At 37.7% G+C, this 70318-nt stretch overlaps 4 protein-coding genes across 9 annotated transcripts; all 4 read right to left on the bottom strand.

The window, feature by feature from the left end:
- Positions 1 to 2528: 2528 nt before the first annotated feature.
- LOC120418238 (glycerol-3-phosphate acyltransferase 3-like) lies at positions 2529 to 14616 on the bottom strand. Of its 2 annotated transcripts, none has more exons than XM_039580541.2 (7): positions 14185 to 14616; positions 9525 to 9815; positions 9210 to 9458; positions 8853 to 9089; positions 7920 to 8035; positions 4595 to 4735; positions 2529 to 4531 (listed from the first exon to the last, which is right to left on the bottom strand). In XM_039580541.2, the coding sequence occupies exons 1-7, from the start codon at positions 14335 to 14337 to the stop codon at positions 4234 to 4236; spliced, it is 1485 nt and encodes a 494-aa protein (XP_039436475.1). In that variant the 5' UTR covers positions 14338 to 14616; the 3' UTR covers positions 2529 to 4233. The 2 variants fall into 2 exon arrangements, with proteins under 2 accessions (XP_039436475.1, XP_039436476.1); XM_039580542.2 differs by lacking the exon at positions 8853 to 9089 and adding an exon at positions 8187 to 8420 and having other exon boundaries at positions 14185 to 14614.
- Positions 14617 to 19269: 4653 nt separating this feature from the next.
- Positions 19270 to 27726, bottom strand: LOC120418253 (major facilitator superfamily domain-containing protein 6-like). The gene is made up of 11 exons (XM_039580566.2): positions 27141 to 27726; positions 26810 to 27073; positions 24316 to 24549; positions 24124 to 24259; positions 23732 to 24067; positions 23514 to 23669; positions 23181 to 23450; positions 23004 to 23100; positions 22862 to 22945; positions 22594 to 22802; positions 19270 to 22529 (listed from the first exon to the last, which is right to left on the bottom strand). Exons 1-11 carry the CDS (start codon positions 27284 to 27286, stop codon positions 22308 to 22310), a joined length of 2154 nt encoding a protein of 717 aa, XP_039436500.1. The 5' UTR covers positions 27287 to 27726; the 3' UTR covers positions 19270 to 22307.
- A 343-nt stretch (positions 27727 to 28069) lies between these two features.
- On the bottom strand, positions 28070 to 40043 carry LOC120418255 (monocarboxylate transporter 3-like). Of its 3 annotated transcripts, none has more exons than XM_052710357.1 (6): positions 39177 to 40043; positions 32734 to 33055; positions 31326 to 32673; positions 31077 to 31256; positions 30885 to 31010; positions 28070 to 30818 (listed from the first exon to the last, which is right to left on the bottom strand). In XM_052710357.1, exons 2-6 carry the CDS (start codon positions 32995 to 32997, stop codon positions 30667 to 30669), a joined length of 2070 nt encoding a protein of 689 aa, XP_052566317.1. In that variant the 5' UTR covers positions 32998 to 33055; positions 39177 to 40043; the 3' UTR covers positions 28070 to 30666. The 3 variants fall into 3 exon arrangements, with proteins under 3 accessions (XP_052566317.1, XP_039436505.1, XP_039436504.1); XM_039580571.2 differs by having other exon boundaries at positions 32734 to 32997; positions 39780 to 40042; XM_039580570.2 differs by having other exon boundaries at positions 32734 to 32997; positions 39177 to 40041.
- A 12955-nt stretch (positions 40044 to 52998) lies between these two features.
- LOC120418236 (monocarboxylate transporter 3-like) lies at positions 52999 to 69389 on the bottom strand. 3 transcript variants are annotated; one of them, XM_039580538.2, is made up of 10 exons: positions 68717 to 69389; positions 63587 to 63711; positions 58857 to 59402; positions 58365 to 58792; positions 58095 to 58297; positions 56698 to 56932; positions 56452 to 56630; positions 54958 to 55180; positions 54652 to 54883; positions 52999 to 54589 (listed from the first exon to the last, which is right to left on the bottom strand). In XM_039580538.2, the coding sequence occupies exons 1-10, from the start codon at positions 68747 to 68749 to the stop codon at positions 54364 to 54366; spliced, it is 2430 nt and encodes an 809-aa protein (XP_039436472.1). In that variant the 5' UTR covers positions 68750 to 69389; the 3' UTR covers positions 52999 to 54363. The 3 variants fall into 3 exon arrangements, with proteins under 3 accessions (XP_039436472.1, XP_039436474.1, XP_039436473.1); XM_039580540.2 differs by having other exon boundaries at positions 58170 to 58297; positions 68717 to 69272; XM_039580539.2 differs by lacking the exon at positions 68717 to 69389 and adding an exon at positions 66279 to 66571.
- Positions 69390 to 70318: the final 929 nt, after the last annotated feature.

The raw sequence follows: 70318 nt of genomic DNA on the forward strand, positions 1-70318 counted from the left end.
AATTTTTTAAAACATTAATCAAACTTTACATGTTTTATAACAACAGTTATAAAAAAGCTTTTCAACAGTAATTTAACTACTTCATGCAAAAAAAAAAAAAAAAACAAATAAGTACAAAACGTTAAATTTTTAGGCACAATAAATGCGAATATAAAAACACTCAGCATTAATTTGTGAGGCAATATTACAAAATTTACTGCAAATTCAATAAAAATATTGCTAACAACTGCTAGTTATTGACTACATGTACAAATATTTTTCTGTATTCAAGTAAGACATTAGTTTAAATATAGCTAGAAATTCGGCCCAGCCTGTATCGTTAGATAATTAAAGAAAATATAAATCAACACTTACATAAATTATGTCTAATTAAGAAATGTTTTGTTATAAACCACTAATAATTTGCTGCATGCAAAAATATTTCGGTTGATACAACGAAAAAATTGTTGAAAAATAGTTGAAAAATATGTCCCAGCCAGTTTTTAACAGAATATTCCACAATATTTCAGCTGAAAACAAGAAATTTTTAGTTAATTTTCTGAAAAAAATATTCTAGCAGTCGACTGCTAGAATTTTTTTTCGGCCATTTAACCAACAAAAATGGCAATTCCAACTATTTTTTTAGTTAATTTTAGTTACTGGTGGTCAGCAATTTTTGGTTAACAAAATCAACAATCGATTGTTGAAAAAAGCTGTGTAAAAAATTAACCCATACTTTTTGTTAAATTAACCAAGATTTTCTTAGATTTGCCCCGGCCGGTCTCTCCGTGTACTTCTATCCAACGATGGATTGCATGACAGATCCGTACAATGAATTAAAAGGAACAACTCGTCTCTTTGTATTCACAGTAATGCATTCTGCTAAAACGCTCAACCAAACCACAACGATCCGTACAACATTTTTATCAAAATATCTAAGAAACGGTCTATAAAGAGTGTATAAATAAATAACACTTAAGTGCTTATAACTTTTGATAGGAATGTCAGATCTTCAATCTTTTGGACTCGTTTTGAATACATTTTTTGAAAATGTATAACATGAAGTATGAACCCATTTAAGGTCATAGACTTACTTGGAGCAATTCTGAATTCAGGCTCCATAAATAGTAAATTGAAATGAAAAAATAATCACTATATGTAAAATGCTTCTACAAACAACACAAAGAAAACCATTTTTTATTGATACATTCTGAATCAAGATTTGAATGTTTTTCTAAAACAAACATGGCCGCCAAATGGCCGTTCTGGAATGATGCCTTCCAGAGCCTTAACAATCTTTTGGACTTTAGTGAAAATCGTTTTTAGCATTTTTTGTATGGAGCGTGGCTTATCGCTAAAAAATGATCAGTAAAAACTTGCAAAAATAATATTTACTGGGAAAATATTACATTAAATATTCAATCAATCTTAATCAGAACAAGTGTGGAATGATTTTATGATGATGGATTTGCATTATCTCTGTTTTTTTTTTCCTCCGAATTACATTGAAACCACAATGGTTTGACACCAATAGTTGTAAAACGAACGGGGTCACTTTTTAGTTTGACACCCTCTTTACACGGAACTCATACACATTACCAAAAGTTTAGTTTGATAGTAAGTGTGAGTCCCGTGTAGTAAATGACAGTTCGTCACTTTTTATTTATTTGTCACCGTCTTCGGCATTATGCCGCAAAGACTGTGCCTAGGGTGCCTAGAAAAAATGACCCCCTGCTCCACAAGCGGAAAACGTTTTTTTTGGATTATTTTAAGCATCTGTGCCAATTTTGAGCGAAATTGGATGAGATTAACCCATTGATACCCGAGCCTAAAGTTGGTGAAAAAAATGTTTTTCATACAAAAATGACTTTTTTAAATCGCTAATAACTTTTCAAGATGGAGTTTTACAGCTTTGGTATATTCTACAAAGTTGTAGAGCATTAAATTTTCAATAAGAGTCTCACTTTTGGGAATATTTGGATGGAAGTAGCGCACCGTGCAGACCAAACCGTAAGAAACTTGGGTTTTCCATACAATTTTTCGATTTTTCCCATACAAACTTCACCTCCGAGTATCAATGGGTAAATGATGACCGATTTTGCTTATATTTGGCCCAGAGTCCTAAAATAGGTCAAGAAACAATATTCAGCTTGTGGAGCGAGGTTTTGAAAAAAAGTCCCATATTCTGGGCACCCTACTGTATATACTTATAAACTTTTGGTTTGACTTTGTCAACCTCATCGGGGTACGAACTAAAAAAGTGTCAAACGAAAAGGGTGCCCAACCACCGGGGATTGAGTTTACTTGTGCAATGGGCGATTTTCAAAACAAATAGACAATCACACCGTCTTTTCAGACTGAAACTACTAACTCAACGGGACAAACACAGAACACCCAGAGAAGATGGGCGGGAATCAAATCCGAGCCCTTAGGCCCATACATGAGGGATCGGCAGCCAAAGCAGCTAACCACCGCACCACGGGGTCTTCTGGATTTTCAGGAACGATTGAAGAAGAAGGATATCGAAACATAAATAAAAAGGCCGGGCATTTAACAAAAATCTTATTTTTATTTCAATCGATGGCTCGAACCGAATATCGTAGTTACTACTTACTGGAGCACTGGAAAGTCTACACTGCTGTAATAGGACTGGTTTGGGCAGCCGTTCTTTTGAAGAATGAAAATTGAAATCATGTACTCAAACAACTCCTAGTAGGTACGATGGTGCACTACACGATATTTGTGATTTGAATATTGTTAAAACACTGATTTTTCTCCTTTTTTACAACTGGAACCATCTACCCGCAAATATGATGAAGGTTTTTTGAAGGAAACCTACCCAATTTCGTGATAAGATTTGGCTGGAGGAACTACTGTCTTTCTTGTAGAGAATATGGACGCCTTCATTAAATCGCGTTCTGCACAATAACACTGAGTTGTCTGTCTTTTGATTTGTGCGCTTAAAATTTGATAAATTTACAACCGATTTGTTACCAAACTAAGCTGTGGTGTGTGATTGTCCATCTCTCTTTCTCCTTCTTGTTTTGCAGCATCGTATAAATTGACGTATTGTGACTATTTTTTTGTAACTAAAACAAAACTGAAAAATTCACATTGGTATTGTGCCCGTAAACTAAATGCACCGAAAAAGCTAAATACTATCACTAAACCTTCCACCGCTTTTTGTTTTCGATGAATTATCAGTTGATCCACTCGCACAGCGACCATGTCATTAATCTTAGTCAAAAATAGTTTTGTTCAGTCTTATTTAGTAAATTTCTCTATTTCATATATTACAATGAGTCAAATATGTGGTGTGTACTAAACGATATAATACATAGGGCTTTGCCGCATTTTCAAAAAAGCTTAATGTTGAGGTTTAGACTGCGCATATCACTTAGTTATTCTATTTAGTGCAAATTAGGACCCACAACATCAATTGGCTTTACCAGCTGTACTAATGCATAATCGACAACAGACAACGTTGGTTCTGTATTTATTTTAATTGTTAATTTCACGGGAAAGATGAAGATTTAGAAAATAGTTTAAAGCAGGAAAAAAAATACACAGAGCTTTTTTTCAAATTCTCAATCGAATCGAAAATTTCAGGTTTGATTGAAAGCTAGAATAACCCAGATCGGTAGAGAGTTACTGAACAGTATCAATTTTGAATAAATGTTTCTGATTTGGTTAATCCACAATTAGGGGCGCGAAAAGCTTCATTTTGTCTTGAATTAATTGAACAAAATGTCGATCAGGCTTCAAACAACTATGAAAAATTATGTTACGCTGCACAACATGTTGGAATAATAACTTCCGAGAAATTATGGATAAGCATTGTAGTTTTTTTTTTCAAATAGTATTTCTAGACCCAAATTCGGTGTTGTGCAATGCATGCGAGTCATATTTTGTTTTCTAGTGCGTGTAATTGTTAGCATACTAGTGCGTCGACATAATTGTAGAGTTTATTCTACTATAGCGACCCTTTTCAAAGATCACAGATAACTTTTCCGTCGCTGAATTGATTAAATTTCTATAGATGTCTGTAAAACAGGTCATTTGCAATTTTTGTCCCTGAAATTTTGCATTTGAAGATAGAGTATTTATTCTACAAAAATAAAAATTCACGTAAACTCTCGAAAATAATAGCAGAAAGCTGCACATGCACATGATATCGAGCATATTGGCATAAATTGAAATTCTTGCTTGACTGGGTCAACCTGTGTCTCCGTACTTTGCCTTGGTTGTTGTGACTCATTCTCCCTTGAGTCGTTTGGTAAACTCTTCCTGCTGCTTCTCCATCCATTCCTTCTTTGGCTTCATGCGCTTCAGCTGGCCGTCCCACACCAGGTCGACCAGACCGCCCTGTTTCGCGATCACGCCCTTCACCCGGTTGGCAAAGTCGATCGCGGACTCGTTCTCGCCGCGCGTCATCGGAGGAAGATACCAGACATCACACACTATTGCCCACGATGTCATCATCATGTATAAATACTGCATCATCGAATATCGCGAGCTGTTCCAGAACGCGTCTCCGAACCGTGCATCGTATCTGGAAATGTTTCGAAAAAAAAGTTAGCTTACATGCGAAGAGGCTCACGTTCAGCCGACTTACTTTATCGCAACAGGGTAAATCACACCTCCAACTTCGAAACTTCCCTTTTTGAATTGCATTACAGAAGTGTTGTTGATGCAAGTACCCTCGGGGAAAATCAGAATCGGTGGATTGTTTGGATCCGACACGTGCTCTTTCAGTCTGCGGAACAAAAAAGATTATTTTTCCCCTAATTTTCCACAGGGGTGCTGAGCTTAAATCATTAATATGAGCGCGTATACTTTTGACAGATCATGCTTTATCCCGCTGATTCGAACATCAATCTCGAGTATGCTGCCAAAAATCGCCAAAGAAACGTCGTCCAAAGTTTAATCGGGCAAGAGATTTTATATTTTTCCATAATCGCATGGGCTATTTTGTACATTTTTGAAATTTTCCAAACTGCATTTTGAAATGTTATATTTTTCTGTATCTTCACGATCAGTTGTGCAAAGAAAAGTGTTTTATTTTCTTTAGAAAATCATTTAGCTTTATTTTTGGAGTAGGGAAATACATTTTAAACCTAATAAGCGATCGTATTTGAATGATGCTGGATAATCTGGAGTGTTCCTTGAAATTTACTAAAACCAAGTACACTTTAATTTTTAATTTGACTTTAACTAAAAGTTGTTCGTATTTCTTTTACAAGCATTTAAAAAAATATTTCCAGGGTGTATTCTAATCTGACGAGAATGCACTTAAGCCCCACGCAACTTCTATTATCAGCTGAGCATTTTTTCTTTCAGCGCTTTTTTTGTGTCTGCCATTTTTGACGAAATTTTAAACGATCACTCACGAAAAGTGGCATTTATAGAGAAGGTTTCCTGGCAGCACTGGCTCACTCTTACATGCGCTGCTGGTGGTGTTGGTTACCAGCCTTTGTTCTTTATTTGCCTTTGCTTCTCTATCGATTTTCTTCAGCTTTCTTTTGGGGAGCGTTCTTTTATTACGTAATAAATTTAGGGGAGGCGAAGGCCTGTTTCGAAATGTTACGAAAATTGGGGGAGGGAGGTGTGATGAAAAAATATGTTTTGTCACGTAACGCAAATTTTCATATAAGCACTCATAAAAATTTCAAAAAGACCATGTGTTACGCGTTACAGGGGGGTAGGAGATCGGTAATCTGTTACGAAGGAGGGGGTTCAAAAATCCCAAATTTTGCGTTACGTTATAAACTTAAAATAAGATTTGTACCAGCCTAATTGCATTTCCGGTCACAAGTGAGTGACCAAAAAATGTGAGGAAGAACGTGTTGAAATTTTGAACAAAAGTGGATTAAATTTGATCTTGTTGGCCAGTAGTTGGCATAAATTTTATGTGCTTACTCGAGGTGGTGCTGTGCTGTGCTTCACCCTTCATTTTGTTGCATTTCTTGAGCCCTTTCAGGTGCTCTTTGAATCTTGAAATTTAATTGAATTTAACCCTAGTTACAAACACTTTGAGGTTTTTATACCTTAAAAATTTGTGTTCCTAATTGCCCCACTTCTCATTGTCCTAGAGTGCTCATATTTGGCTCAGATGCTAGTTATATATGTCATATGTCCAACCAACCCCTGAATATTTCAAGAAGATTAGTGATGACTTGATGCCGTTCCTAACAAAACGGTATGCCCTGTTTGAGGACTCGCTCGTAAAATCTTTCCATCTTGGAACGGTTCTTCTAAAACACCTGAGTTTTTTTTAACAGGTCGTGAGTTCGATTCTCGTACCGGGATGATGAAGTTTTTGTGAACCGGCTATGGCATACACGCCAGTGATGTTGAAAATAAACGCATAAGTGGCCAAAGTGCCTCAAAAATAGACATTTTTGGAAAAAAAGGTGCAGGCGGTTATGTTACACATGACCAGTATGACAAAGAACTTTGCAAGATGATTGTTGAAATTTTCGATTAGAATGTCCGGTCCAAATTTCCCCATGATTCCCTTATAACTAACGTCCAATCGAACTAAAGGGACGGAAATTGCAAGTGGAGCTGAAATAGAAATTAAGGTGAAATCAATCGACTTTCCCTCACCACCCGAAAGTTACCAAGATGCGGAAATGTTTTTGAAAGGATGTTGCAAGTAATCGGCGGCAGCAAAGTTAATTAACAGCAAACTTTAAAACTGCCCTTTTGATTACAAAATAGTTTCTAAATTTAAAGGCCAAATGCAACTTTTCATATCCAGTATCAAAAACCATAAAGTTTGATACCCATATTGCCCTAACTCTTATGGTTCTTATGGTTCGTTGTCCCCCCATCGGAACACCCTCCGGGGACTCCGGCCACTCCAGTCCAGGTGGTGGCCAATTCCAATGATCGACTCTCGCGACTGGCATGTCTTAGCTGAGGCCTGCCTCCAAGCCATCTGCTCCCGGGCCACCAGGCCATCTGCTCCTGATGTTTACTCGTCGACGTTCAGCAAGCGAATGAATTTTCGGGACTGACCCAGCCGCTTTTTGTTGATTTAGATCGAGGACGTATGCCCCGCCTCTTTGCACCCATTCTCCTATACCTCCTTATTCGCTTTTTGCCCCGTCGACGATCCGAAAATTATGAGGTGGAGTTGGGGTGATTTTAGATACATCAATCTCACGTCTCTCTATAGACTGATTGGGAAACGTTTGTTCAACCAATCAGCGTGTGCCAAAAAGGCGAGAAATTTGCCGAGAGGGGAATTTGTCACGTAACGTTTTCGCTTCGCAAAAAATTTGGATTGACACCACGTAGAAAAACCTTAGGACAAAGTTCTCTGTCAAAAATAATTTTACTGGTTAAATCCCATTTAAAATTGAATTGCGGAGCGCCAGCTCCTGTAACGTCCAATAGAGTTATCTACGTGCGCATGTATTGCGTGTACGTACACGAAAAAGATTGAGGTTAAATTTTGTACCATCCAGCAAAACAAATGGCGTGCTAGTGTGCGTGAGAGCGGGCTTAGATAACTCTATCAAGCTCATATTTGGGATTTGGGCTCAGTACGCCCACCGGAACAAACCCCTGAATGCCCGCCAAAAGTCAATTTTGTTACATCCTATTGAGCACTCCACCAGAGAATATCCTCTTTAATTTTACTAAACGAGATACACTCAACCCCGGTGATTGGTCACTTTTTTGTTTGACACGTTTTTTAGTTTGAACCTCGTTGGTTGGTCAAAGTCAAATTAAAAAGTGACGAACTGTCACTTTTCATACTGTGTAAAAAGGGTGTCAAACTTAAAAGTGACACCGTTCGTTTGGCAAAAATTGGTGTCAAACCATCGGGGTTTCAGTGTACACATTAGAGCGTATGATCTCCTTTTCACTTCTTTCGACATTTTTAAGCTCAGTTAACATCTGCACAATTTGCAGCAATCCAGTATTACCTTTTAGCGACTGCCATTCTGTCTTTTGCTTCCGCACGCTCAAACCAGATGTGTGGCGAAGCCCGTGCCAGAGCTCGCTGTAATACTCCTAAAAAGCCGCCGTGTCTTTGCCCAATCTAATTAAAAAGTAAAACATTATTTAAAAATCCAAACTAAATTATCGAGAAGAGTTTTGAGATGCAATTTAGAGTAAATTTAGAGAGTTACCAGGAATCCCTAGTTCGTGCAGATTCATGTTTGAATGGATTCGAGAAGAAAATTACTCACCAACGAATAACAGTTATCACACATTAACATTAACACATCGATGGGACTTGTGTGGTTCGCCACGCAGATGCCGTTTAATGGGCGATTCTCTAAGTTATGATAATTGACAACGGACGACAGGGCACTCGAGAGTACACCGAAGCACTGTATCAAAACCATCTTCACCATCCATCGTTTGGTGGGTCCTTCCGGTATGCAACCGACCAGTGCCGTGCATAATGTCAACCACATGACCTAAATGAGGGGGGGATGGCAATGATTAAAGATGATATTTGAGCATATTTACAATGAGGTGATCATTCGTTTCGTTGTGAAATGTTTATGCGCGGGTGTTTTATATTTTATGTGTGTATTTTGTGTGTTGTGGTGCCAATTATGCAGTTTGGGAAACGTTCACAATGAAGAGTGGTCGAATTGGGCAGTTCTCCGAAGAAGTGAATTCTTCGCAAATGGATATTTTTTTGTTTTAAATTTTGATGGTATTTACAAAATGAAACTGTACCTTGAAAAATGGGAATAAGAGAGGTCGATCAAAGCATTCCAGAAATAGTCTTCTTGCTAGACGCCACAATATGGAACATGTTTAAGCCAACATTCGACAGATTTTTTTTTTCAGGAAGAATAGTTTTGAAATAAATAAAATATATAATTTCTAGCAAAATTTACCAAAGAGTAGGAGTGGTCTGTTGAAAGAATTGCAATATCAATTGGAGTCGTATGATTCGCAACGCAAAAGCCACAATTTTTCGGCTTGAACTGTGCATTGTGGAATCTAATCACCGCGGACAAGGAGCGGCAGATTATGCGGAACGTACGTTTGAACACATAATCATTCGCGCGCACTCGCAGCTTCCGCTGGGGTATTATTCCGACAATGGCAAATCCTATCACGCAATAGACGACCTAGGAAAATTAATTTTGAAAGTTGTACTGCAAGGATTCACTTTAGATGTCTTTTGTTTGATTTTGTTGTTGTTCTTGTCACGTGTGGTCAATGAAGTTGAGATCTTTCTAAATACTTACCCCAACGAAACAGATAAATACTCTACTTGGCATTAGAATAACATATCGAATGAAGAACCCAAACACCCAGATAATGGTTAATTTCAACGATATAAACTCATAATGCCGGTTCGTGCGAGTGAGCAGATTCCAATTTTTCAGCTCTTCTGCCTCGAATCTACTCGTTACTTCATCTTCGATGATTGCTTCCATTCCGGATTTAACGTAATCCAAACAGTTTGATAATTTAAACTCCAAAGAGTCATTTTGCTAAAACAAACATAAATAATATCATAGTACAAAACTTCATACTACCAAATCCCAGAAACAACCTACCCCTTCCTCGTGGTTTGATTCGCGGCTCTTGCTCCGGGTGCCGTCGACGTCCGGCAGCAGGATAAGCGACTCAACACGACTTATAACCGAGTTGCCTCCGTTGGCGAGATCACCGTTCGAGAGATGCTTGTTCGCGTTACCGTTGAGTTTGCTGGCGCAGTCCGGTTTGTCGCCCACGGTACCAGCATCGGCGGATTCTTTGCCAGCTTGGGTGCTGCCGTCATCCGTGTCCGATGTGTCCAGGTTGGCAAACTGTTGCTTCCGGATGGACTCGATATTTTGACGGCCATACTATGGAAACAGACGATAAGTTTAAAAACTGAATCTTAAAACGCGTAAATAAAAAAAATGGATTTCCCCAAATAATTGTTATCAATATTTCAATTGATGGGCGTCATTCTTTATCTAAATTCATAAAAGTATAAAAGTTCGGCAGATTGTCTTGCTTTGTTTTGAAGTTATTTTTTCATCAAAGATAAACACGGGGAAATCACCGCTTATCAAGGTTATTTTACTGGTTATAATACAGGGTGGCCACCATATTTCGATTTTCAATTTCCCGGTTTTCTCCCGAGACCAGAAGGATTTTTCATACATGTGGTTCAATGTTTTTTTTTTTTTTTTTTTTTTTCTAAAAATCTGTTTATTTGCTCAAAATTAAAATATTTACAAAAGTAAATAAATGGGATTCTTTACATCATTCGCTGCGTCCATCTTGTCTTTGCTTATCCTGTAGTATCTTGGCTGCTGCTGCTCTTTTTTCTAGTATTAATTCATCTCGGTCGTCCCAGTATTTCGCAAATTCTTCGTCTATTATTAGCTTCCCTTTCTCGAATAATGTTTGAATTCCTCAAGAATGCTTTCAAATATCTTGAGTAGGGGCAGGGGGGGGGGGGGGGGTGCAGAATGAACCGCCTAAGAGAAATGCACCAAAAACCATAGAAAAACATAAAAATTTATGAATCCAGTGTAGTAGGCTTATGGTTTGGGATGTTCCCTTCAATGTTATATACTTGGTTGATGAAATTTTTTTAGCTTAAAACTGTCTTTGAGCCGCTTTAAAAAAAAAGTTTTTTCGACTAACTTTCCAGGGTGCGGGGCAGAATGGGCCACCTTTGAAAACAAGCCATTTCTTCTAATACAACGTTAAAGGGTGATAAGAAATTACTTGATGGACCTTTCCATTATAGTTTCCATAACATTTGATCACTTTTATAAAAATAGTAATTTAACAAAACAAAGATTTTTGAAAATAGTTTAAATAAGTCGAAAAAAGACACTTTTTCTACAACTAAGCGTCAAAACAACTAAAAAATCAACTTTTGTTGCATTAGGGGCAGGGGGGGCAGAATGGACCAGGGGGGCAGAATGGGCCACCCTTGGTTTTGGGCTTTAGAATGGATTTAGACCAATTGTGAGGCAAGGGTCTTATAAAGGACGTCAAATAACTTCACCATACCGAAAACGACGTTTGAATTCATTGCATTTTTCGAATTATGAGCAAAAATGTAAATTTATTGACAAAACTACGAAAATGTTGTTTATTTCGAGGTTTTTAAATAAGCTTTCTGAAAAGTTGGATTGTTTGAAAAAGTTTGCTTAATGCTTATAACGTTACTAGATGTTACTACCAAGGTATACAAACAACAACGGAACCTTAAAATCATTTAGAGACTTGGTGGTGGAAGTGTTAAATTAAAATCCACTTGGGGGCAGAATGGACCACCCTTATCCTGCCTTATGAAAACAATCAAAAGTTATGAAATTTGGATTAAATGGATTATTTCACTCCTGGTAGCTTCACAAATCACGTTTAATGCAACATTAGTTGATTTTTTAGTTGTTTTGATGATTATTTGTAAAAATAGTGTCCTTTTTCAACATATTAACACTATTTTCAAAAATCTTTGTTTTGGTAAGTGACTATTTTTATTAAAGTGGTCTAACTTCATGGTAACTATGTTAGAAAGGTACCTTAAGTCATTTCTTATCTCCCTTCAACGTTGTATTAGACAAAATAGCTTGTTTTCTAAGGTGGCCCATTCTGCCCCGCAGGGTGGCCCATTCTGCCCCGCACCCTGGAAAAAAAGTCGAAAAAACTTTTTTTTTAAAGTGGCTCAAAAACAGTTTTAAGCTAAAAAATTTCATCAACCAAGTATATAACATTGAAGGGAACATCCCAAAGCATAAGCCTACTACACTGAATTCATAAGTTTTCATGTTTTTCTATGGTTTTTGGCGCATTTTACTTAGGCGGGCCATTCTGCCCCCCCTGCCCCTACACGTGATTTGTGAAGCTAACAGGAGTGAAATAATCAATTTAGCTCAAATTTTTCAACTTTTGATTGTTTTTTATAAGGAAGGAAAAGGGTGGTCCATTATGCCCCCAAGTGGATTTTAATTTAACACTTCCACCACCAAGCCTCTAAATGATTTGAAGGTTCCGTTGTTGTTTGTATACCTTGGTAGTAGCATCTAGTAACGTTATAAGCATTGAGCAAACTTTTTCTAACAATCCAACTCTTCAGAAAGCTTATTTAAGAACCGCGAAATAAACAACATTTGCGTGGTTTTGTAAATAAATTTACATTTTTGCTCATAGTTCCAAAAATACAATGAACTCAAACGTTCAACTCGTTTTCGGTGTGGTGATGCTATTTGACGTCCTTTATAAGACCCTTGCCTTACAGTTGGTCTAAATCCATTCTAAAGCCCAAAACCAAGGGTGGCCCGTTCTGCCCCCATGGTCCATTCTGCCCCCCCTGCCCCTACAAAGTAAGTAAGTTGTAAACGAAGCCGTTTTTATCTGTTTCCAATTCAAACTTCTAATTTCCCGAATGATTGGGATTTTTTACACAGATTTTACAAACTCAAAATAAAAAATAAAAATCGTTTTTGTTTAAAAAAAAACATAAATTATTACTAGAAAGCAGGAAATGGCATTTACAATGTTTTAATGTTGTAGAAACAAATTGCAAAAATACATTCTTATCAACATTTTTGTAAATGCCCGTAAATTTTCATTGAAAAAAGGTTTTGTAAATTTAAAAAGAATGATTCTTCCAATAATTATCAATTTCTGTGAATTAATTTTTGTTTTGGGTTATGTGAGTACTTTCTTTTTAACCAAAAAAAATTTTTTGCGTCATTAGTCCAAACACAAATTTCAAACGACATTAAAAAAAACTTTTGATTTTTGGAATTTTGGGTTGGACTCACAATCCAAAGGTCGTGGGAGGAATCGAAACTAACTTTTAAACGCTCATTGTTAAAAATATTATCAAAAGGTATATACTTGTTTCATAGGTGCCTGTACCTTTTATTATACGAAAAGCAGATTACGCTCATACCAACTAGCTATCTTATCGTATATTCTTTCTGTACTCAAAAAAGCGTTGGCGTAGCGTTCCACCTGTCGGCTGTGAAGTACACAGAAATCAATTCACTAACAATACAAGTGTTGCAATCAGCCAATCCTCCCAGTCCTGATAAGGACCAGTCGCTGGTCGTCGATATCTGCGCGGCATTGCACTTTAAACCTGGTTGAGCAACAGCAGCAGCAGGTTGAGAAACAAAATATTATGATACTGTAAATCACATGATGATCGTTGCGATGATTACTTCTCGTTAGAAAGCAGCATGTTTTCGCGCACGCTGCCAGTGGCGTGATTTGGACGCTGCCGCGGTCGCCACTTATCAGAATTGACCTTAAACTTTTGCCTGTCGTCGTCGACGACGGTCAAAGTACACGCACTGCTGTCGCCGGCACCCGATTTTTTTGGGTGGCGATGGACACAAACGAAAGTATAAGCAGGATATGTTTATTGATAATTTATTTAAAACAATTTATTATGCTTCTGCTAGAACGAAATTTTAGCAGTTTAAAGTTCAGCAGTGTTGCCTCCCTTAGAAACTGAGTGTTTACTTCCGCTGGTAATTAACCTTGTTTACCTTTAGTTGTAGCTACTAACGCGGGCAGCATTGATAATATAATTCAAGTGCATGAACGAAGGATGATAGACACCTAGGAACCTATAGCTCTACTGCTGCTGCTGCTACCAGGCTCGTTCAAGAGCATCAACCGCACAGCGAACGAGTAATGAGGGTTGTTCTTGGCCTTCGAGCCAGCTGCACAGATTTAGAAGCCGCGTACAACCCCGCGCGTTCAATAAAAGTATGAGTAAATTGAACTCTGGGAGTGCATGCATGTGCGCGTGTAGTTAGATTTATAGTCACGGAATGATTCCATGAATGAACCACCCATTGGCATGTAGAGAGAAACTATTGCTTGTAAAGTGGGACAAATACCTGTCCATTTAGAATTTTAACTTTCTCCTAAGGTTGAGTTTTGTGCTGGAAACGGATAAAAGTAGGCTGAGATAAGACACCGATTACATAAATTGCATTCTAGTGTCGCAAGTGTCAATACGCGGCCGGCAAGGATCATGTGTTATTTCCAGCTGATAACAATTTGCCTTTCGTGTACGTTTTCCAAGACTCGGGAATAAATTGTTATTTTTTCTGAATTTAGAGCAAATTAAAGGATATTTAATAAACTTTATTGATTTTTCGGTGGCCATCGCGACCTTTTTTTCCTGGCACGACGCATAATAGACATCCCAAAATAGATATCAGTATGACAAAGGTGAAAATATCTTACCTCAAAAATCTTCACCAGTAGGCTCACGTACATCCGGCGCACTCCCAAGGACTTCCCAATCGAGGCCAGAAATATGATGAAGAACATAAGGCTGATGACGGGAGTTAACGCGAACATCGATAGAACCGAGCTGACCGAAGCCAGAACCTCCATTCCGGCGACTGCTTTTTCCTGTTTCTTCCTAGCCTACAACCGCACAACAAAAACAACTCTTTCGAGAATAACTTTTCCGCAGTGACTTTTTTTCTAGTTTCCCCAATGTTTTCACTGCATCGAATTCAGTCACTTTACAATCATCACCTCGATACTTTTGATTTTACGGTGAACTTTTTACAATCATCGCTGCAGCGGCGGCGGCGGCGTCAGAAGAGGTATTCAACAGCGCGAAGAACGTATACGTTCGTCAACTTCGAGTACAGAGAGCACATTGACGCAAACATATTGACATTAGCAGAGGGGCCAGCTGGCACTGTTTAACTTGACGCTCACATACATTTCAGTATCAGTGCATAAAATTTGGTTGCTGCAGATGTTTTTCCATCTATATACAGATTTTGCAAATCAATAAACTCGCGTAAGAGCATTTCCATCGGGCGAAACGAAACAGAAATAACAAAAAAGAATTCGGATTCCAGTTGTCAAACTGATGTTGACGATTCAACACTACAGATTGTTAAGGGAAATAGATTGGCCAATGTTTGACAGATCCAAACGCGCTTGACACCAACCGCCCTTAACGCCCAGCAAAACTGGCAGTGTTGCAAGCGCAAAACATACCTACCAGTGCACGCAGAAAAAATAATTATCATTTCGATAAATTTCTGACATCAATTCGATAAATAAAATTATCGGTTGGCAACCAATAATTTATTTTATCAAAATCAATAATTTTTCTTATCAATTTGATAAACTTAATTTATCATTTTGACAAAATATATTATCAACTTGATAAACGTCATTAAAGAAACGTCATTTGCAAAATTTATCAAATCGATAAAAATATTGATCATTTTGATAAATATTTTTATCAAAACTAAAAAAGGGGTTTATTGAAATAAAAATTATATTTATCATCATTTTCTAGTTGTTTTTTTTCTTTTTTTACGTCAAATCAAACAAAAACATAATACATATACATCTGTTTTTATTCACAAAACTCTGAGATGCTCAATAGGAATTATGTTATTTTTTCCAACGCTGGTTCCGCTTAAACATCTGGCATTAAAAGGCATCAATGGCGTCGTGGATCTGTACTGGGCAATGTACTTGGAGGATGAGCAAACGGATGACTTCCGGCCGCTGCCGCCGTGTTCGTAGGAATGTTTTAACTCTTCAAACTTGATGGTGGATACATCGCTTCGGAACTCCGCTAGACCAACACCTCCGGTACCGTGTGAGCAGTGTTGACTTGCATAAGCAACACCGTGCAAGCTTCCTTGCCCATATTAAGTTAAAATCCACTCGTAAGCAGTTTGACGATGTCCAAATACCTGATTCAATACCGGATTCAGGGAGTTAGCACAATCAAACGTTACTCTCAATTAAAAAATAATACTTACTGACTCTTCTCTTCAAGCTGGGCATCAGTCTTTTGTTGCTATTTCTCCGGTTCCGGGATTTGTTCTGCCGGAAAAGCCGCCGATTCTCCAGTGTGGCTGGGGTGTGCTTTAAGTTTGGATCGCGGACTCTGTAGTCATTTCCCAACCTCATATGCCGATTCATACGGGGAATACGCAGCAATAGGGACAGAAGTGGCTGCGGCATTTCCGGTCTCCAGAACTTCTCTTGAACATGTTAAATTATTTTTTTAAACTGCTTCCAGCACGTCGAATCGCTTTTTGGTTCTTTGTTTATGTTTGATTGACAGGAGAAAACGTGCTTGCGAATAAAAAGTCGAGTGATAATTTTGTTTATCAAAATAATAAAAATTGTTGTCGTTTTGATGGTTAAAATTTATCAAAACGATAAATCAACGTTATCAAAACAATAACATAAAACTATTGATATTGATAATGTTATTTATCAATTTGATAAGCCTCAATTTTTCTGCGTGTGCCAGTGCCGATTTATTTTGCATCGACCAATCTGTTTCCCCTAGACAATCTGTATTCAACACCATTGTTCCATGAGTGACAGCTGTCAAAAGCTTGAAACCACGTGTTCGGAGATCATGGAAAAAGGAGAAAAGCTCGGAACTTAACCTCAAAGGTAAACAACCGAATGAACTTTTTTGACAGGTGTCAGTTCCGGTTGTTCCGTTTCGCATGGACACAAACACGGCCAGGAACACGGCAAGAACACGGCCACGGGAATGGCCAGGAACAGGCACCTACACGGCCAGGAACACAAAAACGGCCAGAAGCACGGACACGAAAACGGGCAGGAGCCTGGACAAGGTTACTTGACGTTACTTTTTTCAGTTTTTTTTTACTGTGACTTGGAAATTTCAAAGAAAACACTTCAATATTTTTGCTGTATCAGAAAGTACGTTAAATTTGACATAAGAATCAATATTGGGCTAAGGAGTTAACGTTTCGGTTGCTGTTCTACGAGCGAATATGTAGCGTGACGTTACAACGGTGGAGAGTTTAGTTCCTTCAATATTTTTGCCTTCCTCACTGAGGTAAGGCTATAATCCTGCTCTGAAAATGAACTTTTGATTAAAAGCTCATAGACCCACCTTCATGTATAGGCAATCAAACGTCAAAATTACCCCCCTCTAGAGGGCGCTGAAACTTGGGGTGATGTTTCCATTATAACCTACAGCGAGTAAATTGGTTTGAAATTTGAAACTGTTTTACTTCATCATAAAATTGACATTAGTAGCAACTTATACCATTTTTAGGTAAGAAATAAGTAGCTTAATTGATTTAAACCAAAATATTTTTGTGATGGCCGATTTAACATGATCATTATCTGATTCAAAATAAGGAAATGTTTTAATCAACTAAAACCTAACTAATCAATGGAGAATGTAGATTATTCAAGAGGACACATATTTTTTAAAGTCACTTCTACCATGAAAGCAAAGCTCTGCTTGAAAAATGTTAGTTGGAATGATTTTCAAAATTAGCAATCTAACCTCATTCTCGCGTTTTCAATCCGGATCTCAGAATTTTCAATGATAAAGGCAACTTAGCAAAAAAATCAAAAAGTCAATCGATAGAACTTTTTATTTCTTACCTCCTGTTAACTTTATTTTATTCAAAAAGATCGATTTTCTTTTAAAAAACCTTAAAATAGTTTTCACTCCCCTTTGCACTTATCGCGCAAAAACCTAAACGTAACCTTGCACCAAAGTTCTCCTACTCGAATGTAGGTGGCGAATTGAGTTTTTAGCTTTGGTTATGGGGGCCTATACATAACGACTCCGGATCGAAAACTGAACAAATGTCTGTGTGTGTGTGTATGTGTGTGTGTGACCAAAATTCTCACTGAGTTTTCTCAGCACTGGCTGAACCGATTTTGATCGAACCAGTTGCATTCGACTTGGTTTAGGGTCCCATACATCGTTATTGAAATGTTTGAAGTTTCGATAAGTAGTTCAAAAGTTATGTATTCAAATATCCGGATCTCAATTATATGCATGTAAACGATGTCCGGATCCATCATCCGGCCCATCTTTGGTTAGGTAATTGAAAGGCCTTTCCAATAAGTCCAAAACATTGATGATCTGGCAACCCTGTCTCGAGTTATGACCACTTAAGTGATATTTATGTACTTTTTTGAAGCCGGATCTCACTTAAATGAATGTAAACTATGTCCGGATCCATCATCCGACCCATCGTTGGTTAGGCAATTGAAAGGCCTTTCCAAAGAGTCCAAAACATTGAAGATCTGGCAACCCTGTCTCGAGTTATTACCACATAAGTTATATCTGTGTTCTTTTTTTCTGGATCAAAAAAAAGCTGAAGTATGTGTCCAAACCACTCATATTACCCATTTTTGGTAAAAAGTGAGGAAGGCATCAACCACATAGGTGGATTAAGTGAGTTTTTAGAAAAGGTTGTGATTCTGCTCTTATAATCAACCTAATAAACTAGACTTTGTATGTTTTTAACGCTAAATCGAATGCAATCATTGGTTTTTGAAAAAAAGGTAAGGTATTTTTTTTTGTAGCCGCTGTAAAAAGCTTCGTGAAAAATTTACCAATTTCGATCTATCCAGTTGCATTCGACGGTAAATTTATCCTATTTTCAGGATATGATCAGCTTTTGGAAAAATGGTTCCTGACCACCAGAGATATTTCGGGTTTCCGTAGATGGTTTTGAGGTGTTTTCTGCTGAAAACACGATATTTCGGTTTATTACAGTTTATACTTCACTTACGTCAAAAGTCAAGGTTATAAATCTTTGAAAGTTTGTAAAAATAGGTTTTACAAGCCTTAAACTATACAGAATCCAATCAGAACATCTATTTCGACATTGAATCAAGTTTTAACATTTTCCCGCTGGTATACTAGCTCGGAGAAAATTTCATATACTAGCTCGGAGAATGTGTCATATTATTGTTGTTAAATATTACAGTGGATTCCGGCCGAACCCAATTCAACCACATTTCGGGACAACCAAAACGTGTGTGTTTTATTATTTGCATTGCTTTGTTTAGCTTTTGTAATAAAAAAAATCTAAATTATTCGCTCTACAGCATTGCCTTGGCGTTCTCGGTTACGAGATTCCTACTCGAAACTATGTGTTCGAAGGCTTGATTGTTGAGGCAATTGCAAACCTCTTTTTACACCTTAGCTTCCATCCACCCCGGGATTCGAACTGACAACCTTTGGAATGTTAGTCCAACTGCCAGGCCGACTGGGTGAGAGGCAATCACGCTTACCCCTCCACCACGGTTCCAGCTTTTGTGTATTCATTGAAGCGCGTTGTTCCTCGAAATATCAAAAAGATTAGATTAGTCTTAGACTAATCAAGTTAAGTTTAAGTAGCTTGATTGTGGGTATTTATGTCATACTGCTAAGTTTATACTGAATTACATTCAAAATTACATTTAATGTGAAGTTTGAGAAACCGATCAAGGTTATTTGGATTTGATCAGTAGTGGTTGGTGATAGTTAAAATAATACACCGCATATTCTTACATTGTATTATTTATTTCTTTTAACGAATTTCGCTTTTAGATGTATTACAATTTAGAAGTGCTTTTCATTTGTATGTTATAATATTGTGAATTATGTTAAGTGTTACATTCATTTCAGTGCTGTACATCATTTCATTCCTGGTAATGGTTATTTATAATGCTTTTTTAATACTTGTCATTTTTTACGATTTCGTTTAACATCAATACTTTTCCATTTCTTGATTCAACTGTAAATACATATCATTGATGGTGATGCTCGAAGCATCGGATTTCGTTCAGTCAGTTATACAATTAAGGACAATACACTGCATGCAATTTGTTATCATTTAGTTCGAAGTTTCCATCCTGGATTTTATTTTTTATAAACGAATTTTATGAAAACATTCATTGAAGGATAAAAATCGTGCAAATGTTGGTAGAAGCTGGGTTATTTTCGGATATTTTCGGCAGATTTCATTGAATTTAGTTAGAAAACAGTTTGCATATTTGTAAATATGGTAAATAGTAATTTCTATCGTTTCATTAAATACTCCAATACTCTGATGCTACATTATATTAAAATTTGTAGTGAAAACTGATATGCTATACGACTCGTTTTAATAAAGCTTTTGCTGCCACGCAATTTGTATACCCTAGTAATGCGTTTCAATATTCATTGTTAAAATAATAACTTTCCTAAATCAGGATGGACGACTTAATTCGTTGTGCAAGTGGTTGAAAGCGTATGTGCAAGTTAATTGGGAGGGATTTCTGAGCTAAATCATGAAAAGGCGATACGCAAATTTCACTGAAGTAGTTGGGTTAAAGTAGAAAATTATAGATAGATGAATATTTTTGATTTTTAACAGATACATATTTGATTGCATTCTGAAGCTTATAGTAGAGGTGCCATTTAAATAACTTGTAAAACAACAATAACAATCATTTTTCTAATACAGTCTAACTTATAACGTGAATGTTTGTGCCAATCGTTAAGTCCTTTAACAAAACATTACCGTCCTTGTGTTAACACAATTTAGAAACAGAGTATTTAGTTATAGATCAATAACAGGTAAGACTAGACTTAGTTCTGAGTAGTTTTAATGTTTGAACTATTAGTAGTTTATTTGTATACCTTAAAAGCTAGATTGTTATTATGCGTGCTAATTTTTTTTATATACTATAAGAATAACACATCATTGAAGGAAAGTTTAGAAGATAAATTTTAGTGACCTAGAATGATTAGGTGGGTGTGTTTAAGAGCGAGTCCACGAACAGGGCATACCCCTTTGTATGGGACGTCGTTTGGACCTGACCAATCTGCCTGAAATTTTCAGGGGTTGTTTGTACATATAAAACTAGCATCTGGCCAAAATATGAGCACTCTAGGTCAACGGGAAGTGGGGCAAATCGGGACACAAAGTTTGAAGGTTCAAAAACGTCAAAAATCTTAAAAAGGCTATAACTTAGGCAAAATTCAATTTATTTTCAAAATTCAAAATGCATCTGAAAGGGCTTAAAAAATGCAACAAAATGCAGGATAGAGCATCTCAATTGGTTAAATCTAAAGGGAGTTATTGGCATTTTAGTGAAAAAATAGCATAATTTTCAAACTCAAATAAAAAAGTGTTCCATCCAGATATCAACTTGGTTCAACCTGCAGCTTGTAGAGGACATCTGGGACTACCATCTGAGACTGAGAACGCTTTGGGTAAGGCAGTTTAACATATTAAATAGACACTTTTACTTTTAGTGAATTTTTTGGTTGTAAATAATTGCTCGGGGGACCCCTTAGATCCCATTTTCTGGTGATAATTTTATCATATTCGTGTTCCTGAGACAATTTCACAATAGAAACATGCATAAAAATGTTTATTTTGATCCATTTTAACCCTTTAAAAAATAAAAGTTTAAAAAAATTAAGAACCTGCTTTTTTCTGGTGTCATCTAGTATCCTTGGAAACGAGCTTGATTTTCAATAAATGTGAATCGAAGATTTTTTTAACTTTTATTTTTTAAAGGGTTAAAATGGATCAAAATAAACATTTTTATGCATGTTTCTATTGTAAAATTGTCTCAGGAACACGAATATGATAAAATTATCACCAGAAAATGGGATCTAAGGGGTCCCCCGAGCAATTATTTACAACCAAAAAATTCACTAAAAGTAAAAGTGTCTATTTAATATGTTAAACTGCCTTACCCAAAGCGTTCTCAGTCTCAGATGGTAGTCCCAGATGTCCTCTACAAGCTGCAGGTTGAACCAAGTTGATATCTGGATGGAACACTTTTTTATTTGAGTTTGAAAATTATGCTATTTTTTCACTAAAATGCCAATAACTCCCTTTAGAATTATCCAATTGAGATGCTCTACCCTGCATTTTGTTGCATTTTTTAAGCCCTTTCAGATGCATTTTGAATTTTGAAAATAAATTGAATTTTGCCTAAAGAAAAGCCTTTTTAAGATTTTTGACGTTTTTGAACCTTCAAACTTTGTGTCCCGATTTGCCCCACTTCCCGTTGACCTAGAGTGCTCATATTTTGGCCAGATGCTAGTTTTATATGTACAAACAACCCCTGAAAATTTCAGGCAGATTGGTGAGGTCGATGCGAGATGGGTATGCTTTGCTCGTGGACTCGCTCTTAACAACTGAATGATTTTGATGTAGTTTTTTACCGTTCATTTTGGTGTGATAATTTACGATTCCAGCATTTTGTTTTCCTCTCTTGTTACAGAAAGTTTAGAAAATATACTCAACTTGACAATATGCATGTTAAGGGTAATTTTTAGAAACTAAACTGCAATTATACAAAATTTTGGCTTTGATTGAAATGCATCATCATTTTTATGTTGGTAAAACATAAGATTTACTTTTCCAATGACAGTAACACCTGAGACACACTGAGTGTTATCAATAATGATTCCAGATACCATACAGGGGAGCACATCTGCAAACAGTTTCGGTTACGCTCTTTTATGAAAATGGTCGATGAATACTATGAGCCATTATTTCTAACCCTAGCCTACAACGTGAAATACTAAAGCATTGTGTTTAGTACTGATTGCCTCCGTAGCTGTTATTTTGTGGTGCAGCGAAAGGATTGCGCGGAGCTCCGCCAGGAACATCTAGTGCTCCTCCGGTAGTTTGATAAGTTCCGTATCCATTGTCAGCATTCTGGTTGCCAATCTCATTGAGTCGCGTACTGGACAAAGCTCGTGGAATTGGATTGCTAGGAACTCCGTGAGGAGCCAAGTGTGCCATTTCTTCAGCCACCTTTAAATTTTAACCAAAATTTCAGATTGAATCAGTTCAATTGAAACTTGTGCACAAAACATACCTGGTGAGGATCTTCAGTAGTTGGTATTTCCGAGATGAAACCTTGCTCTTTTCGATAAAAGTTGATGAACACAAATGCGGCAAGTACGAAAATACAAATTACACCGTAACCGCGGAAGGTGGCCGTTGTTCCGAAGTAGTTGACAAACATCCCACCAATAACAGCTCCACAACCTCTTCCGAGTCCGTGATGCAGTCCTTGGAGTACCCCTGTTGAAAAAATATATGTTATTAACTAACCATTTAGAAAACCTTTGTGAACTCAATACCTTGGGCCGATGCTCTTAAATGTTGCGGCGTATTGTGAGCAATGTAGGAGCAACAGGCAGCCCAAACTGCAGCGTGAGTAATGCCTGAAATTTAGAAAACAATTAATACACACGCTTCTAATTTTATGATAAAGCCATTTACCTTGCATAAACTCAAATGGAAGAACCCACCATGGATTTTTCAGATAGGAGATGTACAAAAATCTCAAAATATTTCCAACCAAGCCAAGGCAAAGAACCTGTTTGAAAATAAAAATAAATTAAGTTTAAATTGTTATGAAATCTGTATGATATATCAGAAAATTTAAGCGCCTCTTACCTTCACGTGGCCAATTTGGGTGATCAAACGGAAGCTAAAGAAATACGCAAAAATTTCCGAAATGTGATTAATGACGGAAGCAACGCCAAACAGGGTTGGGGATCCACCGTAGTCTTGTAGGTGCCAGAACAAAAACGTAAAGATGAGTCCAATACCGAAGCCCATAAACCAGGCCACAAACAGAAATGAGACACATTTGAGATCCTTGAATTGCCTTAAGACGGTGACCCACTCGGGCATTTCACGTGTTGTTTGAGCAAACATTTTAGTCTGTGAAGCAAAGTAATCATAAGGGTTAAAGTTTTCAAGACATTACAACAGCAGTATACGCACTTGTGCTCCCAGAGCTTGTGGTGGAGGAGCCGCGCTGGCCATGCCACTGGAAGTAGCCAATGCGGGAAGCTGCAGCTGTTCGGCCAACTGATTTTGCATTTGCTCTTCATGAGTTGGCTCTGTGGTAACCTTTTCAGCCTGAGGTTCTTGAGGTTCCTGTATGAAACGTGTTAGGATCAATTCGGACCATCAATAAATGGTCTGTACAACTAACTTACCGAAAAATCATATTTAAAATTAATTTGAGTTGCAGAGATTAGGGCGGCACCCATTAAAACGGAAAATGTGGCAAAGCAAATGGAATAATTTTTCTCTTGTTTTTCCGGACCGCAAGGGTGATCAGGGAAGGCCGTTGAATGATCTAGGGCTATACCCACGAAGAACATTGCCAAGCCCCATCCCAACGAACCGAACATTCTTTGATGCCCGTATCGATCGGCATCCTCTCCTAGAATCGTAATTACTGCCGAATCAGCAAGTGTAATTGCTGGAGCACTGAAGAATTCGCCGATAATAACGAGCAACAAGAGTAAGAAAAATGCTTTTTGAATGTCCTAAAATAAAAAAAAGTAGTAAATTCAATTTAAGTATAAGAATAACCCTATCTTACGGCAGTTCTGTACACAATAGACGAGAACAGTGGAGACACCCAGTCACTGTGCAGTTTCTCATTAAAGTTGTTAGCATAGCTCACACCCAACGGGGATTGTCCGGCTGCAGCGATTGGTCGGGCCGCTCTTTCCACCCTGAACATAAATCAATGTTTTAATTTATCCACGTTCGAGAACAACAAAATTCCCACCTCGAAAAATGGTCCTCCGGCTCGGTATACTTTCCAAACGAAACCTCCTCCAGCATGTGTTCGTCGATCGAACGCTTCAGTATTCGTGGAACTTGAGGCGTACGAAGCTCAAAGTCTGTTGCGTTCTTTCGCTCGATGCAGCTGGTTGCCGGCGGTTGGATGAATCCCAGAGGCAACGTAAAGATAATCCAAGCGGCCAACGAAGCGAGAAGCAGCATTTTTCCCTTTTTACAGCTGGCGGGGAAAAACGATTGCGATCGCAGTTGAATAAGATTTTTAATATTTTCACAGAACTTAAAAAAATGTGACCTTTGCTAATTTTTAGAAGACAAAACAAAAATTAATTAAATTAATCAATAGTAATAAATCAAACATTTCAAGCCTTTTTCAAATTCAATGGTGTTGAATATAAAAATATGTATATAATTATAATTTCACCCTCTTTCTGGTGGTGGTGTGAAGCGTTTCCTTCGTTATTAGAAGTTATCAGAAGTGTATTAAAAAATCAAATTTTATATCAGAACTTTTTACATGTTGTTAATTGTCGTGTCGTTGTTGTTGTTGTTGTTAATGTTATATCTATTATCGTGTATTATCTTGTGACATAGACCATTTTGGTCGAAAATGAGTTAATGATGACGTTTTGCTCTACTTAACAAACACTGCAAGATGCTTTAACCCGATTTTGGAAACTCGCTTCCGTTTCCCGGATATCACAATATACACTTGTGACATAGACCAAATTATCATCAAAATGATCGTGCACACTTGTGACACGTCATACATGTTGTTGGAAAATGTGGAAAAATTTTCTTGTTTTTCACAAATTTATGTTGATATACATTTTCTAAAGGCAATGCAATCTTTTGTTTTTGAAAATATACTGATTAAGTCGGTTAAACTATTGATTTAAGCCTATTTTAGTTTGTATGGGAATTCTGTGCACACTTGTGACACGTAGTACAATTTTACTTTCGAAACACACTTGTGACACGTGCATTTCAGATTTTTGATTACATAATTGACTGTATATTTTAACTGGTGTAACCAAATTAATTGAAACTTGGAGCGTTTGTTGAGCGATAGTATACGAACCGATTGCTTCAAAAGGTTTGGCTCTACCAGTCATAGTTTTGAAAATATTTACCAACAAACTTTAAAAATCGATTTTCTCGAAAAGTACTAAATGGTCGTTGTCACAAGATAGCACACAGCTGACGAATTGCAGCTTTCATAATGTGTTTTTGCCTATTTCAAAGTAATAAATAGCTCAAATAAAAGTGAGCAAGCAAATATATCTCGTTGATGTATCTTAAAATATTGTTTAAACAACGGCAAACTGCAAAGGTGACGCGAATAGATTGATGCGCTTAGTGTGACAAGAATTAGTGTATCTCCCCGAGTTTGATTAAACCTATACCTAATGCTGATAATCTAGAAAAAATGCCAAGTCTCACCTCTAAGAGAAGGTAAAGTAGGCAAAAAAAACTAAACGATTCCCTTACTCGAAATATGGAACAAATCATTTATCCATCAGAGATTTTTGTCAGGGAAAATCATCTCAACATGCTACAATGTTTTTAAAACATTTAAGCACATCATAAGTAGCTAGAAACATATTTGTAAAATATGTTTTTGGGCATCATTTTCGAGCAGAACTACCTCAACATAACAGCTGTAAAAATTAATAGAATTTGTTTATGTTGTAGGAACTTCTTGAAACAGCAGTTGTTTTAGTTGTCTTGCTAAAATGTTATTAGCTTCCGAAAATGACCATTTTTGCGCGGCACATAACAGGTGCATTGGCCCGCTGGCAGGTAGTTTAAAAATAATTGATTCTAGGCAACCCCCTAGAGCTGTCGGCGCGGAATTGGTCATTTTTGGAATATGGAGTATGGTGTCTTCGGAAATGTTTTTTCCAAATTTAATGAAGATTTTAGTTCCGAGAATTTATAAGAATTGGATAGTTATTGCCCCTTCCACGCCGGGTCCGGTGGCGCAGTGGTTAGCGTGGTAGCCTCTCACCCCAATATGGCCTGGGTTCAATCCCAGACGGACCCGGTGGTATTTTTCGAGACGAGATTTGCCTGACCACGCCTTCTATCGGATGGGGAAGTAAAACGTCGGTCCATTAGCGTAAAAGAGGTTTTGGGTGACTCACCACACATAACCTTCGGACGCCTTGAAATGAGCAGAAACTTGCAACAGAGTCCACGAAAGACCCGGGGGTCCTTAAAGTGGATTGCTTTGCTTTTTGCCCCTTCCACAGGTAGAAACTGAAACAATTACTCTTTTCCATACATTTGATGATTTTTTCCCATACAAACTTCAACTTCATGGAAAATGAGCTCAAATTTGGAATTTAACCTAGCGACGGATCAATCTTTGATTTCAGACATTTGTTTAGTTTTTGATTCTGAGTCGATCGATATACTGGAAGGAGGGACTACGAGGTGTTTTTTTTTAATAAAAATGTTATTCCCATTTTACTTACCGATCGGCGTAGCTACCCCAGAAAGGTGCGGACAAAAACTCCACAAACGGTCTGGTTCCGATGAGTAACCCGCACTGGCCAGGATTCATGCCCATTTGCTTGAAGTAAACTCCCATCAGTGGAAAAAGTGACCCGAACGCAGCATAGAAGAAAAAGTAAAAGGTTTTCACGGGAAGCAGCTCCTGGTCCACGGATCCGCACAGCATCTCCAAAATATCGGACTTTCCTCGAATCTTGTGCGTCGCTTCCTTTGCTTGTGGGTAGCTGGAGAGGACGTAAAGAGCAATGTGATGTTTGCTAGTCCGCTTATTTTTAAAATTATTTTACGTACAGATTAGGATCAACCTCTCCCATTGCTTCTGGGTCCACCATTGGCCTGGCGACCCCTTGAGGTTGCATTGGAATGTTTTGTTGTTGTTGTTGATTATAATTGCTATATTCATTCCCACCGTAATCGTTATTCGAGAATGGCTGCATTTTTAGGCTGAGCAATCAATAATTTGCAGCTTCGTTTCACTAACAGATGATTATAGGAACCTTGTTCACCACTGAGTACTCAACAGCCGTTGTTAGTTTTTGGAGATTTTTTTACAACCTTGGTCTCATCACTAGTACATTCTTTAAACTAAGTGTGAGTACGAGTTTCGAGGGAAAATCACTTTTCATTTCACTAGAACCAGTGACATAACATATGCAGATTAAGCTTTTGTGTCCTGGTTGAGGTTCTACCACTTTTCCAATAATCTGACACTCTTGTGTAATATCCTGCAACTCTTATCGAATCCCAAACTGTTCCTAAAGCTTTTTCGACCCAATATAACTCTTTTAAATGGTGTAATCTTATAACAAATGAGATATTTGTAGCAGCGTGAAAAAGTGAATTTCACTAAGCACAAAAGGTACAGGATCAATAAGCACAATACTTGAAAAGCTTTCCCTGATCGATAAATCCTGCGAAATATATCGTTTGCATTGCGCATGACCGTCGAGCACGTTCTTGGCTTTGACAGCCAGTACTGTCGTGGTGACGGATTTTAAAACTGTTATTTGGGGTGAATCAGTTTATTGAGAGGCGGGTTAAATGGAAAATCTTAAGAAATGATATTAGCTTTAATTAATATTAAGGCCAAAACGCCGATGAAATAGGCAAAATACTGTTTTTCTTTTTTTACAAGACTGCTCGCCCCGAAAGATTAAATATCATCAGTCGTTGCGAAACCAGGATACGGATTTTCTTTTTAATTAAAACGCTTAAACGTATTTACCTATAAAACAGTATTTATTTCATTATCATAAACTTAGCATTAAACACTACATTTGCTGTTTTTTTTTATCTGGCGAGTAGCTTAGCAATAAACATAATCAAAAAGGTGTCTTCAAATCTCGTTCAGTCAAATATGCGAGCAATTCAGTATTCGTTTTACAACCGAACAAAAGCTTGGTTGCATATGGTGTGTCTTTCGAATATGTTGTGTGTATATGTAATTTTTATCTACTAGTTGAAATCCAAAAATATGTACCAGGTGTCAGATTAGGAATGGTATATGGCAAACTGTCCGTTTTTGCATCTTAAGGATCTATTAACTATAACTTAGACTCTTAACATGAAAATAATTGTAATGAAATCAAACAGATTGCACAATTGTACAAAGATAAGATAGTTACAAACAAATTGCAGCAAACAGAATCGATTGGTATGAAGACGTTTGAAAAAATAACAATTTGTTGTAAATAAGTTTTAGTAAAGGTGCCAATAGAAATGCTTCTCCAGGAACAAACGTTAACAATTGTGATTATGTCAGTTCTACAAAATAACTTCCAGAAACATTGTAAATCATGTATTTGAGGGTGAGTTGGAACTCTTGTTTTATTTTGAAAACATTGTTAATTTTTAGAGGTTTATTTGAAAAGATCTTATAAACATAGGAATTCCCATATCTTATAGGACCTTTAATTGAACATAACAACGGCTCTAAAACTGCTCTCTCGCTGTCTAGTTCATGTAGCTATATCGCACCAGGAACTATCAAACCACTTAACATCCATCCGGGGTTTAAAAGTTTGGATTTGAAGACCATGTGGTTTAGGTCGTTAACTCGTTAACTGTCTCGATGGATTCGCTTGTAGGAAGTTGGAATAACAATCCAAAAGTCGTCTGTTCGAAACCCGGGTTGGATGGGGAAGCTTAGGTGTAAATAGAGGTTTGCAATTACCTCAACAATCAAGCCTTCGGACACATAGTTTCGAGTAGGAATCTCGCAATCGAGAACGCCAAAGCCAATTGCTGTAGAGAGAATAATTAGATTTTTTTGATTTTTTGTTCCCTGGATTGGACTTTTACAATTCTCGCTTACATTTTCAAAAGGTCCTATGTACATCTGCATAGGAAACCCATGGCGCTTGGGTTGTTTTGAAAAAGTAATCTAGAATGTATGGTTCAAATGTTTGTGAAGGATTGGATGAGAATTTGTATTATTGGATGTTTTGATAACATTAACAGTCTCACAAAATTGAGCTCGATTAGAAAATGCAATAACGAGTCAGTTTGGTATGGAATGACCCCTACAACTGATTGAATCAAATTAAAAAAAAACGAATAGGTAATATTTCGATGCCTCTGTGCTCTCTTGTACTATGCTTGTTGGGATTCCTATCTAGTTAGCGTAAGAGAGCACAGAGGCATCGATTTATTGAAATGAGGTTCTTTTTTTCTGAATTAATGCATGTTTGCAAAACTTTTGCATATTCAATACTAAAACTGGATTGTATTACGTAGACCATAAAAGTGTAATACAGTGAAACCTCTTTTTATGCGGTGCGTTACGTTTTTCTAATTTGTCGATTTCTCTGGAATGACGCAACAATTTGTAGGTTTTGTTCAGATCTACAAAACGCTTTTTGAAGCTTGCAAAAATATTGTATGGTTTAAGAGAAATCTACAAAACAAAAAGCGTAGCGCCACCGCGTAAAAAGAGGTTTCTCTGTATTTGTAAAGAAAGCGAAAAGCACTTGTTTGGTATTACGAAATGTTAAAGACTCATTTTAATATTTTGATTTTGTCGTAACAATTTTTCAAGAAAGCCGTTGAATAAAATGCACTTCTGGATTTGCACATAAAATAGCACCGCGCAACATGGTATTCTCAGTTGAAATCATCATTGATTATTTTTGCTCAAGATTCTTTTTTATTTTATTTCTCAAGCAATAGGACAAATTATACGCATCAAGAATAAATCTTGAAATGCGTTTGTTTAAATCATGATGTATTAATGGATTTTATATTAAAGATATTAAAAAAGAAATAATTCAATCAGTGTTAAATACTTTGTCTAAAAAATGACCTTTCCGAATTAAGTACAATTTTTATTTAAAATTTGAAGTTTTTACTTTTAAAGAGAAGCTTTATTGCTATTTATTGAAATACTTAAAGGGGATGTCATTTCAGCAGGCTCCACACAATAAAATTAATAATCAATGAATAATTTCATCTGAGCCATTTGATTTATCGTAACAGATTTGCGATTCATTCACTGCCATTTAACACGTAGCAATCCCGTAATACGGGAAGTTTCTTATCTACATGGGACAATCATGAGCAGAACGGCAGTTTCCCTGCTTAAAAATATTGATTCGAATTATATTCTAATCTATACGACAGTCTACTCGCATTTCAAGTGGGTTCTTAGTTTATTGTTTTAAGGAAGTTTTCCAACATTTATGCTAAGGCACTGAGGTTTTCAATCTTAATCAATGTTCAGTATGGAACTCAACAGTATTTTCCCATGCGTCTTGGGCTTGCATGTTCAGTAAGTACTTCGGACACTCATTGGTTGTTTTTTCGGTGTACAGACAACGCTCTACGCTGGGACGACTTTTTTATTCGTGGCACGTTTCTTTTCCCACTTGTTGACCATGTTCAACGGGTAGCACAAGACCGCTGAAATGGTGATGAGTGCTCCGCTGATGTAAAACGACACGTCGTAGCTTCCCGTGAGGTCGGTGAAAAATCCTGGAGAAAAGAGGGATGGGATATAGTTGATGCTTGGGGTATCGAATGTATGGTTTAACACATTACCTGCAATTGGCGCGCCAATAGCTGCCGCCAGTCCTTGAAACAGGCACAGAATACCGAATGCATTTGTTAGTTTCTCCAGACCCATCAAGTCAACAACAAGAATTGAACGCAGTGCCGAGAAGCATGCTGAAAAATAAAAGTGGGGTTGTAATTTTTGAAACTTTACAAATTTACAACAATTATTATACTTACCAATGGCAAGTCCAAATATGGCCGCATACGTGAATTGGTATGCTTCGGTGATGTAAAGACCACTCGCCATCGTGGCAAGTCCACCCATGGTGATGGCCACGTTGTTGAGATGAAGCGCGTTAACACTTTTGAATGAACTCAGAAAGCCACAAACGATCCTAGCAATTGTGTTGGAAATACCTGGAATCGTGAAAAAAATATTACGATATTTGTTCCTTGAATAATTGCAACATTTAAAAATAGGCTTACCAATAGCAGAGACAATATAAAGAGCTACGTTTGAGTCCATTCCTCCGGAGGTGGCCCGCTGGGAGATGTACATAAACGGAACGAAAAAGCCCATCATCGTGAAGAAACCACTCACTGCCAGCAGCATAAACGAGGGTGACTTTAACAGGGTCATGTCCAACATGGTGGCCAGCGTGCGTCGCACGGCTTCCGGGCAGATTTTGCATGACTGATCTTCGGCTTCCTCGACATCGGTGTGAGTTGGTAGTCGGGTAACCGACATGTGATAGCCCAGGGACGTAGTCGACTGGTACTGTGGAATACGAACGAGGGATCCGGTGAAGAAGATGTCATCTCGATACATTGGCCGTGTGCCGTCTGTCAGAGTACCACGTCGGCTACCTTGCCGCGATCCAGCTTCATTTGGCCTTCGGCCAGATACTGTGTGACTTCGCTGTCTTGCCCCTGGAGCAGAAGTTGGAACCACTAGAGTCGTTTTCTGTTCTCCGGTGAGCAGAGTTCCATTTTCGGTTTCTTCTTCTTCTGCCTCTCCGACAGTGTTGAGCTCGTGGTGAGGAATTGGGAACCGAGGAGCGTGGATGGTGTCTTCCGGTGTCATCTGGCCAGCCAGACGCTTCTGAATTTTGGACAGTTGTTCCAATTTTTTGGTAGTGGTTTGAATATTTTCGTGAGTAAGTAACCCTGATTGGTTCGATGGTCTACGCTCGAGATTGTGACCACTGCCTCGGAATACTTCAGCAGCTGTTGGATATTGCGTGTTAGGACTCGCACCCATCCACGTGTTGTGAGAGCTGTTTGGCACTGAGTAAGCAAAACGACCTTCTGGCAACGGTCTTGTGTAGACGACAGGAAGTCCATCTCCCAAAAGAGATCCCTTTTCAGCCGGAGTATCTTCATCCTTAGTCAACGTAACGGTGATTGGCTGAATAGGTCTGAATATGCATCCAAATAGAGCACACAGCAAAATAATGGCTGCTTGCACCAGAAGAGCTCCTCTCCAGCCGAATTGAGCGATCAACATCGAACTCAACGGAGCAAACACAAAGGTACCAACACCCGATCCACAGAGAGCAATTCCGGTTGCCAATGCGCGCCACTTCTCAAAGTAATATCCCACAGTGATTACGGACGGAACATAGATAAAGCAGAATCCTATTCCACCGATAACTCCATAGGTAACATACAGGAAACCCAGACTTTGTGCATAATACGACAGAACAAATCCAATGGATGCAATAACGGCACCGATAATGGTTACCGGACGAAATCCCCAACGATTCGCCAATGCGCTAACGAAGGGACCAGTCAGCAAATAAAAACCACTTAGAAGAGAACTAACCAATGCAACCTGGAAAATAAAATAATTGTATTAAACTTAAACTCACATCCCTCCTTATCTATAACCTACCTCTGCTTTACCAACGCCAAAATCTAACCGGATGGGATCCTGAAACATTCCGGCGCTGAACACGATACCATCAACCACGGTATTGCACAGAAAAGATGCTATCATCACTAGCCATCCCCAGCCTCCGTCCGGAGGAACGACAACAGAGGTCGTCGGTGGTTCCGCATTCTTGGCCTGTTTGTTATCGCCATTCTGTACCTTTTTGGTGCCATTCTCCCCTTCCGGCTGCTTCGTGGACATCTCTATCGCGTTTTGTGGAGCCATCTGCAAGGTGAAGAAATGGGTGTGTGTGTGTTCAGAATAGCGTCACCGACAATGCCACCTGAATTTGGAGATAAAAGAAGCGTGTCAACCCAACACATTTGCGCCTTTGGCGGCGTGTTTAACTATTTCATCATTACATTCTTGCTAATTTCGTTTCCAAAATGCGGTACATGGTTGGAAAAATTTTAAATGTTACACGATAATGGTCTTTCTATGCAAAAGCAATTTTAAAGCCTTTACGGGGAATACAGTTAGTCTGTTGATACTAATCTATGAAATAATTCGTAGAACTTGTAAATGTTTGGCCTTTCAAAGCAAATATATAATAAAATAGATATTAAGACAAAATGACAATAATTCTGTTTTTAATGCATTTTATCATCTTTACTGAAGAAAGACAAAAAAAAATTGGTACCGAGCTGACAATTCCAGCAATTTGATCGATACTGAGCGAATGATTTTTGATTTTTGATCTATTCGAAAAACAGTCTGGTTCTAACTCAGGTTTAGGTTATAATTTGGACCTGATCAGAAAACATTAAACTTATATTTTATAAAGAAATCCTTTTATAATTTTAATTGAAAATTTTGTTTATGGATTTCACCCAAAAAATGCACTCCTGGAACTCTTTCTCTTATTTTGGCTTTCATTGTTTTCAATAGCCGATAATCACCTGTGTAGTCTTATGTAATTTATTAAGCCAACGTCTGCATTGAATTACAAGAGGCTGATGTAGAAAACAAAAAAAAAACTGCCGGTAAAGCCGGCCACGTCTGAAAGTCAAGGCCAAACGATTGGGTTTAATGTACGAGCTCGTTACCGTAATGGGGGAGTTTGCACTAGACAAACATGATTTGAATTTAGCGTGTTTTGGCAACAGCATGCGATTCAACGTTTCTTTCAATACTTACATTGTATTTCATTTCTTAGGTTTATATTCTGTAGGAATTCAAAATGCATCATATCAATCGAGGCTTAACGTTATTGTATTCTGTTTCGTTAGCACACGCATGAAACTTTTCAGACTTAATCTTGGTTGGTTGATTTTGTAAATCCAGTGTATACAGCTTATTGCTGTATCATCAGATTGTGTGGCTGTTCTTCTCGGGTCATGACGTCAAATGAGTTTTTCAGTTTTGACGAGCAATAATAACGCTTGTTATTGAAGAAAGGTTCGATACTCTTGGAACTTCGATCGTCATAATGTTATTGGTCGAACTGAAACAATGTTCCGCTTTGAGCATCAAGTGTAGATATTTAAAGGGTTGTAGGAGCCAGCGATGACGGAATTTGAAAACCTTTAACGATCCATATAAAAATCAAGTTGTTAGTTTTTAAATTATTTGAAAATATTGATATTTTCAAATATTTTATGTAAAACCTAGTTATTGTTGTATTAAAATTTATACTGCAACAACTCAGTTAAATTTATTTAGATTCGCCAAATCTACAAAGGCCGGAGTCCGCTAATTTTCGACAACTTTGTATGAGAGTTGTTTTCGGAATCGCTGCACCTGTGAAGCCGGATTCGGAGTCGATTCAAAAAGAACCCGACTCCATAGCTCTGTTTTATTCATACTCATCAATTGAACTTATACTTTCTTAGGATTCAAATGAAATTGGGAAGCAAGAACCATTTTTGTTGAGAAAAAAACAAATTTAAATCCCATTTTAGATTTTGCAGTTTCGAAACTCGCAAAAAAACATTGTATGCGCCCATCCATGCGTTAAATTAGCTGTTTATTGCGTTTTAATTGTATTCCTTATAAATCAGCTATCAAATGCAGTATAAAGGACACTTTCAAATGTAAGAAATTGTCGTCTGCAAACGATGTCGACCGGATTTATTTCTTTTTAGCACAGCAAAAAAGGCAACTTGTTCTCAAGGCAATCGAAATTTTTTAACAAGCCGCTTCTTAATATAACCAATCAAGGATGAAGGATGTGGGAAGTGAAACGAACGTCGTTCATTGCGTTGTGTTGTGTTGCATTCGAGTAGTGGCCGGAAAAGTGACCAACTTGCCGCCAAAATGAACGACTCACGTCGGCTCGCCGTTTCGGTAGAATTGAAACCACCTCCGTTTTTTTTGTTGACCGCTGATGTTGTTTGTGCGCTGCTGAAGCGACGAAACAACTCTCACGTGCCCGAGATTTTTTCGGTCATGCCTGTCTGTTGATTTGATGGGCGCCGGCGTGGTCAGCCGCTGCGTCACATATCCGACTTTTTGACGGGTTTACCGTACCCCCAGAACAAGTTTGGGCCAACCCAATCTTATCGCACTTGCCTCTGATAGGATTGCAGTGCTGCTGATAAACGGAAAGATAAACAAATACACGCTCCCAAAATTGTATCTTTCAATTATACACCCGTTTTAAGGCCCCAACTCTGTGCACAAATTATTAAACAAACAGGAGGCACACGTGCGAGCGAAGAAGAGATGTTTAAATGTTCACTTATCAAGACAACATTAGATTTATGTATTCAAATTGTTCTGATGCAGATTTGTAAAAACATTGACAACTTTTGCACAACTAAAAATCTTCACACTGCAAATCGCTTAAAAGCCTTGAAACATAATGGAATGCAAAATAAAAGCTCGAAACGACAATTCAAAGTGATTTCTAATGACGGAAGCATAACTTTAATGGACCGACCGCAGGGGGGTCACGACGGTGCGTCACCCTTGGAAATCCTTCCGGATTTGCTTCGAGTATTTTTAAGCTTGCATGTTGATCAGCGTATATCACTGAACCAAACAGCAACACAAAAAAATATGGTAAAGCAGTTGAACCAAACTGCGCTGACCCTAGATTTGATCGACTGCATGGCCAATCTAACGTCAGTGGGCGTGATAATGTGCCAAATCGCGTGAATTAATTAACCTTTGAGTCCGTGATTCTCTCTAATAAAATAAAAAAAGACAAAAAACTAAACAATGATATGTATTTTTTGTATACTTGTTGGGATATCGTTAGAAAGACGAAACACAGCTGTGCAATTCTCTGAGATTTCGGTCATTCGAATTTTTTGATCGATTTGGTGTCTTCGGCAAAGTTGTAGGTATGGATATGGACTAGTAGTACCTCGCTCAGAATTTTATTTGGTTCAAATTTGGATTTTTAGGGGAATAAAATGTAAAAAGTACCGTTTCCCCATACTAACGGGTCCAAAATCCAATACAAGTTTGAAATCGAATGGGCACCTCGAATTCTCGACCAAATTGGCTGAAATTTTCAGGAGAGTTTCTAGGGATATGCAACTGTGATATTCTGCCCGCCTATCCGATCTAACTCAACTTTTTGCATTTGTGACCCACCCTAATGGACTACACTGAAAAAAAAATGAAACACGGTAAAAATTTTTTTTGGTGATTTTTAATTTCACTTTTTGTCACTAAAACTTGATTTGCAAAAAAAAACTATTTTTTGATGTGTTTTAGAGGACATCAAATGCCAACTTTTCAGAAATTTCTAGAATGGGCAAAAAATCTTTGACCGAGTTATGATTTTTTTTAAACAATACTGGTTTTTCATAAAATCGAAATATTGGTCGCAATTTTTTTTCAATTTCATTTTTCGATGTAAAATTGAATTTGCAATCAAAAAGTACTTTTGTGAAATTTTGGTTTTCAAGTTTAATCTTTTTTTAGGTAACTTTTTTCAAAATAGTCGCAGTTATTGATTTTTAAAAAAATATTGCCCATGTTTGCCCACTTTAAAAAAAAATTTTTTTTGAAAAAGCTGAGAAAGTTCTCTATATTTTGCTTTTTCGGACTTTGTTGATACTACAGATTGTCTAGGGAACAGATTGGCCAATGTTTCTGGACACCAAACGCGCTGGACACCAACCGCCCTTTACGCCCAGCAAAACTGGCAGTGTTGCAAGCGCAAAACATACGTTGCCAGTGCCTGTTTATTTTGCATTGGCCAGTCTGTTTCCCTAGACAGTCTGTAGTTGATACGACCCTTAGTTGCTGAGATATGCATGCAAAGGTTTAAAAACAAGAAAATTGATGTTTTCTATGTCTCACCCAAACAACCCACCATTTTCTAATGTCGATATCTAAGCAACTAATGGCCCGATTTACAATGTTAAATTATGAAACATTCGTATAATTTTCCGATCTTTTTGAAATTTTTTTTTTCAAAAGTTTTAAATCGAGATCAAAAGATCAAACAAAAACAAGGATTTGATGTTTTGAAGAGTTAAAAACTCTCTCTACATTAAACTTAAAAAATAAAAAAGTTTAAAAATTTAAATAACGAGTCAATGTTTTAACATTTGAATGATTTTTTTTAATGCATAAGACACCTGTCGAGTTGTTTTCACATTTTTTTCAAAATATCTTAAAACCGACGAAAAAAATATTTCGGCGAGATACATTTTTTTCCGATGCTGTGCTAAATAACTAAATATGATTATTAATGCAGAAAAATAAAGTTTTGATTGTTTCCAACTGATTGGAATAGAAGTTTCCATTAAATTCTTAAGTTTAAAAACATATTTTGTTTAACCACTGATTTTTGAAACTTTAAAAAATATTTGCAACGGCCTTATTTGAAATTGAACTAATTAATAAAACAAATATAAGAAAATCAAACAAATTCTGACGAATTTACAAAGCTTTTTTTAAACGATGATGTTTAATAAAATGCTAAAATTCAAGAATTTATTTATTCAAACCCTTAACAATTTTGAAAGTGGCTTATGTTTGAAAGAATGTAAAATATAAAAAAAAACTACTTTTTTTCAAAGATCTGTTCAGTTATGAAAAAATGCAATGTAATTATAAATGTTTTGCTGGATGCTAATTGAACAATCCGGATTTTTTATTTCAAGCAACACAAAAAAATTGCCTTTCTACTCCTTCTTATCTTTTTTTAACGTCAAAATCAGAATAACATATTTCCAAGGGATTACACAACACAAATAAGCTTCAAATTTCATTTAGATCCCAATTTAACTAACACTTCTGTTTAAAATCGATTGGATGTTTTGAAGAGTTAAAAACTCTCTCTACATTAAACTTAAAAAATAAAAAAGTTTAAAAATTTAAATAACGAGTCAATGTTTTAACATTTGAATGATTTTTTTAATGCATAAGACACCTGTCGAGTTGTTTTCACATTTTTTTCAAAATATCTTAAAACCAACGAAAAAAATATTTCGGCGAGATACATTTTTTTCCGATGCTGTGCTAAATAACTAAATATGATTATTAATGCAGAAAAATAAAGTTTTGATTGTTTCCAACTGATTGGAATAGAAGTTTCCATTAAATTCTTAAGTTTAAAAACATATTTTGTTTAACCACTGATTTTTGAAACTTTAAAAAATATTTGCAACGGCCTTATTTGAAATTGAACTAATTAATAAAACAAATTTTAAGAAAATCAAACAAATTCTGACGAATTTACAAAGCTTTTTTTATACGATGATGTTTAATAAAATGCTAAAATTCAAGAATTTATTTATTCAAACCCTTAACAATTTTGAAAGTGGCTTATGTTTGAAAGAATGTAAAATATAAAAAAACTACTTTTTTTTAAAGATCTGCTCAGTTATGAAAAAATGCAATGTAATTATAAATGTTTTGCTGGATGCTAATTGAACAATCCGGATTTTTTATTTCAAGCAACACAAAAAAATTGCCTTTCTGCTCCTTCTTATCTTTTTTTAACGTCAAAATCAGAATAACATATTTCCAAGGGATTACACAACACAAATAAGCTTCAAATTTCATTTAGATCCCTCTGTTTAACCAATCACTTGCCCTGTTAGCAGGCTCTCACTGCTGCTCACAAATGAAACGATTAATTGATCCCCTCTGATCTTCAATTGCCCTATAATACACACTGGCCAAAGAGCGTGCGAGGGTTTAATTCGATTACTACCGGAACGAGCGCCACATCACGAAAATGATAGAGCCAACTAAACTTAACCAAATTGAGAAAGGTTCAAATTTTCTGATTTATCGCTTTATTGCCTTCCCAAAAGAGGCCATTATTGCCGAATTAGTGCCAAGTCTAACCTCGGAACTGGTGTTGGGTTGAGTCTCGTGTCCGAAGTCAAGTGCGTGGGCAAAAGATGAGTGAAAGAAATCCATCCAACGAAGGAGTGAACAGAGAAAATGTGTGTTGGCAAACAAGCGTTAGTATAATTCCATGCATAAATTACCTTTCAGTCTCTTTACGCTTCCACCGAAACTCGGTGTCAACCAGTGTGTGGTCGAGCTGTGCTCTCTGAATCGGATTATCCAATTGATGGTTTTGAAGGGTGTATTTTTTGTGAATGGAGCTTTTGAGTTGTGCGTATTAGGCGCACATGTGGCTGAGCCGGCGCCTTTGATGACGATGACGATTTTGATCTGGCGCGTATTTTTTTTTCGCTGGAACTTTCACACGTCACTTAGTTCCGACACGCTTTTTTAATACTGCGCCCGTCGTTTCGAAGGTTGTTCGCACTGAGGCAAAAAATATGCTAATTTACAAGCTCCAAAACGTGTTGCGCAAAGCACTCCGCAAAAGCCACCTAATCCATTCACTTAATTTCCGATTCTTTTTTGGCGCACAGCACAGAACGATCATGAGTGCACGCTAAAACGAAACACCCCCGGTTGCAATTGGCAAGCTTTTTTCGGGAATCTCATTAACTCGAAGCAACTTTTAATGTTCTCTTCCATTCACTATAACGAGGAAAAGCAACTCGCACAACGTGTAGATAAAATAAACGCACACTTAAAAAACAACGAAAAAAAAAACACTACAAGATAGCACACACCTCTAACCCGAAATTTCACAACAGCCAAAATTCGTAAAAGCTGTTCCAATAGGAACCGGCGTCCTCGTCGTCGTTTTCGGTCTCCTTCGCCGAAAGAAGTAGTAAAGTCAATAAAAGGCAAAAAAAGTCAAACTGACTAAGAAATGCGCGCGCGAGGTCCAAAACTAAAAACGAGCCCACAACACCACCGAACGAACGACGTTCCTGGGCGACTATCAAAGCATAACTGAACTCCGACGGGTTCGTACGGACGAATATTCTAAAAATAAGTTTCGAAAAATATGTTCAACATCGCGCAACAACACATTCACAGTGCCACGAAGAAACCACGATCGGAAACCCGAAGGCACAGTGAAAAATACACGCGTCCAAGACCGGAGTTGGAAGGTTGATAAGATTTTTGTTACTGCTGATAACGGACGTGGACGGTTCAGCTGGCGGGAATATTTCATTGAATTTCTTGAAAGTAAGTAAAATTCGGTTTGCGCTACAGTTTTTGTTGTAAACTTGTAATTAATTTTCTGTCTGTGTATAGCGCATCGAGAAGTAAATTAATAATGGGGTTCTTAAAGCCATTTTTCTTATAGATATTTAAATTGTTTTTTTTTTGGCATCTTATAAATTTAAACTAATGTCTTTTAAAAAAATGCTGATACATTTTAGACGATAGCTGAGAATTAATAACATTTATTTAATATCACATTATTACGCTTATTTGCACAGAAATATAAACTGGTATGTTAACCAAAATTTCATGATTTAAGTTGTAGTGAATGCATGAAACAGCAATACATTTTCTCAATAAGGCTTTCTAGTTGAACATTTACTAACACATTCACACCTCTCAGTGGTTTGTTTGCATCAGATCTGCTTTCTCTTTCTAACAAGGTAACTTATAGCTGGTTTTTAAAAATCTACCGCTCGATGAAAGCTAACATATTTCGCAGGGACAGCGACATCTTGAACTCGATCTCTGTTTGCATCAGGACACTGTTTCGAGGAGTTCGTCATTTTTGAAACATTTTTTTTTCACTATTCAATAGATTTTCGGGATTAAACTATCTTGAAACAAGTTTGATCAAATAACGAGTTTTTGATATATATAAATAATATCCAATGTTTTTGTTGTTAGTTCGTTTATTCACGGCAGCTTTAACCAAAGTAGTAATTCGCTGCCCATAATTTAAAAAGGTTTAATCATATTGGCAAATTTAAAAATCAGAAATGGCTGAAAAGGGTGGTGGTAAATGAAGGATGAAGCGTCCCAATCGATCAAATTAAAATGTATTTATCGTCGTTTTAGTGAAAAAATTGTACAATTTTAAAACTAGAAATAGGTTCACTCGCTTAACTCTAGATATTTTTGGGGCCATTTGCCAAAGAATGCAAAGAGATTCGCCCACTTTGGAGAATGTAACAGAATTCACAAATTCAAGCTCTGCTGGCAGCACTTGCTGCTACTGCAGAAAGGATTACTGTCGATGTCGCGAAGCAAACTGATATTTAGTGCTGCCAGGAGAAATTGAAAAGAAAGTAATTAGTTGAAAGTTAGTTGAGGAATGATGTTACAAATTCAGAGTGGACGCGAGGAAAGATCTCCTTAGTCGATGTTGAAATAAAATGAAAAGGCCAACATTGACAACAAAATTTAACAAAGTGTCGAATATTTATAATATCAAATTCCACTACAGAGCCCCATCGATCCTCGATCGTACCCGCCAGGAGAGGTTGAGCGCCTTTCGCATAAGAAAACACGCATGTGTGTTGAGTGTGTGCAGTGTTGTGGCTAAAAAAGACGAAACATGTTGCTCTTTTTACTGGTTCGCTTTTGGGTTCGAGGATCGTCGTGTGTTGTATATAATGGAACTTGGCCGGCTCTTCGGAAGAATGTCGCTACCTTTTTCGTTGCTGTTGGCAATGGAGAAAGGGTGTGCGATTGTATGAAGTAAGGACTTGGGTTCGTAGACAAAACATTTTTGGATCCAACATTAAAACTAAGCAAATGAATGAGAGATAATGTTATGTTTGAAAATTTACAATCATCTTTGACTATACCAATCAAAAAACATTCATCGTCAGGGATAATTGAACACAATAATAAGCTAATCCAGAGGTTGCTGGTTCGGATCCCGCGGCGGGCGCTCTAAAATTCTAAGTGTAAATATGGGTATCCGGCGCCGTCGCTCCGTGCCGTACTCAAACACTTAGGAGCCCAGGGCAGCGAAGTTAAAAGGAAAACACTAGCAATAGTGGCCTACAGTTATAAAGTCAACTTCGTTTTTAATTAGCTTAAACCACATAATTTTTAATTCTGGGGTTCAATCGTAGCAACCGGTGCTGACCGTTGGAAATTTTTTTCACTCCGTGTCATTTTTGCCAAATTTTGTTTTTTCCCTTTAGGCTGGTACAAATATTTTTAAAAGTTTTTGTCACCCCCCCCCCCCCCTTTAAAATTGGCCCGAAAAATCAGGGGGCAAAAAAAATATTTTTACAATAAACTTCAAAATTTCAATGAAAATTCAAGTGCAACCAGCTGAAATCAAATTAAAATACATTCTCCTGCGTTTAAAATCATTTTTAGCATGTTTGGGCTTATTAAAAAATCTTAAGATTTTTTGAAAATTTTCGATGCAATTTTTTTTTTCGATCATTTTTTTGTTTTTGTCAGATCTTAGATTTTTTGAAAACTAATGATTGCAAAACAACTGAACTAGTTTTAAAATGCATTTTAAAACACTTCTTTCATTTAAATGTGAAAACTATGGCTGGTTATTTTAATTTTTATATTTTTTTGCCCCCCCCCCTTGACCTCGGCCAGGGCCGAGGGACAAAAACTTTTTTAAATATTTGCATCGGCCTTATATGCATTCTTTTATACAGATTTTGACAAAGAACTTTGTCCTAAGGTTTCTATACGGGGTGTCAATCCAAAATTTTCGCGAAGCGAAAACGTTACGTGACGAATTCCCCTCTCGGCAAATTTCCCCTCTTTTTGGTGCACGCTGGTTGGTTGAACAAACGTTTCCCAATCAGTCAATATAGAGACGTGAGATTGATGTATCTAAAATCACCCCCACTCTACCTCATAATTTTCGGATCGTCGACGCGGCAAAAAGCGAATAAGGAGATGTAGGAGAATGGGTGCAAAAAGGCGGGGCATACGTCCCCGATCTAAATTAACAAAACTCGGCTCGGTCGGTCCAGAAAATTCAGTCTGTTGCTGGCCGTCGACGAGAACACATCAGGAGCAGATGGACTGGTGGCCCGTTTGCAGACGGCCTGGAGGCCCGGGAGCAGATAGCCTGGAGGCATGGACACGCCAAGACATTCCAGCCGGCATGAGCGGGAATTGGAATTGGCCACCACTTGGAGTGGCCGGAGACCCCGGCGGGTGTTCCGATAGGGGGACTTTTCCCGAACCATAAGAGTTGGGGCAATATGGGTATCAAACTTTAGGGTTTTTGATACTGGATATGAAATTTGACATTTCGGCAGTAGTGGCCACAATCCGGAGTGGCCGGAGGCCCCGCGGATGTTCCGATGGGGGGACATTTGCGGAACCATAAGAGTTGGGGCAATATGGGTATCAAACTTTAGGGTTTTTGATACTGGACATTAAATTTGACATTTTGGCAGTAGTGGCCACCACCTGGAGTGGCCGGAGACCCCGGGGATTTTCCGATGGGGGGACATTTGCCCAACCATAAGAGTTGGGGCAATATGGGTATCAAACTGTAGGGTTTTTGATACTGCACATGAAATTTATCATTTCGGCAGTAGTGACCACAATCCGGAGTGGCCGGAGGCCCCGCGGATTTTCCGATGGGGGGACATTTGCCGAACCATAAGAGTTGGGGCAATATGGGTATCAAACTTTAGGGTTTTTGATACTGGATATGAAATTTGACATTTCGGCAGTAGTGGCCACAATCCGGAGTGGCCGGAGGCCCCGCGGATGTTCCGATGGGGGGACATTTGCGGAACCATAAGAGTTGGGGCAATATGGGTATCAAACTTTAGGGTTTTTGATACTGGATATGAAATTTGACATTTCGGCAGTAGTGGCCACAATACGGAGTGGCCGAAGGCCCCGCGGATGTTCCGATGGGGGGACATTTGCCGAACCATAAGAGTTGGGGCAATATGGGTATCAAACTTTAGGGTTTTTGATACTGGATATGAAATTTGACATTTCGGCAGTAGTGGCCACAATCCGGAGTGGCCGGAGGCCCCGCGGATGTTCCGATGGGGGGACATTTGCCGAACCATAAGAGTTGGGGCAATATGGGTATCAAACTTTAGGGTTTTTGATACTGGATATGAAATTTGACATTTCGGCAGTAGTGGCCACAATACGGAGTGGCCGAAGGCCCCGCGGATGTTCCGATGGGGGGACATTTGCCGAACCATAAGAGTTGGGGCAATATGGGTATCAAACTTTAGGGTTTGTGATACTGGATATGAAATTTGACATTTCGGCAGTAGTGGCCACAATCCGGAGTGGCCGGAGGCCCCGCGAATGTTCCGATGGGGGGACATTTGCCGAACCATAAGAGTTGGGGAAAAATGACTGTTGAACTTCTGAAATCTGTTTCTGGAAATTTAGAATAACTATTTCGTAATCAATTAGAGCCCTGAATAGGGCAGTTCAGCTCCACATGCAATTTTCATCCCCTTAGTTCGATAGGACGTTGATATTATGTCTTAAAACTTTACAAATCAAACAGCCTGTTTCAGAGCCACGAAATAGACCACAAAAGAGTTGTCTTGTGTAATTATAAGGGAATCATGGGGAAATTTGGATCGGACGTTCTAATCGAAAATTTCAACAATCATCTAGCAAAGTTCTTTGTCATACTGGTCAAGTGTAACATAACCACCTGCACCTTTTTTTTGTGCTGTAAGGGAATTTTGTTTCTAATTGTCGCTGTCGAAGTGAATTTTTTGTGAAAATTCAATAAATCGTTCGGAACTGCCAAGGATTAGGAACACGAAAAGTAAGGGGAAGAGCTTAACCAAGCTGGAGGAGGCCGTTACCTGAGCGGAACTGATCGCCATCAAATCCATTTACGGAGGATATGGCGGATGATTTTTTAAGAGACTGTGGTAGAGTCTATTCAACCATCCTGTATGTGCAATTTAAACCAGCGAAACATCCGAAAATATTTGTTGGGAGTTGACATATTCGGTGCTAAAGGAACGCTTCCACTTCATCCGACCGCCTGTGTCCTGTCAAGATCCTGGGGTCAGACTATCGGGATACCACCACCACCTCGCTGTGTTTTTGAAGATTTGCTGTTTCTTGGTGAGAGCTTATAATGATGGAATTTGATATTTGATTATATTTCCCTATTATAATATAAATTAAATAAACCCTCCTCCCCTCTTCCCATTTTTCCATTCCCCAATCCCGATTTTCCAAACCCTATTTTCCCATTTCCCCTTCCCCCCTAAAAATATAACAATTTGCCAATTTACACTTACACACCACACCTAACTGATTCGGAGCGTTCCTCCCCTGATGATTCAATGATTCACAGAATCTGTCCCTGCGGTAAATGCAACGCAGTAGGCCTGGTCGCTTTAATTTTTGCTATACATTTTCGGGGTAACTCGGATGTACTGCAATTATTAATATTGACAAGAAAGGACTTGGGGCGTAATCTAACCACAAGTTCTTCCAGGATGCTTTCTTCGGACTGGCTGCGTTTGTGTTCGATTAGATTAGATTAGATTAGATTAGATTAGATTAAAGCCACATAATTTTTAATTCTAGTAACTATTTGCTTTCAAACCTGAAATGTCATGAGTTTAGTATTCGAAAGATCTTATGATTAAGCCCAATTGTTTGATATATAAAAACTTTATAAAAAGTGAGCAAGACCTTCTTCTCCAATAGGTGGATAAGGGTGCGTTTTTTTTTGTTTCTTGCAGATCGCATCGTGGCGGGATAAACTTAAAAGCGAGTGATCGAATTCGGCTTCTCTCCTTGCACAAACACACACAGTTTGCCGGACCACGCCACGCCGGTTCGAGAGTGCTCTCTATCTTCGAGGAACGATCAGTCAATGGCAAGCAGTTCTCGATTTCGTTTGGGGTATCTTTTGCAAAATGTTTTTCTTCGATTTTTGGGCCATTTTAAGCCTCCGTAAAATGTCGTACAAGTCGCGTGGGTTTTGAGATTGGAAACGAGCTTTTCGTCGAGTTTGTAACTTTCCACTGGATTTCGTTGCCCGCGATCGGCGATGAAAATTCAGTTTTTCAGTTTCTTGGTGGATTACGACGTGCGGATGCGTGCCAACGCCGTCTTTCTTGTGTTCTTATCTCTGGCTTAAGTTTTATTGTCCTCACGAAGAATAAATTCGGGCTGTAGAGCGTTATCAGAGCGGCTACTCATTACTTTATGATTGAGTGTCTTCGCTGTGATTCGCGATTTGAGGTAACCGTTTTATTGGGCAATAAGGTAACAATTTTGGACAATGGACTCGATGTACAGATGCTGATCTATCGTCATAATGCTATCACCAAGACAAACAGACGATACTCGTGTTCAAAGATGAACCCCGAGGCTGGCTTTCATTGAAAACATGCCGTTACCGATAACTACAGGGGCATGGTTTGAAAGAGTCCCGATTTTTGCTTCCTCTATTTTATTGACTTTCCGATTAGCTTATCAACCAAAGGTCAGCAAGGCCTCCCAACAGTTATCGCGCCAAAACAGCTGAAATGTAATTGTCAGTAATCCTCATCCAGTGGAAGATTACTCTGGTGAATTTCGCTCCCGTGGTGGCACATTGAATTAAACTGTGCGCTAAAGTGACTTTCCTTTCCCTTACTGATGGGGGGTGACGCTGTTTGCATGGGTTGCATCGTTTTGAACATTTTCAGCGAGGTGGATGCACCGAGAATGTTAAGGAATGTCGCTTTTTAAAAATAGCTCACGCAACGTGATGGATGAGTTCCGCTTGGATTTGATAACCTGCGTTGATTGTGTAACTAAGCGAAAGAGTATTCTTGATGTAACTTGTTCTCGATGATTGTGGATTAATAAAAACGGATTGCATGAAAAATAAGAGCAGAATCCAGCATTAAATAAAAAAAATAAAAAAAAAAAACATTTGTACCATTTATGCTAAACACATTTAGAACTAAACTTAACTACCATGAGCTAAGCGATACAGTACAAAAAACGACTATCCGAAGTTTCAAAATCCAAAAATTTTTTAGCGCATTTTTGGGTGCAATTAGTGATTTAATATCGTAAATATTTTTTTTTAAACTGTAGCTTTGTTCTACAAAATCCAAAACCGCACAAATTTGGCTGTAAACTCCACCAGGGCCATATACCAGCGTATATGCTTCATAAGTAATTGAATTAAGCTTCATTTAATAGATCAAGTTCTACATGAAAACACTCCTCATACTTTTTTAGGGTTACGGATACATGTTGAGGATACATGTTTGCCCTTTACCGACAATCACCGACATTCTTGTGCAGTTTGATTGAATTGGTAATTAATCAACATGCGCAATCAAAATTTTACAATACAAGGATTGAATAATCAACTTCACTTGTTTGTTGTTTATAGGGAAAGAGGGGGTAATATGCAACCCCTTAAAAGAGAATCAAGATTTCTCCTTTGAACTTTTGAAAAATTACTCTTCACAGAAGGCTAAAAAAGAATGTTTTTGAGCAACTATCATCAATAATTTGATAAAAAAAATGCCACAAGAGCCAACATAAATATTTTGTAGAAGCGTTTTTATAAACAATGAATTTGACTGAAAAAAAACGATAAGAGCGAGTTATATTCGTTGTTGGTCTGTAATCAAAAGCAGGAATAATATTTTCCAAATCATTTATAGCACCAAATTAGGCATTGCAAATATTTTTCCAAGTATATAAATATCAAAAACAAAGCAATATTAAAATAATTAAAATTTCAAAAAAGGTTTATTTACATCTCTTCACCAACCCTCTCACCTTCAGGTGTAAAACATACTTCTCGTGCCACAGATGTGAAATCCTACACTGAGTGAGTAATGCTAATTTAAACCTACTCGTGCAGCTACCGATCCCCGCCGTGTGCTTGCTGCTGATGATGAATTAATCAACAATATAGTAAAACACGCGCTACTGCTTGATAGTGGTAGCGCATTAAAACCCCTAAAGACTCTTCAAATTCGAATTCCTGAACGATGCCACCGCCTAACATCAAGACAAGAACTCAAAATAGAAGAATGATAGATTTGCCGAAATTGCTGCTTCGTTCCATTCAATACATGCTGTGAGTGTTGTGCCAAACTCTTATTGACTCTGCCACAGAAGCACTCTGTGTATATCTTTTTTTTTTGTCGGACGGACATCCCATTGAGAGGATAGTTATAATGTAATGGGAAATGATTTGCTCGTTTCCTTTTTACCACTCCTACCTTCTTGGAATTTGGGTACATTCTTGGTATGTTTTCATTGCGAACATCTTCAAAGCCGGTTATGGCAGTTTGCACAACTGTTAGTGGTAGTCCATCGGTTGAGTCGATATCGATAGTTAAAAAGGATCGCACAGTTTTATGATGCCGTAACTGTAAAACATAAAAAAAACCCTTATCATCTGCCGAGGAGTCCTAGATATAACTTTCAAATTGGTCTGTTTTATATGAAAAGCTGTAATACATGTAATACACTAAAACCATTCCAGGTATCTCTAGAAAACTAAACATCATGTCCAAGGGACAACATTCTAACCAATTCTCATAATAAACATCATCTCGCATCGTTGTTAGTTGGTGGTAAAAGTTGAGTGACCGTAAAGGCGTCTAGGCTCCCTGTATAGGATCAACTCTGAAACACATGAACTTGCCCTGGTCGATCGATTAGCGGAATATGTATAGAGTGCGAAATCGAACAAATTTCAACACTTTCGGCGTTCCTATGTGTATAGGTATGGCCATCATCAACACCCGACAGTGACTTGAAAAAAGTAAGACGCAATAACCATTCCAAACTGAGAAAACGATCGAGAAGGGTACCTTCATTTGCAAAAATTTGGCAAGATGTTGGATGAAAGAAACTTAAGGGAATTTGTGAACATAGGAAATGTATGAAGGAGCACGAAAAATATCGATACATATATTGGGTACCCACATAAAACAACATAAGTTAACCTGTTTAGCAAATATAGCGTTTAGTTAGTTTTTTTTTTTAAATAAGCAAAATTTTTGTTTTATGCAGCATAATATGAAGCATAATACTTGTTTTCTTGTTTCCGTGATCACAAAAGACTTTTGGACATATTCTAGTAACTTGAATAATTAGGTCAAGTTTGATTTGCAAACGTGTTCGAATAGAGCTTTGTAAAACTTTATCAAGTTAAACTACTTTTACTTTACCATACTTACTGCGTTTGAAGAGTAACTGAGCCTTTTGGCAGAAGAAAAATTCCATGTTTCAGCAAAATAATTGACACTATTTACGCGAGAATTCGATAAATGACCCAACCAACTCAGTTGTTCTTAAACAACTGAAAAACAAAACTGAGTAGGAAAAATATATCAAGGATTGCCTCGTGGCGCGGTGGTTAGCGGCTTCGGCTGCCGATCCCTAAGTTGCTATGAGGCGCGGGTTCGATTCCCGCCTTATCCTCCTGGAGCTTTTCGTTCAATGTTTGTCTCGTTAATATTAGTATTCAGTCTGCAAAGACGGTGTGAATGTCTTTAAAATTTTCTTTTTCTGTTTGATTTTTTGTTAGAAACAAATTAAACAAACTCTAAAATTATTGTTCTGTTATATTATTTTCTACGCAGCTATAATTTTGATATAACGTTTCAATACAATTTATTTGGATCGCCAAAGGAATTCATTCTCAGAAAATTCGCAGTTTAATCTAAATCAGCACCATTAAAGTCATGTGAACTAGACTGTACCAAAAGGCGCGCGGCTGCTCTTAGCATCAAAATATATTCAGACCGTCAAGTGATAACGCTCGTCCATCAAGTAGCAACAATCGCGCGACACGTCAGGAGAATCCTTTGCACTGGCGTCTGAATAAATAGACGTAAGCGTTGTTTTTAAGCGGAGACTAATCTCCCTGTTGGTAACACAACCCAATTGTGCTGCTCCACTTCACGGGTATGTTTAAATTTCGTCATGAACATTCATTTCACTCATAAATCAAATCAAATGGGCTCATTCTAACAATCATCACATCATCAAAAGTAATCAAAAGTTTTTTGAGGCTCAAAAATAACTAAAAAAATATTAGATAGCTGAGACAGCCAAGTTTTTTGTTATTCAAAACTGTTCTACTTTAAACACGAGCAAGCTTTATATGCCTCAACGAACAAACGCGTGTACACCAGCTATACAGTTGCATACTTCAAGGCGGATTATTTCAGAAGGAAGTTTTTGGCCAAAAATGACCTCTCGAAAAATCAACTTTCTAATATTTTTGTTGGAACTACTCGAAAGGTACCCAAATGATTAAAAACCTCTTTTTAAAGTAATGTAAATTTGGGGCACTAATGCATTACTTTTAACATCACTTGTGACACTTTTGTCAAAATCTAAAATTTAACTAAGGATGGTCCAATGCATCTTATATAACTAGAATTTCCCTAAAATATTGTTTAGTTTCAACTGCCGATGCGAGAAACCTATTGGCTAATATCTCATTCTTAATTAGAAATTGCCTTGACGAAGAATTGACTAAAACACTGAAATGCGTTTTTATCGGAGCGGAATACTTTATTTGGCATAATAGCCGAATTTGTTTTTAGGGACATGCCTGCAAACTGTCGTTGATGTTGTTCGGGGAACGAAGACTATGTGATAGGAAGTAACAAAAATGACTTTTTGGCGGGCATTCAGGGGTGGGCGTACTGAGCCCAAATCCCAAATATGAGCTTGATTGGACGTAACAGGAGCTGGCGCAACGTCCTTCAATTTTAAATGGCATTTAACCCGTAAAAAGAGATTTTTTCAAAAAAAATATTTTTGGGGCTCTTTGGCCACCAATGCGTTTACCAAAAACATCACTGGTGTGTAGACCAGATCCTTGCGCATGTTCTGGTATATATAACATTGAATTTTTTTTGCATTAGAGCTCGGTACAGGCCTTCAAAGTTTGGCATTTTTTTCGAAAAATTGGCCTCAACAAAAAAGATATGCGTCGCACCTCGCGACGCTCGAGATGCCATTTGAATTTGCTACACAACTTAACTATTCTAAGATAAGTGATTGTAGGTAGGCCATGAAGCAATGCCCTCTGAGTATGCTTTGATCTCGTTTTTTCCGACTGTCACTTGATCGCTGGGTGTGGCAAAGACGAAAAAAATGAACGATTGGGTTTAGTTGCCTATTTGCTGCGATCCAACCAGGGCCCCGGTGATGGCCTGATATGAGCTACCGAACAACATTGGCAATATGGCGTCGTTTGTTTACAAACATGAGATTGTTTGTGGACGAACCGAAAAATTTACATTTTTGTAAAAAAAATCTATAACCATTGTGCTATAACATTAAGTCTTACACAACAGAAAAAGAATCGTTAAATTGTAGACCAAAATTTGTTTTATTATTATTTTTCAATTTAAACCGTTTTTATCGCGATTCTGATCAAGATTGCACATCAAATCATCGTGCCTTCAGTGTATCTTTAGTTTTGACATCGATTCGCTGTAGATTCGTGTTTAAATTTTGAAATTTAGCATACATTAAAATAAGTTACATAATTCCCAACTTCAGCCGTGTGCAACAATTTCCACATCACCCATGCGGGAAACCGATAATGGGGTAATTCATGCGTTCCAAACTGTCAAAATTCCAAAACGTCATTGCCAATCTTCGGTTCGCTGCTTTTGTTCGTGTTTGAAGTTTCGGGCCGAGACTCTGGATCCAACTAACATTTTTCCTCCTTTACTGCCATCTGTCATGGGTTGTTATTACAATCAACGATTACCGTAAACTGGGGTCAATCTGGGCACATGGGGCGAATTGGGACAGCAGTTTTAACCATGTTGGAGCACAATATTTTGATTTTTCTGGTTGGTTTCGGTTATAACAGAGTCAGGTTAACAAATGTGGACATCCATTTCCAAATTTAAAAGCTTTAAGTGCTCTTAAAACGGCTGTCCCTATTCAGACTGTAGTCCCGATTCACCCCAGATTACGGTACAAAAAAAATGACAGCTATTCTTGGAAATTTCAGAATCAAGACTATTCTCAGCAAACTTATTTGTTAGGTGTAACGGGCAGCGATTTATCGTCAATTTAATCATATTCGTCGGATTTTCAACACGTGGCAAAAATCTTGTTAAGAGATACGGCTTGTTCAAAAATTATTCTAGGAATTTTGGAGGGAGCATGCCTGAAAGCCGTCACGAAAAAAGGTTCAATTACGATTTTGAGTTGCATTTTTAACGGACGAGCTCCGACGAGGTCCACATTGCCGTCTGTCGGTGGATACGCCCAACTATTATGCGTAGAACGTCCGAATTATATTTTTAATATTAGACCGATTCTTCGACTCCTTTTAAAAAATATCCCAAGTTTTCTTCAGCGTTACAGCTGTAGTGGCAATATAAAAGAAGAAACCCCCCAATGTTATTACATATTTGGAAAGATAATTGATTTTCCTACAAAGAAATATCATGCAGAATTAACCATATAGTACCTGTGGTTCCCCTGAAATGAAAATGTAGCGTGACGGGACAACATCGTAAAACTGGACTTTTAAAAGGCACACTTCAAAAATCGCTACAGTTTTGCCAGTTTGATTTTTAAAAACTTTTGCTCTTCTACACATTATCACAAATTAAAAAACGAATCTTTTGCTCCTTGAACTGAACGAATTGGTTGAAATTTGAGTTTTTGCCAACCATTTCTTTTCGTGACGGGACAACGAAAGGAGCAGATTTATGAAAAAACTCCTCTCCCATTCAATCGCTTGCAGACCATATTTGGTCAATATTTTTGGCTTTTGAGGTAAGAAAACGCATTTAAAGCACATTGCAATTATTGAATCATAATAAAAATGAAATCTTTCATATTAAAAATCAAATTGAATATTGAAAAAAGTGACATTTTGGTGTAGCTTCGCTAAGAATCGGTCATTAGTGGAAATATTATGTAAAGCAAAGGCATCGAGATACTTACCGTTTCATCTCTCATAGTTATAAATTCAAGGAAATTTCTCAACAGTAAAACAAATAAAGCACAGGGTTTGGTTTTAGCTTTGTGTTATGCTTTTTTCAACAAATGTTATTTTTTGTTTTTTCATCAGTTTTCTAGATTCCATCATATCTTTTCGACACTTGACGAACGCTTGGGTATAATAACTAATGTCGGGAATTCGAACCATTCGCCGTGCATTTCATGCGAGTGAGAAAAAAAACAAACATAAACAAATTAACAAAAATATAATGGCCGATATCGCGTGACTTTTTTATCCGTTGGTGACTTAAACGCAAGCATGACTATTTACACCAGGTCGATTTTAAACTGGTTTGTGCCTCAGTTGGCAGAATATATATAACAAAGGGATAAACTGTGACAGCGCAAAGGGTCAGCTTTTGATATGTATAAAATAATGTGGGTGAACCAATGATCTGCTGCAGACGCGTGCTGATTTCTGTCGATCAATTTAAAAGTTTACTACTGGAATGAGACGCGCGCACGTTGTGAATGATTCACCGATAGATTCAGTGTGTAGTTGTGAATCGAAGCAAAAGCACGGCACGGCGAATGAGCTTTTAGCGGTAACTAGCTATTGTTTTAGATTTTTTACAGCTTCTACGAGTGGAGTAAACTGACCCGGTTGTCGGATAGCATTTTTTTTTGTTGTTTTTTGAAATATCAAAATATACTATGGTACTTTTGTATATTCTAAAGAAATAAAATTCTTTGTATTTCATGTTTCCATACATTTTTGCGCTTACGTGGTTCAAGTTTATGTTTTGTTGCCGATTCAAGTGCTTTATCCTACCTTTTTTTATGCCAGCTATCCATGTTAAAAACTTTCATATATCCTATCTTTGAGTAAACTTACACTATCCTCACGGTTTTCTCTGCTCACTTGTTTCCTATATAAACTTAGTACCAACTTAATACTCTCGTTCCTCTCATTTAATGTTGCCTAATAAAATTTACTTCGCGACTTTCGTAAACATTGGCTTCAGATTTGAATAGATTGGCATAAATTAGCTTTATATATTTTGTTTCCACAACGGTTTTGGTTTTGTCCACACCGCATCGTTTATGTGAATTTTTAAATTTTAAAAATATACATAGGAATAACGCACAGAAAATTTTGCATGCACACACTCAATAGAATCACACATCGCTCTTAGATCAGCTAGCAAACTATGTTAGGTTTTTTCTTGTCTCTGATTGGTATCTTGACAGGCAACTTTTCATTGTATGACACTGTTTCATTTGTTTCTTCTGTTTCAATTAAATAAAACATAATCAAAACACGGTTGTTCTACATCATAAATGTACAATTGTAAGCACAAGCGCGCGCAAAACGCATGTTTTGTTTGTTTTGTTAATTTGATGACCGGACCGTCACTACGGTGAGAGTGGCAATTACAGTACTGATTCCATCTGGGGGACTTCTTTGCTGGCGTCTTTGTGGTTCCCGCTTCCGTTGACTGTGATGGTTGGCTGTTCCGAGGATGGACTTGGGGCTGTTTGGACAATTTTCGGAACCATTGTGATGGGCTGATCGTCGTCGGCCAAATCTTCCGAGGGTTCTTCGTCGATGGGTGTCAACACTTCAACGTGCACAGGTGCTTCCTCCGGTTTGCGGAATCTAAACAAAAAGTGGCCAAAATGGTTAGTAAATAAACTGATTGATTGACCTAGCCGTGTTACCTCTTCATGGCCGGTGCAGCGAAACTGAAAATAGCCGACAGCCCAAACATGCCTCCGGCAACGAAAAACGGTATCGAGTACGTTTGTGTAGCGTCGTACAGTGCACCCGCCAGTGGCGATCCGACAATCGTGGCCGCTCCTCTGAACAGAATAAGCAACCCGAACGCATTGGTGAGTTTGTCCAGACCCAGCAGATCGACCAGAATAATTGACGTCAGTGAAATGTAACCGGCTGAAACGGGATATTTAACGAATTATTTCGTGTTCTCACCCAAAAAAAAAAGCTTATAGATTTCAAACTCTTACCAACTGCGATTCCGAACGCAATCGCCATGACCACGTACGAGGCGTAACTGTGGCAGAACGGGGTGAGCGAAACGGCAAACGTGGAAATGACCAGACAAATGTTGTTCAGGAACAGTGCGTCTACCTTGGGGAAGTCAGCGACATAGCCGCAAACGATCCTACCGACCGTGTTGGTGATACCGATGATGGAGATAAGGAATGAGGCAGAGTTTTGTTCAATTCCCTGAAAGATGTGAAACAAATGTAGGTTTTAATTAGGATGCGGGATTCATAGGTATATTTGTTTATTCAAATAGATGGCCGGATTCAACGAGTTTTTGAATTAAACAGACCCGTGCCCTATCAGTGGGCGCCCTTGCTGCTGACGGATATATTTTATTTTGGTATTTCTGCATGTTTAACGTAACATATATTCAAATTTGGTGAATATCCATTAAGGGACTATCCTTAAACCACGTGAACACTAACGTGGCTCACGGATATATGAAAAAGACAAAATTGTTTAATTTCGAACGCCTCGACCGGAATTTTGAAGCATTATGGCCCCAAAAGCTAGCCTGACATTTTGAGTGCATTTGGTTAAGGTTCAGTACTTCCACCATTGACCTGAAGATAGTATGGAACTTCTAAAAATTTACTATGAGAAATTTTCACTTTTCACCTCTCAAAAAAAAAAAAGAGAATGTCTTATTGGCAATTGTGGTTTGGTTAAGCGTTTTAGCAGGATGCATTACTATGAATACAAAGAGACGAGTTGTTCCTTTTAATTCCGCTATATATATTTTTTTAATATCTTGACAGATACGTATTTGGTCTACTACTTGCAGACTTCATCAGTGTTCTGTTCTCGAATCGAGATATTAAAAAAATATGTCAAGATATTAAAAAAAATATATAGCGGAATTAAAAGGAACAACTCGTCTCTTTGTATCCATAGCATTATTGGCAATCACGAGATAAAAGAAGAGAACTCAAAAGCTAGAGTGACTATACTCTCTGATGTTTTGGTGAAGGAATCATCAAATGATAGGTTTTTCTATCACTCTGTGATATGTGGTTCGCCTCTCATGCAAATTGCATGTAATTTTAGAATTGTATGCAAAAGCGACGTACCGCTCTCATTCTCCCTACCAGGGCTTGCAAAAGAATTGCCCTATGACAGAGATTGCCTGATATTTTAAAGAGCTCGAGAGTCAGCTATCATCATCGATCCGATCGTTGAATGTTCATTTTTTGTAAACAATAGTGTTTCTCTCTCACACCTTATGTAAACTGTAATTTGAGTGGAAGGCATAAACTCATTTTTAGTTTTCAGCCGATTTTGAATAAATTTTTGACTAAATATTTAATATTGTTATATTTTTATAAGTTTAATATTTGTAAATTGCAAATTAAGCCATTTCACAACTTAGGAATGGATTTGATTCTACGGATTTTGAGAGTGTGAAGAAAATAGCTAATTGGGCTATCTAAAATGATTTTTCGTAAACTTACATCAAGCACTGCTGCGTCCACAAGATACACGAACGGCACATACAATCCCGCCATGCCGAAAATGTTGGAAATGCCGATCATCATAAACACGGGATCCTTCAGCAGGCTCACGTCCATCATCGCCCCGATGGCATTCTTGAACGATTCCGGAAGCTTCAAACACGGACACAGATCATACTCTGTGAAGCAAAATTCACCATTAGCACCGCGCACAACTTGTGAAGTAACTCAAATGTAAAATCTTACGTTCCGTTCCCTTCTCGACGTCCTCGACGCGGACATCGTTCCGGTGGTCACGCTCGAACTTGGTCAGCGAAATGACCGAGTTGCGGTAGTTGGTGAGGGACTTTTGCGACTGGTACTCTTTGAGGTTGGTAACGGAACCCGAGTAGAAGATATCCTTACGACTCAGCGGACGCACCATGGCGGGACGGTCGGCCTTTAGCGATGCCTTCGACGTATACATGCTGCTGCCATCGTCCTGTGCGAAGAATTTGATGGGAAAGAAGTGGATTTCGGGAGTAAAGAGAGAAACATGTTAGTTAAATGTATTTTTTTTTGGGATGAGCAAAACTAAAACCGCAAACAAAGCTACACGTGCATAGTTAATTGCAATGTACTGAATTATGTAAAATTAGGATTTATACATTTGGGTACGTATGCCAAGTAAGGAAACAAAATGTACAGTGTATTGAATCTATGAATGCTTGTTCTATTTGTTGTTATTCCAATAAAAACGGGAAACACTATTATTTAATACGATTTCACTTCAAATTCAATAAATTAAAAAAATACTTTTAGTTATATGTTCAACCAAATTCTTGATACCCCAGTTTACAAATGTTTTAGTCGGGGTTTTAAAAGCAAGTTATGACGATAGCAAAATCAAACTTTGTCGATTTCTGTTCGACTAGAAGGAAATAATCAAAACTATTCTACAGTTAGTAAAATGGTGGAAAAGCATTATGGGACAATTAATGCATGGATATTCTATGGAATGGAATCTTTTTAAACCTGCAGAGATGGACGATTTTTTGTTGAAAAAATGAGTGAAAACATTTAATAAATGTGACAATATGGAAAAGATGAAAAGGCACAGCTACTTAAAATAAAGCTTAAAAATAACAGCGCTGAACACCTAAGAAAGAAAAAAGTCCTGACTAACTTTACTACTTGAACGCGAGCCAACAACAAGCACATCACTGTGCAGGAGACTTGCTCTTCAACGATGGCTGATTAGTGGCTGGCGCATATGCTAATTGATACCAATTTTACATCATCATGTTAAAATGATAATAATACTAATAATTACAAGCTGATTAGAAAGGTGTCGTGAGGCTATACAGGTCCACACGTTCAATGTTAATTGAAGCAAAGTGCAAGCAGCAGGGGAAGAAAAAATCATATATGCAAATTATTGCGATAGCCAGATTGGACAGGATTTTTTGCCTTCGCTCGTCCATCTCACGATTGATTGATAATACAGCAAAAAAAAAAGAACCGGGTAGGGGGAGGAAGGAAAGTGCAACCAAAATAGCAAAATCCAATCAACAACACGCTCAAAACCGATAGGTTAAACCCGTTTAGCTAGATCATACGAAGTAAAATTTCAAAAATAATAAAGAAATGTGGCTGCTACTAACTAAATCTTCAGCGTTATTATTTTTGCTGCCGTTGACAGAGCCGCGTGACACTTTTAAATGCATAGATTTACGTACGTCTCCGTTGCTACCAACGTCACCTCTTGAGCTTGCCTTAATGGCAGCCAAGGATGGCTTAAACCTTTCACCTGTTGAGTGCTTGCGGATCCGGTCGAACGTTGGCACGGATCCGTTCTTTGGAATACCTGTGGGTAATAAAGAAATCATGTCAAACTAAGGCGGCTGGAAACGCAACGTGGAGCTCAACCCTACCTGACTGATGACTAGTGAATGCCGGTTGGGAGGCGTTTCGCGGCAAATTGTTGGAGCCGTACTCGTTGGCATCGGATTCGGAGTTGGTGTTACGTTTCTTCTGCAGTGGCTTCTTCATCTCTATTTGGCTGGACTCGGACGAAGAGTTGCTAGAACCGTTTTGCTCCTGGACCTTGGATTCGGTGATTGTGGGAAGGGTGGCGACCGCGTGCATTCCTCCCTGTTGTGCGGCCAACTGGTCCAGGGCCAGGCTCGAGTGTACGCCGGGGTCGGCATTCAGCGGAGCTTTCAGTCTTTTTTCCATCGTTCCATCGGGCAGCTGGACCATAAAGTAGGAACCACCGATCGAGCCGCGCTCCATCTGCATGCGTTTCTCTTCGTACATTCGCTGCATCAGGGGCTTCACCTTGTCGTCCTCCTTGGGATAACTGAAGAAACAAAAAGAACGAACATTAGCGTGCCGCCAAATACTGGTAGAAAATCGCTTCTTACGTGAGTGGCCGCATCATAGCACCGAACACTGCGCAGTTCAATATTAGACCAGCTAATATGAGGGTGGAGTTCTTCCAGTCAAAGTTCTCCAGCAGCATGTTGGCCAGCGGTGCAAAGGCGAAGGTACCGAAGCCGGAACCGCACACGGCGATACCGGTCGCCAAGGAACGTTTCGTTTCAAAGTAATACCCAACGGCGACGACCGCTGGCAGGTAGATGAAGCCGAACCCGATGCCACCCATGACACCGTACGTCAGCATCATCATGGTCACATTCGTGCTTAAGGTACTGAGAGCAAATGCCACGCAGGAGATTATACTACCAGCTATACAGACTGTCCGGCAGCCATACTTGTTGGTCAGGGCCGAAACAACTGGACCTGCGCTTAAGTACATACCGCTAAGTAAACTGCCCACCCACGCAACCGTACCCTTGCCCTCGCCAAAATACTCCACGAAATCATTCAAAAACACACCGAAGGTATACGCGATACCGTCCACTATCATGTTACACATAAACGACGCAAACACAATCACCCATCCATAGCTGCAAGTGAATAAGCAGAAAAGAAGTACAATTAGTGCAATGAGAAGTTATTTTTGTATTTTTATTCTAAATGAGATTTTGATGATTACCAAATTACTAATAGCTTTAGCAAAATTATAGTTTGGTTCCAGTTTTGTGATATATTTTTTACACTGGACGAGAAGTTGCAATCATTTAGCGAACTGGTTTAAATCAGAAATTTAAATCGTACTACAAAAATAAGTCGAATTCAAACCAGAATGGCACACCATGCGTTTCCATCGAAAGCTCAAAATGTATTGCAAAATGTCACGCTTGTAATCTTCAAAACAATGCGCAGTTATTTTTTCATGCGCTTTTCTTTGATCAAAGCAAATCACTTTTGATGAGCTTTTCCATTCTCAGTGTGTTATGATCATGATGTCAAGCTTGAAGGTAACACTCGGGAAGTCCCGGAAACTTCATGTTTGTGGTTGTCGAGTTTTTAAATAAAAAAATTTAAATACTTGATTTTTATGATTATAATCGCTTGTGTGCTATCTTTTAGTATTTTTCAAGAAAATAGATTTTTTATATTTTTTTCATGACCGTAAGCTGGGGCGAATCAGGACTACAGCTGTTTTCAAAACATTTAAACGCATTATATTAGTAAATCGATGTACTAATTAAGTTAATCTGTATCTGGTCTGACAGAACCTAGCTTAAACAGATGTGAGGAACAAGTTTAACTAACTTATAGATTCCATGTGAGAATATCTTGAGATTTTTGTTGAAGAAGGTAGTTTATCTTTATACTAATGGAGACGCATTAAAATTCAAACCTTCAGCTAAATGTAATACAAGCGATCTCAATTTTCAAAAATCTTCATTTTAGAATTCTGACTCGGCTAATTTGAATCGCACTTCTTATATCCCTTGTAACAACTTTAGCATTTAATTTGAACTTATAAAACAAGTTATTTTCTTAGCTTCACCCGGTTTTTTTAAGTTTGTCTTGTTCTCATTCTAAATTGGTCCCAACCAGGTCCCAGTACCGAAAAAGACCTAATAAAAATAATTTTATGAGAAAAAAAAATTCTTAGTTACATTTCATGCATTTAAGACTTTTAACAAAATAAACTTGATTATTTTTAATTAGTTGTTCTGAATTCTTAAAACCTAGCAAATTGTTGAGCATAATATCAAATGAGTTGCTGTTAACAGCTTGGTTGAGACCTAAATATATTTTTTTTTTTCATAAAATTATTTTTATTAGGTCCTTTTCGGTGCTAGGACCTGGTTAGGACCGAGTCGGCTTTTGTAATTACATTTTACTTAAAGCTAAGAGTAATTACAGAGGATCTTGTAGACCTAAATAATGCCGTCCACCAGGGGCGCCGACTCTGGGGGGGCACGGTACTTTTTGCCCCCCCTAAAATTTGGCTGGGGGGGCAGCCCATACATTGTGCCCCCCCCAGAAATTTTGGAAGAAAAATAATCTTATTTCAAATATAAAAAAAATCACAGGAATAATTGAAAATAATATTTAAAACTTAAATGGAACATTGTTTGTACACACGGATAGAATTCTTGTAAGCGAATCCGTAAAATAGTTCAAAAACATTTGTTGTTTTTGAAATCGCTAAAAAAATTTTGAACAATACGTTTACAATTTTCTGGATTTAGATGCATTTTTTTATAAATCGACAACGTTTTATCTATACCACTGTGTTCTCTAAGAAAATCAGTAAGCTTAGTACAAGAGCACAGAGGCATCGGTGTATGATTTGAGAGATGTCGTCAACATAGATTTTACGGATTTGCTCATAAGATTTCTATCTGTGCATGTTGTTGCAACAACAAAACCAATGTACTTTTTCCATAGCACCTCATCTACAATCAAACTTACGCAAACTCTTGCGAAAATAATCATCAAGTTTTCAAACGCAACATTCTGCGATTTGCCATTGTAGATCAGGATTTAGCGAATAAAACTGGAACACTTTTCAAAATGGTAATTTGTTGACTGCTTTACATTTACAAAAATGCTGATAAATTCGATAATTTTTTGGGTAATTTTAGAAAGGATTTGAAAAGATTTCACCGTTCACCGACCGTTTTATACCAATTTTAGCCAAAAAATACAATTGTTTCAAAAAAAGTAAATTTTTGAAAACTAGCGCACCGCTTTACTGAGAAACTATCAAATGAAAACATAATCTGAGACAATTCTACATTATAATCTTAAAAAACACAAGTGTATCGCCTTCTTCAAGTTATGATCGATTTTAAAAAAATTAAAAGGCTATAGAAATTTTAACTGCACCCTCAAAAAATATGCCAAAAAATCAGGAAGTAGAAAATAATACTAAAAATAGAAAATTTTCAGGAAATCAGCATTATTGAGTATTGGGAATCCATTTTAAAACGTTTTTGGTCGTATTCTTAAATTCTTAAATTCTTAAATTCTTAAATTCTTAAATTCTTAAATTCTTAAATTCTTAAATTCTTAAATTCTTAAATTCTTAAATTCTTAAATTCTTAAATTCTTAAATTCTTAAATTCTTAAATTCTTAAATTCTTAAATTCTTAAATTCTTAAATTCTTAAATTCTTAAATTCTTAAATTCTTAAATTATTAAAAAAATAATTGATGCATCATAATCTTGAAATTTTGATTAAGATTTTGAAATTTGATTGTTATTTCTAAATTTCTGATTGTTTGAATTTCTACTTTTGATTTCTTAACATTTTCAAGCCATGAGTTTTTTTAACCCTAGAATTCTAGAATCATACTATTATTTTTTTAATTTTGGAACATTGAATTTTGTGTATCAGTTATTTTTTTTTCTAAATTGCAGATTTGAAAAATGAATGTTTTTTTTTAAATGTGTATTTGTATTTTTAAATTTCCGAAGTTCTAAATTTTTGCTTTTTACTTTTGTTTTTATTTTTAGAATATTTGTGTTGTTGAATTTCCAAAAATCTGGTTATTTTTATTATTGACTGTTACTTCTAGAAATTAAGTGAGAATATGCCAATGAGAAGGAAGGCCTTCCAAACATATAAAAAATTCCCCCAATTAACATTCTCAATCACGTTTTAATAAATTATCTTTTTCTAAAAACAATTCCGGATGAAAAAAATAGTATTACATCTTAATAAAATTATTAAAATTCGTGATATACAAGAAACTTTAACATCTAATCGCCACTCTTACCTAACGATTTTGGTAAACATCCGTGCCCCCCCAACATTTTGGACTAGTCGGCGCCCCTGCCGTCCACTACAATTTTAGTCCAAATTTGAGCGATGTATAAGCTAAAACGGGTGTCCGGGATTCGTAGCAAACGTGTCCAGATTTCGAATCAGCCTTTATCATAGTCCGGAATTCGAAGCACAACACTTCATTTTAATTTTAAATTCTGATTTAATTTTAAATTCTGATAGAAAAGCCATATTTTTCATGCATCTTTTTAAAATTGACTGTACATCTTTATGATATTTGAACATTTCTAACATATTACAAGATTTTCGCCAGCTAGCTATAACAAAAATGATATGCTACTTAGTAATTTCTAATTTCTAAATTTCTAATTTGGGTCCATGTGGTTTATCTCTTAATATCGCCATCAGATGTGACATTGCATCTGGGGGGTGAGATTGGGACATAAAAATTTCTGCATTTTTGTATGACTCAATATCACCCCGGCCCAATGTCACCCCTGATTATGGTACACTGTAATATTTCAAATTAAATGTGTTGAAATTTTTTTATTCGGACTAGTACGAACCAGTACGAAGCAGTCAAATCCAACTTTTGCCTCTAGAAATTGTTTTCGTCGTGTTGATTTCATAATACTAAATCATACTTATTTGTATAAACTTGCAGCAACGACGTTGACAAAATATTTCCTTAACTTTTGCGAAAGTTTTCTGCTTATCTTTGCATGCATATTCTCAATCCTCGTGAAACGCCTAATATTTGATTTCGTATAGAACAAAAACTGTGATGATTTTGATGAGCTTTTTCATTCATTTTGTGTTCACTTAATGGAGGCGCATGGTGTTTTGTTTGACTGCACAAACATAATTCTGTTTTTTGTTTCTTCTACATGTTATTATGAACAGCATCATCGATAACACTTTGTTAATCGTTGTAATTCGAATAAAATGAATTCGTTGTAAAATGAATAATGATTGAAAAAATAAATAAAATTTACTTACCCGCCATCGGGAGGTGGCGGCATATCGTGATACCCACACATTCCATCGTCATCCTCAGGTGATGCCTCTTCCTGTAGTTCGGCTGTTAACCTGGACGCTTCTTCGCATGCTATATCGCTATCAGTCTGTAAGGAAGAGCAAAGTTGGGAGAGGGTGGTGGTTTAGTGAAATCCTTTGGATACTTCGTGTTGATATGTAGAACAGTTTTTTTTTATTTTAGTTTTTTAAATGAAGTTTCAAAAATTTTAAAATCAAGATATTGACACCCGTGCTAAACCACTTCGATCTTCGTTTGTTCATGCACAAATATCTAGTTCAAGGCTACGTTATAATACGCGTATTTTTACTTTCAAACGCCTCGTGCTTGGCTCAAGTGTCGCAGTGGACGCGTTTCATTACAGGCAATTTGCAATTTAATTTGACGAATTCTATCAGTTCCGCCACTTTTTTTTCTTAAATTTGTCAACGGGGCCAATAGCAACAGAAAACTCATGAATCGAGCTGTCGGTCAGAGGTTTTTCTCTTTCTTGCAACACTAAAAATAGGTCACTTTTACCGATTGTATACATTCTGAGCAGAGACAAGTCTTACCGGTTCAACCCAGTGCGCGTCTGTTTGTATTCCTAGACTTGATCTCGTGCTAGAAAAACTCACACGACAGACAAGACGTCGGCGGTCTTCTGTGACGTTTTTGGGGTGGCTTGCACTTTCTGCAAAAACGGCAGTCAATTTCATGCACTGGCGAACAAAACAAAATGCCCCACGACGATTCGCCCGCAGCTCGGCCGCGAAGATGTTCACCAATTAATAATTTTCCTCAACATTGATTAACGCTAATTGGCTTGTGCAACTTTTCTCTCTCGAGCTCTGAATGTTCTCGCAAGCTGGAAACAGCATGGGACATTCTTGCGCCTAAACCTTACACGAAATTTCGGCAACCAATTTTCCCACTCAATCAGCTGTCCGAAAGCATCGAGAAGAGTTAAATATGTTGCTATAAACAAACGTGACGAGGGTGATTAAGTTCAATTGATGCCACGCTCAGCTGATATTAGGCAGAACATTTTTTTTCCAAATTTTCTAATGTCAATTGCTGCCTGCTAACCAAACTCTTTCGCCGGACATAGTGCGGATTCGCCTGGCAACAGAAAGATGCACAGCCCGCGCGGCTTGAGGCGAATTTATCTCACTTTTATGGACTTATAACATGTTGACATACAAATTCATTAAGGTTGATTATATCAATTTGCTCGTGGTTGGTGGCGACGTCTCAGCTCAGCTTTTGTTCTGCCTGGTGTGATAGAGCTGTATGAAAAAAAGGAGAAACGCCGTCGTTTGTCTGTTGTTTTCGGTAATGTGATACATTCGATCAAAATATTGTTTTAGTTTATTTTCTGTCCCTCCCTGGAGCCGTGCGGCACTTGTCAACAGCTGGGCGATGATGGACACTTTTCAACAAGTTCAGAGTATTGCATCTTTTTCTGCGAACTAAGTAGTCTTTGAAGTTTTAGAGCAATGCTATTTTTTGGTACAATATCTGAATTAGCTTAATGAGTTACATGAGAATTCGTAGTTTGTTCGTTGTCAAATTTTGTTTAGAGCTCAAATATGACCGCAAAAGTGCCCTAACGGTATACAAGAATATGGAAACCAAGATGGCGACCAAAATGATGCATGGTAGAGTATTGAAAATATTGATTCAGTAGAATAGGCAATCGACAACTTAAATTCGACAAATTTGAGGTCAACAAATTCGAATTTTATGTCGAAAAAACAGATAACAAAAACTTCGTATAATCGAGCCTGGACTGTACATCCATTTCCGAACTCAAAGCTAATACAGTGCTCTAGGAACTTGAATCCCGATTCAATCCGATCGTCGGAAAATTTTGTTTGAAGAGATGATCATTTGAATCAGGCCGAACATCTTAATAATTCAGTATCCTTAATAGCACCAGCCACTGCTGTCGAGTCCATTCTGCAGAAATTAGATTTGCTAATCTCTATCTGACAACAAGCAATATAGCACGTATTGCGTACAATAATTCGACTCACTTGGAGCCCTTTTTGATAAAGCGATGGACCGATAAGGTCCAATACTGCCAGCAGCGACCATCAATCACTCTCCACTAGCTCACTGTACGAAGCAAGGACGAAATAACGAGTCTAATCATGATGTCAGCCGGTGATAATTCAATAAGTTGGCAGCAATAAAATAGCCATACTCCAAAGCCTCCACCTATATCACACTCACTCTCGTAACGGGGCTACTTCGTTACGTTCTGATTGTTGCTTAAGCCCATAGGACGATCAATAACGTCGTTATCACACTATCTGGAAGCCATTCAAGTTCATCTTATCAATTCTGCTTCGAATACGTCGCTTCAATTTGGTTTCGAACGTAGCAACAGGGAATTATCATTGCAGCTTTGGAAAATCTTTGATCGGTTATAAACCCCTCGTGTACATGGAGGAATTCCAATGCAATGCCACAAGTGGTGATTTCACTTTCAAATGATAAGATAAATTTAGCTTAAGGTACTCGTTATGGATTGTAACCGACGTGCTAACCAGTAGCACATGATGGCACTTATCTCATGTATAACTAAATTTATACTTTCACTGGGTATAAATAACTTTACTAAGTATTAAGGAGTATAAGTTCCCTTAAGATATTCAAAGAACCTCTTACCATACGATTTTTATCCGACATTTTTGAAAAATACACTGATTTAACACAAATGAACCAATATCTCAAACAAATTTACACTTTCAAAGCACTAAACTAACATCGCAATCGAAGTCGTGCTCCTGTGAATGCACTTTTGGCGGGAAGCACCACTGCGAGTCAAACTGTGACAACCGCTTGCGGAGGTCACTAATAAACTGACTGATGTGGGGGTTTCCAGCTGGGACTCTGAGGAGATATTCCTTCCAATTAAACTCGCGCTCTGCTCACTCTCCGATATCGGGCGGAATAATGGGAGAGTCAAGTGTTTATTGTTTCATGTGCGAACAAACAAGTCACAAAATGATACTGTGCTCCAGATTGGACCGGCCAGAATACAAGCTCAGCCTGAAAACGATTCGAATATGTTGGGAATGCCCCATATATACCAACACGAGTACGACAAATCCTTGATAAGGAGAAAGAGTGTTGGGTTGGGTTTGCGCTGAAAATATTACAAACATTTCAAGAGATTGCATTAAATGGTCACTACTTGAGTGATTAGCGCTGAGCATGGACCAAACATTAGTCATGGATGGTTTCTTGTCTTTACAATTGCTTAAAACTGATACGGAGCGGAATGCATATGGGCTGTTTCACCCCAATCGTACACAAAAAGTGCGAAATTAAAATCAATTTTTTTTTATCAATATCTAATTTGGTTAGGCTATTGATACCATCGAAGCAAGTACACCAAAAGTTTAAGTCCATGCAGATAGTCCTTTCGAAAAGAAACGAGAGGAAAGTACGATTTGGCGAGAGTAAAGACCTCTCGCGCTACAACAACAACAAATCGTGTTCATTCGTTCACAGTTCGGACAGTTCGGATGAACTGTTTTCATCCCATTGTGTGGCTTATATGAACAAATGACCGCCACCTAGTCACCGAATCGTGGTGGCCGATACGGCAAAGGCGCAGTTTAATATGCCGAAGGTCTCGGTATCGACACTTTTTTTTGAATGGTGATTTTTTGGAAAATGCACCCACGAGTAAAGCACTCTCGGTAATTTCGGGATTTATCCTCTCCGTCCGTGTCAGTTTATTACCGAACCGTGCTCTTTATCCTTTCGTATACCGATGCCAAGTTCTGGGTGTAAGAATTTCAATTTTCAAGCTGCGATATCTCTGTGATCAAGAACTCATTTAGAAGAAAATTGGACGTAGAATCGATTGATATGCTTTAAAACGATTTGGGCTTAAGTCAGGAAAACTTAAAAAGGGTGGTTTTGGTAAGAAAACCCGCTTTGTTACATATTTATAGAAAGTTATTTAAAAGACCTATCCAACGCGTCCAAAAGGATCTGTAGATGAAGATCTGACAACCCTATCGATAGTTATGAGTATTTGAAGTTATATTTAGAGGCCATTTGTAGGCTGGAAATTTATATTTTACCGAAAAAAATCAATTAATGTACGGAAGGCATCAACCACCTAACGGTGGATTAAGTAACTCTTGAAATTTCAGTTTCTGTATTTTTTTTTTAAACGGTTGTAGCTTTTTGGGTGCCTTCCGTATGCCCAAAAAAGCCATTTTGTATAATCAGTTTGTTCATATAATTTTCCATACAAATTTGGCAGCTGTTTATTAGGGTGGTCCAAATCTGGGCTTGCTCGGGGCTACCCCCTGTAATCAAAGATTGACTCATAAATAGGTTAATTCCCAAATTTTAGCTCATTCTGACCACGGGAACCCCTCCCTCTAACCGCTTGAAGTTTGTGTGGTAAAAATCGTCAAAATTTATGGAGAATAGCAACTGTTTCACATTTTTACCTGTGGAGCGCCCTCCTATTCAACTATACAATTATTATCAGTTTTCGGAACTTTCCCGAAGAAACCAGATTTTTGGGATTTATTTGCAGAATAGTTACTAGCTTTCAAAAATGACCTCCAGGCCACCCCTTGGTACCGCCAGTAAATATTTGCATCAGAGATACAAACACATTTTACCAAATAGAAAGAAAAAAACAATATATTCATGGAAATTAATTTCCAATCAACAGAAAGGGTTGCGAAATAAACTTATATGCAATGATTTTTTTTTTCAAAGAAATGTTCATTTTAAAAATTTGAATTTTTTTTGATAAAATTGTAAAGCACACAAAAAAAGTTTTTCGCTTTTGAATACACAAAATTGCATGACAACTGTAATCGTGTATAATGCAATTTGCTATCATTTATTCTTTTAAAATTGCAAAACCTTCTCAAGAGTAGAAAAAAATCAACCCAGGATGTGAATGCTTTAGACCTGAGCAGTACAGTCTCATTACTATTTTTTAAATATTTAATAAGCTTTTTTTCACCAAAATTATGTAAGAAACAAACTGCACATGACACAAAATAGTAAGGTTATTGAATGAAACTAGCTTTGTACTCATTTAACATTACATAAGAATAGCTTACCCTCGTGACTTTCCGTCCTTTCCTGTTCGACATTTTTATTCTGAATTTGATAAACTATCTCTTAAACACTAACTTGGCACACTTGGCTTGCTGCTGCTTGGTTTCACTTGCCGGAATCGACACACTATGTTATTCGCACGACTCAAAAGGGATTGACCCTTTCACTGATGACGACACTTTTTTGTTTGCTACTGTTCTCTTAAGGCACTCATTGTTTCCAGCTTGGTTGATGTTGGGCGGCTTTGTGAGTCGTTGCAGACCCGTTTCCGGCCTCGGTTCACACTAGAATGAGCGACTGCGCGCCCCGGACTGTCGAAGGAAAAACGTTCTAGAGTGAGAGACAAAGTCGTTTGCCCAGATCAGAAGACCCGTCATCGCTGTTGCTGGTGTTGTTGACTCTGGTTGGCACACACGTACACCCCGGTGAAGAGTGCAATTTATTCATGCAATTCTCATGGCACTATTACAAACATTCATCCTTCAACATAGCATATCTATCGCGTTCTGTTTAATCATCCTCGAGTGCTCGGGTGATTAGTCGTACTATTATCGGGAAGGAGAGCTTTGAAATGAACTCTCTGTGTTGCTTCGAGTCGTTTTAACCAACACGAATGTGGAGCATCATATGACTCTCTTTGGTGTACTGCACAGTGACGAACTATTGCATACATATTCAGCGTAATCTATACCAGTGTCTAGCCTGACCGACGACAAACGGCCCACAGCACTTGATTGATAATAAATACAATCAATACGCCACACTTGCCGGGGCAGAAATTGTGCTAATACGATTCGATGGACAACCCTAGTTATTGTATAATCATTGTCAGTGTGCAAACCACACACGTGATTTGAGTCGTTTTGAAGCTTTTGTTGTTACGAACCTATCGTTGGGTTTATATTCCAACCAGTGATAAGTCCATCTCTTTTAATCACGGTCAATGCGAGCATTCTAGATCAAATGGGATTAACTTTCCTCTAACGAGCATTGACAGCTATTAGATACTATAGATTTTGTAGTAATTTATAGCCATTATCACATCGGAAGAATCTCCGGCATCGTCTTAATGACACGTTCAACATTGTGATGAGCTCCGCCCACGTGGTTACTCAGATTGCAAACGAGACAAGTTTTTATTGCGCAAAATCTGCCAGACTACGATCGACCAAAAACTGAAAGCTGCGTCTGGTGTAGTACGGCTAACCTGTATTAAGTAACGTACTGGCATTGACCTCTCCCAGCTGGAACAGCCATAGCTGCCAGTCGATCGTACAATAAGTATGGGTATATTAAAATATTGACAAATGTAGCACAAGAAGGCACAGTCACATTTAGCATCTGGTTGGCCCTAACCTTCTTTGTCGTGGATTAACACATCTGCAAATGTGAATGCAACTGCACAGTGCCGGTTGCAGTACATTTTGTTGCACCAAGTGATAGCTTCAAATTTTGCAAATTATGCCTCGCTCTTTATGAAATTTCTTATTGTCATTAAAACTCATCATAATTGTAATACACCTTGCGTCTCCATTAATACAGGGATCAATCTGTTTAAAACAATGGAAATACAACTTAATTTATGAATATCATGTGTAGGAACA

Source organism: Culex pipiens, chromosome 3 (genome assembly GCF_016801865.2).
Source record: "Culex pipiens pallens isolate TS chromosome 3, TS_CPP_V2, whole genome shotgun sequence".
NCBI classification, from domain to species: Eukaryota; Metazoa; Arthropoda; class Insecta; order Diptera; family Culicidae; genus Culex; species Culex pipiens.

What these genes read in the sequence shown, in the direction of transcription:
- LOC120418253 (XM_039580566.2), bottom strand. Translation starts at nt 27,286, where the DNA reads ATGCAGCCATTCTCGAATAACGATTACGGTGGGAATGAATATAGCAAT. An exon ending in GGAGAGGTTGATCCTAATCT is followed by an intron (nt 27,074 to 27,140) that starts GTACGTAAAATA and finishes CGTCCTCTCCAG; the next exon opens with CTACCCACAAGCAAAGGAAG. An exon ending in ATTTTAAATATGATTTTTCG is followed by an intron (nt 23,670 to 23,731) that starts GTAAGTTAGTTG and finishes CGTTTCATACAG; the next exon opens with GAACCTCAAGAACCTCAGGC.
- LOC120418238 (XM_039580541.2), bottom strand. Translation starts at nt 14,337, where the DNA reads ATGGAGGTTCTGGCTTCGGTCAGCTCGGTTCTATCGATGTTCGCGTTA. An exon ending in CAGACCACTCCTACTCTTTG is followed by an intron (nt 8,036 to 8,852) that starts GTAAATTTTGCT and finishes CTTTTTAATTAG; the next exon opens with ATTGGGCAAAGACACGGCGG. An exon ending in AGAATGGCAGTCGCTAAAAG is followed by an intron (nt 4,736 to 7,919) that starts GTAATACTGGAT and finishes TTTGTTCCGCAG; the next exon opens with ACTGAAAGAGCACGTGTCGG.
- LOC120418236 (XM_039580538.2), bottom strand. Translation starts at nt 68,749, where the DNA reads ATGTCGAACAGGAAAGGACGGAAAGTCACGAGG. An exon ending in TGGACGCAGCAGTGCTTGAT is followed by an intron (nt 55,181 to 56,451) that starts GTAAGTTTACGA and finishes CACATCTTTCAG; the next exon opens with GGAATTGAACAAAACTCTGC. An exon ending in GCTGCACCGGCCATGAAGAG is followed by an intron (nt 54,590 to 54,651) that starts GTAACACGGCTA and finishes CTTTTTGTTTAG; the next exon opens with ATTCCGCAAACCGGAGGAAG.
- LOC120418255 (XM_052710357.1), bottom strand. Translation starts at nt 32,997, where the DNA reads ATGGCTCCACAAAACGCGATAGAGATGTCCACGAAGCAGCCGGAAGGG. An exon ending in CATATTTGGACTTGCCATTG is followed by an intron (nt 31,011 to 31,076) that starts GTAAGTATAATA and finishes TTTATTTTTCAG; the next exon opens with CATGCTTCTCGGCACTGCGT. An exon ending in TATTGGCGCGCCAATTGCAG is followed by an intron (nt 30,819 to 30,884) that starts GTAATGTGTTAA and finishes TCTTTTCTCCAG; the next exon opens with GATTTTTCACCGACCTCACG.